The following is a 63973-nucleotide window of genomic DNA, read 5'->3' as shown; positions in this document are numbered from 1 at the left end:
GAGAGGGTGGGGGAGAGAGAGAGATGGAGAGAGTGTGAGAGAGTGGGTGCAGGAGAGAGAGAGTGGGTGGGGGAGAGAGAGAGATGGAGAGAGTGAGAGAGTGGGTGCGGGAGAGAGAGAGAGAGAGAGTGGGGGAGAGAGAGAGATGGAGAGAGTGAGAGAGAGAGAGAGAGAGGGTGGGGGAGAGGGGAGCAGTGTAGTTTCTCAGTGCAGTTGTACCCAGGTGGGGAGTGAGAGGGGGAGTGGGGGCCCTTACCGAAGGTGTTTATACAGGCCTCGATGATCTCGTCAATGGTCGCTGACTTCTCAGTCTTCAGGAACTCCGGCTTCTCATCCTCCTTCCCAGAGATCTCTGCCATTCTGCCCCCGAGCGGGTGAGGCTAGCGGTCAAGCCGCTGTCGTCCAGGAGGCGATGGGGGGGCGGGGGTGTGGGGAGTCGCTCGGACCTCGGCCACTCCAGCGGTCAGTCTCCTGCCAAACGAGAGGCTCGAATTTCAGGCAACAGAAACAGAACAAAAAACAAAACAAGGAGGAGGGGACCTCTGCCAGGACTCGCTGTAACACTCCCTGCGCAGCTGGAGGCCTTGACCTCAAACTGGGACTAGGGCATCAGGGCCTAGCGTTGTCTGTTGCCTAGTGACGGAAGGATTGGCAGCCCATGTTGAGCTGACCTCATGACCATGCCGATATTATGGGCGGGGAGTGGGTACCATTCACAAACTGCACCCTGACACGTTAAGACCACCTTCTTGTGAAGCCCCCTCCTCTCAACCAAAATGCCGAATCCCGCCGGTCCCCGACAGCGCAGGGATTGAGATGAGCCCTCGCCAGGGCTGGTTACAGCGAGACAAACTTGAAGACTTTATCACAGTACAGGAGGAGGCCCTTCGGCCCATTGTGTAGGTGCTGGCTCTGTGCTCTCTCCCCATAGCCCTGTATCAATCCCAAACTAATCCCACTGCCCTGCTCTCTCCCCATAGCCCTGTATCACTCCCAAACTAATCCACTGCCCCCGCTCTCTCACCATAGCCCTGTATCAATCCCAACTAATCCCACTGCCCCCGCTCTCTCCCCATAGCCCTGTACCAATCCCAAACTAATCCCACTGCCCCGCTCTCTCCCTATAGCCCTGTACCAATCCCAAACTAATCCCACTGCCCCACTCTCTCCCCATAGTCCTCTATCAATCCCAAACTAATCCCACTGCCCTGTGCTCTCCCCATAGCCCTTTATCAATCCCAAACTAATCCCATTGCCCTGTGCTCTCCCCATAGCCCTGTATCAATCCCAAACTAATCCCACTGCCCCATTCTCTCCCCATAGCCATGTATCAATCCCCAAACTAATCCCACTGCCCCGCTCTCTCTCCATAGCCCTGTACCAATCCCAAACTAATCCCACTGCCCCACTCTCTCCCCACAGTCCTGTATCAGTCCCAAACTAATCCCACTGCCCCGCTCTTCCCCATAGCCCTGTATCAATCCCAAACTAATCCCACTGCCCTGTGCTCTCCCCATAGCCCAGAATCAATCCAATCTCTTTGAAAATGAAGCCATTATTCATCTCTTAAAGAAATCTGTCCTGCACTTCCTTTTCACTCACTCTGTAACAATATTACTTGATGATCCCAATGTCATTGACTTCCCAGACACAGAAAAAACATCCTTTCCTAGTCATCCTTTCATGACTCTTTATAATTAAAATAAACTGTATTAAATCTCCCCTTAGCCTGCTGTGATCCAGTGGAATCACTTCCACAATCTCAAGTAGCTCCATGCAACTTGAATTGACCTCTGGGTGACACTTTGGGTGAATCTTTGATGTGCACCATGGGTTTGAGAACATTTTATGTCATTAGTGGTTAAGTGGGCAGCACGATTGCATGTCTGAGTCAGGAAGTCATGAGTTTGAGCCCCAGCCCAGAGATGAGACCATAATCCAGGCCAAGATGCAGACAGTAATACTGAGGGAGCGCTGCACTGTCAAAGGGTCAGTAGTGAGGGAGTGCCACACTGTCAAAGGGTCAGTACTGAGGGAGTGTTGCACTGTAGGAGGTTCTACTGAGGGAGCACTGCACTGTCGGAGGGTCAGTGCCAATGAAACGATGCACTGTCAGAGGGTCAGTACTGAGGCAGTGCTGCACTGTCGGAGGGTCAGTGCTGAGGGAGTGCTGCACTGTCGGAGGGTCAGTGCCAAGGGAGCACTGCACTGTCGGACTGTCAGTGCCGAGAGTGTGCCGCACTGTCAGAGTGTCAGTACTGAGGGAGTGCTGCACTGTCGGAGGGTCAGTGCGGAGGGAATGCTGCACTGCCAGAGGGTCATTACTGAGGGAGTGCTGCACTGTTGGAGGGTCAGTGCTGAGGGAGCGCTGCACTGTCAGAGGGTCAGTACTGAGGGAGTGCTGCACTGTCGGAGGGTCAGTGCCAAGGGAGCACTGCACTGTCGGACTGTCAGTGCCGAGAGTGTGCCGCACTGTCAGAGTGTCAGTACTGAGGGAGCGCTGCACTGTCGGAGGGTCAGTGCTGAGGGAGTGCTGCACTGTCGGAGAGTCAGTACTGAGGGAGTGCTGCACTGTTGGAGGGTCAGTACTGAGGAAGCGCTGCACTGTCAGAGGGTCAGTACTGAGGGAGTGCTGCACTGTCGGAGGGTCAGTACTGAGGGAGTGCTGCACTGTCGGAGGGTCAGTACTGAGGGAGTGCTGCACTGTCAGAGGGTCAGTACTGAGGGAGTGCTGCACTGTCAGAGGGTCAGTACTGAGGGAGTGCTGCACTGTCAGAGGGTCAGTACTGAGGGAGTGCAGCACTGTCGGAGAGTCAGTACTGAGGGAGTGCTGCACTGTCGGAGGGTCAGTACTGAGGGAGTGCCGCACTGTCGGAGGGTCAGTACTGAGGGAGTGCTGCACTGTCAGAGGGTCAGTACTGAGGGAGTGCTGCACTGTCGGAGGGTCAGTACTGAGGGAGTGCTGCACTGTCAGAGGGTCAGTACTGAGGGAGCGCTGCACTGTCGGATGTGCTGTCTTTTGGGTGGATGTTAAGTTGAGATCGTGCGTGCCTGCCTCATGTAAAGACTCTTGACGCAAAGCAGAGGAGTTGTCACGGGCGGTGGCCGTGTTTCAAGTAAGACAGGCCTCCGCAACGCCCGCCGCCGGACAAGGAACGGAGGGGCCCCCGAGGTGTCCCGGAAGGCAGCCGTGTGAGACTCTCTCCTGCGGAGGATTTCGGAGCGGCCCTGCCCGAGGAGAACTCTCGCTGTCACACATAGGCCTCGTGGGAACAGTGCCCCACTTAACTACGGCACCGCCTGCAGTGCCAACGAGGCTGCCCGACCAGGCTCGGGCCTTGGGATCCCGGGGTCCTCCATCGCCCCACACCTCCCCCACCCCCTGACCCCCTTACTGCCCTGTGCCACCCCCACCCCCTGTGCCAAGCCAAGCCTGGCAATGTCACTCCACCTCCTTCACCTGACAGGAGGCGGCTGCTTAACGCTTCTAGCCCTCTGCCCCAGCTGATCGCGCCCGGGCTGGGGGTGGGAGGGGGGTGACGCATTCCCCAGGCCCGTGAGCGGTGGACGGAGCTATTCGACAGCAGGAGGTGGTCCAACCTGCTGCAAGGCAACCCCATCTCACCCACCAATCAGCGCAGGTGGCCAAAGGTGGGTGGGGTGGGGGGGAGGGGAAAACCTGGTTGCTTTTCAACTGCACACCGCCCCCCTCACCGCCCCCATCTCTCTTGTTACCCCTCCCAACCAGCCCCAAGGGGTACGGAGGCTAACTACAGAGCACCCCCCCGCCGACCGAACCACTGCTCTTTCAAGACCGACCTACACACACTTCACACGCCAAACTGAAAGGTAATAAGTGACTGTATGCAAAACCTCTCCAACGGCAATCCTGTCAAACCCAGCGACCAAGAGATAATGAATAGAAGGATCAGGGAACTCCCCTCCACCCCACCCAACCCCGTCACCAGCTCCCAACTCCATCACTCCCACATTCCCCTGGCCTGCCTCCACACATCCCACCCTCCGTACCCCTTCAGCTCCTCCCGGACTCGTCCCCACCACCCCCACCCCCAGAACCCGTACTGAATCCCCGCTCCCACTCTAGGTGACCCCTGACCCCACGCACTGGCTCCCGGTTCAGGCGACGTCCGGATTTTAACATCCTCACATCCTCGTTGGGTTCAAGTCCCTCCCACGGCCTGGCCCGGCCCTCCGCCTTATCGCTGTGCTCTCCTCCCGCCCCCACAACCCTCTGAGATATCTCTGCTCTCCTCCGATGATGACCTCCACACCACCACCACCCCCACACTCCCCCGATTTCCCATCGCTCCACCATTGGGTGGCCGGGGCCTTCAGCTGCCCGGGGTGGAGGGGGGGGAGCCCTAAGCTCTGGAATTCCCTCCCTAAACCTCTCCCTTTCTCTCCCTCCTTTTACGATGCTCCTAAAGGCCGACCTCTTTGGTTTAGGCCGCCTGTCGCTATATAATACCTCCCATGGCAAGGTCGATGTTTCGCTCGGTAACGCTCCTGCGAAGTGCCCTTGGCCCTGTTTCCTGTGTTAATATTGCTATGTAAATGCAAGTTTTTGTTGTAACATGGACATGCAGCAGCCCCCACTCCCCTCCCCCCCCCCTCCCCCCCAGCAGCTCAATCCAGGATAGGCCCAGGCTCCATTTTAGGCCTGTTGTGTCGGCAGATCGTGGCAGGGTCGGAGGTCGCGGCCGCTAAGATCCGAGAGGAGGAAGACGCAACTCTGGCAAGTTATGGGTGGGTGGGGGGGAGGGTGTTGGAGGTGGGTTAGTGGCCGGGGGTGGGTGGGAATAGATTTCTGACTGGGGCCCATACGCTGTTTGGAATTCCGGTGTGCTTAGACTCCCTCTCTTGGCGTCTGGGGCTCGAATACAAGACCAGTTCGGACCAGCGCTCTTATTGCCCAGCTTTTACTGTTTAGTTGCCTTTTGGGAAGATGGCAAATAAGGCCACTTGGAGCCTGCCGACCCCTGGGTGGCCTTGGGGTGGGGGAGGGGAGGTGGGCTTGGTATCAGGGGAGATCTCCCTCACCTACAACCCAGCCAGGGCCTAATCCAGCTCCCGGAGGCAGTGGAAGGAACTGGGGGACAAACGGGATGGGCACACACAAGGGGACAGTGTGGGGGGGGCGGTGAGCGGAAAGCCTAATAAAAGCGAGGCGAGGTGGAGAGAGGCCGGGCTGAGCTTTCCGGGAGGAAACGCAATGCGGGCGCGGGATGATTACGTACGGTCAAAGGTGGAGGCAAGGAGCCCCACCCTCCGCTTCTGGGACATCTCAAATCAGCAGCACTGAAGGGCCAGGGGATGGGCCATTCGGCCCCTCGGGCCTGTGCCAGCCCTTTGAAAGAGCTAGCTCATTGGCCCACTTCTCCCCCCCCACCCCCACCTCGGCTCTTTCCCCCAGAGCCCGGCAAACTTTTCCCCTTCTCCAATTCTCCTTCTGGAAAGTTCCGATTGAATCAGCTTCCGCCGCCCTTTCAGGCAGCGCCTTCCAGATCACAACCACTCGCTGTGTAAAAACGAATTCTCCTCATCTCCCCCTCCTCTGGTTCTTTTGTCGATTCTCTTCAATCTGTGTCCCCCTCTGGTTACCGACCCTCCTGCCACTGGGAAACAGTCTCTCCTTATTTACTCTGTCCAAACCCCCTCATGATTGTTTTTTGTATGTATTCTCCTGCAGACGCCGTTCTATACGTGCTCCAAGTTTCCCTCCCCAATCTCTCATCCTCTCCCCCACTCCGTCACCCTCCCCCACCCCGTCACCCTCCCCCACCCCGCCACCCTCCCCCACCCCGTCACCCTCCCCCACCCCGCCACCCTCCCCCACCCCGCCACCCTCCCCCACCCCGTCACCCTCCCCCACCCCGCCACCCTCCCCCACCCCGCCACCCTCCCCCACCCCGTCGCCCTCCCCCACCATCGTCTACCAACCAAGCCCATTGTGCCACCTGCTTTACCCTCCCTCGTTCCTCCCCCAAGGCCTCTTGAAACCCAAACCCGGGGGGCATGCCTGCCTTCACCTTGCAGACTGCCTCTGACCTTTGAATGATGGGAGGGGGAGGGTGTAGGGTGGCGGGGGAAGGGGGCTTGCCCTCCGACCTTTGACCGGTCGGCCAAGATGGAAGACGCGCGTGAGCAAAGGCTACTGCCGCGAGGGTGATGAAGGAAGGTGGTTCGGGCCCCGATTGCGTTCGCCCTTACAGAGGCTGCTCAAACCACCCGGCCTCCTGGGAGCTGGGGCGAGGAGAAGATCAGAGCTCGATCGGGGCGGGGGGGTGGGGGGGTGGGGTGAATTAAGCTGGTACGCCCCCGCCTTCTCGCTTGGGAGTGGTGAGTGACGACCAGAGTGGAAACGGGCTATTAAACTGGGACAAGCCGCAAGTCAAATTATAGTCCAATACTGACAGCTGATCTCGCAGAGTATTGTAAAAGTCAAGATCAGGCTTAATTATGGCCTAGCGGTAATATATACAGTCAGCACTGTAAACATTATGTGCGTGTGTGTGTGCGTGACTGTGTTTGTGTGTGTGTGTGCATGACTGTGTGTGACTGTGACTCTGTGTGTGTGTAATTGTGTGACTGTGTGTGTGTGGGTGTTTTTAAAATTCATTCACGGGATGTGGGCGTCACTGGCTGGGCCCAGCATTTATTGCCCATCCCTAATTGCCCCTTGAGAAGGTGGGGGTGAGCCCTCTTCTTGAACTGCTGCAGTCCCTGTGGTGTAGGTACACCCACAATGCTGTTAGGGAGGGAGTTCCAGGATTTTGACCCAGCCACGGTGAAGGAACGGCCGATATATTTCCAAGTCAGGATGGTGAGTGGCTTGGAGGGGAACTTGCAGGTGGTGGTGTTCCCATGCGTCTGCTGCCCTTGTCCTTCTAGGTGGTAGACGTCATGGGTTTGGAAGGTGCTATCGAAGGAGCCTTGGTGGGTTGCTGCAGTGCATCTTGTAGATGGTACACACACTGCTGCCACTGTGCATCGGTGGTGGAGGGAGTGAATGTTTGTGGATGGGGTGCCAATCAAGCGAGGCTGCTTTGTCCTGGATGGTGTTGAGCTTCTTGAGTGTTGTGGGAGCTGCACTCATCCAGGCAAGTGGAGAGTATTCCATCACACTCCTGACTTGTGCCTTGTAGATGGTGGACAGGCTTTGGGGAGTCAGGAGGTGAGTTACTCACTGCAGGATTCCCAGCCTCTGACCTGCTCCTATAGCCTCAGTATTTATATGGCTGGTCCAGTTCAGTTTCTGGTTAATGGTAACCCCCAGGATGTTGATAGTGGGGGATTCAGCGATGGTAATGCCATTGAACATCAAGAGGCGATGGCTGGATTCTCTCTTGTTGGAGATGGTCATTGCCTGACACTTGTGTGGCGCGAATGTTACTTGCCACTTGTCAGCCCAAGCCTGGATATTGTCCAGGTCTTGCTGCATTTGGACATGGGCTGCTTCAGTATCTGAGGAGTCGCGAATGGTCCTGAACATTGTGCAATCATCAGCAAACATCCCCACTTCTGACCTTATGATGGAAGGAAGGTCATTGATGAAGCAGCTGAAGATGGTTGGGCCGAGGACACTACCCTGAGGAACTCCTGCAGTGATGTCCTGGAGCTGAGATGATTGACCTCCAACAACCGCAACCATCTTCCTTTGTGCTAGGTATGACTCCAACCAGTGGAGAGTTTTTCCCCTGATTCCCATTGACTCCAGTTTTGCTAGGGCTCCTTGATGCCACACTCGGTCAAATGCTGCCTTGATGTCAAGGGCAGTCACTCTCACCTCACCTTGGGAGTTCAGCTCTTTTGCCCATGTTTGAACCAAGGCTGTGATGAGGTCAGGAGCTGAGTGGCCCTAGCAGAATCCAAACTGGGCGTCAGTGAACAGGTTATTGCTAAGCAAATGCAGCTTGATAGCACTGCTGATGACCCCTTCCATCACTTTACTGATGATCGAGAGTAAAAGGTGCAGAACATTGTGCAATTTGGGGGAGGCAGTGGAGTTGTGGTATTGTCACTGGACTAACAATCCAGAGACCCAGGGTAACGCTCTGGGGACTGGGTTCAAATCCCACCATGGCAGATGAGGGAATCTGAATCCAACAAAAAAATCTGGAATTAAAAGTCTAAGCATGAAACCATCGCCGATTGTCATAAAAACCCATCTGGTTCACTAATGCCCCTTTAGGGAAGGAAATCTGCCGTCCTTACCCGGTCTGGGCCTACATGTGACTCCAGACCCCATAGCAACGTGGTTGACTCTTAGCTGCTCCTCTAAAATGGCCAAGCAAGGCCGCTCGGTTGTAGCAAAAACTGCTAAGAAGGGTAAAAGGAATGGAACCTGATGGACAAGCCTAGGCACCGGAAACGACCACGGCAAACTCAGACCTGTCGACCTTGCAAAGCCCCCCTTACTAACATCTGGGGGCTAGTGCCAAATTTTGTAGAGCTGTCTCACAGACTAGTCAAGCAACAGCTGACATAGTCATCCTCATGGAATCATATCTGACAGATAATGTCCCAGACACCACCATCACCATCCCTGGGTATGTCCTGTCTCACCGGCAGGACAGACCCAGCAGGGGTGGTGGTAAAGTTGGGAGGGAGTTGGCCTGGGAGTCCTCAATATCGACTCCGGACCCAATGAAGTCTCCTGGCATCAGGTCAAACATGGGCAAGGAAACCTCCTGCTGATTACCACGTACTGCCCTCCCTCAGCTGAGGAGTCAGTGCTCCTCCATGTTGAACATCACTTGGGGGAAGCACTGAGGGTGGCAAGGGTGCACAATGTACTCTGGGTGGGGACTTCAATGTCCATCACCAAGAGCAGCTCAGTAGCACCACTACTGACCGAGCTGGCTGAGTCCTAAAGGACATAGCTGCTGGACTGGGTCTGCGGCAGGTGGGTGAGGGAACCAACAAGAGGGAAAAACATACTTGACCTCATCCTCACCAACCTGCCTGCTGCAGATGCATCTGTCCATGAAGGATGCGATTGCACTGGAGGGGGTGCAGAGGAGATTCACCAGGATGTTGCCTGGGATGAAACATTTAAGTTATGAAGAGAGGTTGGATAGACTTGGGTTGTTTTCGTTGGAGCAGAGAAGACTGAGGGGCGACCTGATCGAGGTGTACAAGATTATGAGGGGCATGGACAGGGTGGATAGGGAGCAGCTGTTCCCCTTAGTTGAAGGGTCAGTCACAAGGGGGCATAAGTTCAAAGTGAGGGGCAGGAGGTTTAGGGGGGATGTGAGGAAAAGCTTTTTTACCCAGAGGGTGGTGAGGGTCTGGAATGCGCTGACTGGGAGGGTGGTGGAGGCGGGTTGCCTCACATCCTTTAAAAAGTACCTGGATGAGCACTTGGCACATCATAACATTCAAGGTTATGGGCCAAGTGCTGGTAAATGGGATTAGGTAGGTAGGTCAGGTGTTTCTCACATGTAGGTGCAGACTCGATGGGCCGAAGGGCCTCTTCTGCACTCTGTGTGATTCTGTGATTCTGTGAGTATTGGTAGGAGTGACCATCTCACAGTTGAAATCCCACCTTCACATTGAGGATACCCTCCATCGTGTTGTGTGGCACTACCACCGGGCTAAATGGGATAGATTTCAAACAGATCTAGCAACTCAAGACTGGACATCCATGAGGTGCTGTGGGCCATCAGCAGCAGCAGAATTGTACTCGAACACAATCTGTAACCTCATGGCCCGGCATATCCCCCACTCTACCATTACCATCAAGCCAGGGGATCAACCCTGGCTCAATGAGGAGTGCAGGAGGGCATGTCAGGAGCAGCACCAGGCATATCTAAAAATGAGGCGTCAACCTGGTGAAGCTATAACACAGGACTACTTGCGTGCCAAACAGCATAAGCAGCAAGTGATAGACAGAGCTAAGCGATCCCACAACCAACGGATCAGATCTAAGCTCTGCAGTCCTGCCACATCCAGTCGTGAATGGTGGTGGACAATTAAACAACTCACTGGAGGAGGAGGCTCCACAAATATCCCCATCCTCAATGATAGGGGAGACCAGCACATCAGTGCAAAAGATAAGGCTGAAGGATTTGTTACAATCTTCAGCCAGAAGTGCTGAGTGGATGATCCATCTCAGCCTCCTCCGGAGGTCCCCAGCATCACAGATGCCAGTCTTCAGCCAATTTGACTCACTCCACGTGATATCGAGAAACGGCTGAAGGCACAGGATACTGCCATTGGCGATGGGCCCTGACAATATTCCGGCAATAGCACTGAAGTCTTGTGCTCCAGAACTTGCCGCGCGTCCCCTAGCCAAGCTGGTCCTGGTTCTGAAATTTGCACATGGGTCCCTGGAGTGTGAAAAGAATTGAAATGTGGCAGCCAGAGGGGCAGGTTCGACAAGCCTGCTGTGCCAGATCAGAGCACGCCAATGGCCAACCCTCAGCTTGGCAACGTAAACCACTTCCTTCTCACAAGCTGAAGACAGGTGTCACCCTGGGCTCCCAGAGCCAATAGCTAGTCTTTGCTCCTTATCAGAGAGAATAATCTAAAGACTCTGGTACAACCGGCAGCTTTAATCGCTTAAAAAGGCCCACACGAAACCTGGAGGCTGACACGGGCCTAGAGCAGAAGGCTCCAACCCCAATGCGGTAACCTTGCCTCAAGACATCTGCCTCTCAAAACCAAACGACTAAATCACACCCATCGCCCCTGGCTCCACAATCGTCATCCCCGGCCTAGGCACCAAAGCTGCGATCCGGCTTTCTCTCCGGCTACGGAAGGAATGGTCGCTCGAAGGAGAGCGGGGTCGCTGAGGAGTGTCTCCGAGGCTTGACTGTGGCCTCCCGGCCTCTGTACTGGGCCGAGACTGCAGAGGGTGTGGAGCCTCCGAACCCAGGCCCAAGCCCCACACACTGAGGGAGCGCTGCCCTGTTGGAGGGTCAGTACTGAGGGAGTGCTGCACTGTCGGAGGGTCAGTACCGAGGGAGTGCTGCACTGTCGGAGGGTCAGTACCGAGGGAGCGCTGCACTGTCGGAGGGTCAGTGCTGAGGGAGTGCTGCACTGTCGGATGGTCAGTACTGAGGGAGTACTGCACTGTCAGAGGGTCAGTACTGAGGGAGTGCTGCACTGTCGGAGGGTCAGTACTGAGGGAGTGCTGCACTGTCAGAGTGTCAGTACTGAGGGAGCGCTGCACTGTCGGAGGGTCAGTACTGAGGGAGTGCTGCACTGTCAGAGGGTCAGTACTGAGGGAGCGCTGCACTGTCGGAGGGTCAGTACTGAGGGAGCGCTGCACTGTCGGAGGGTCAGTACTGAGGGAGTGCTGCATTGTCGGAGGGTCAGTACTGAGGGAGTGCTGCATTGTCGGAGGGTCAGTACTGAGGGAGTGCTGCACTGTTGGCGGTGCTGTCTTTCGGATGAGACGTTAAACCGAGGCCTCGTCTGCCCTCTCAGGTGGATGTAAAAAAAATCCCACGTCCTCTGTCAGAAGGAGAGCAGTGGGGCAGTGTAGGGCGGGGTTGGGGATTGGGTGGGGGGGGGTGGGGTGGGGGTGGTTGGTGTGTGGTAGTTCCCCCTGGTGTCCTCGAAACAGACGATGCGGACCACTGGCGTGTTGATGTCGGTGGGATCTTGCTGTGCGCAGGTTGGCTGCTGCCCGGTCCTTACATTACAACGGCGGCCGCGCTGCAGGAGAACGCCACCGGCGGTGAAAGGCGCTACACAAATGCACGTCTTCCTCTCCCGTTGCCGGGCAAGGGCCCTGGGTTCACCGGCAGACGGAGTGTGAGGGTAACAGGAACTGCCTGGGAGAAGCAGCGTAGAGTCTGCTCACGTCTCGCACAGGCTCCCCGTAGGTAAACGCAGGGAAAGGTTCACAGGGCATGCTCATGATCGTCACGGGAAATAATAATAGCCCATTAACTTGTTTAGCAGACAGTGTTATTGTCCTGTTTGCAGAACTCACACCCACACACAACACAGCTGCACCGGTGATGTCAGCCGCTCACCCCGCTCCACAGCCCCCAACCAACATCTGTCCTCGGGGAGCTCAAACTTCAAACAGGGTCCCCATCGCCTTCCGGCTGCCTTCCAGCTCTCTACAGGTCCCAGTGTAGAGGGAGCTTTACTCTGTATCTAACCCCGTGCTGTACCTGCCCTGGGAGTGTTTGATGGGGACAGTGTAGAGGGAGCTTTACTCTGTATCTAACCCCGTGCTGTACCTGTCCTGGGAGTGTTTGATGGGGACAGTGTAGAGGGAGCTTTACTCTGTATCTAACCCCGTGCTGTACCTGTCCTGGGAGTGTTTGATGGGGACAGTGTAGAGGGAGCTTTACTCTGTATCTAACCCCGTGCTGTACCTGTCTTGGGAGTGTTTGATGGGGACGGTGTAGAGGGAACTTTACTCTGTAAAAACAGACGACCGCCGGCTCACTGTCAATTGCACTTTGTGGGAGCTTGCTGTGCGCAAATAGACTGTCACGCTTCTGCACTACAGCAGTGACTACACTTTAAATCGTACCTCGTTGGCTGCAAAGCTCTTGGAGCTAATCCGGTGGGCGTGACAGGCGCTACCAAACGCAAACCTCTCTCTCTCCCCCTTCTTAAATAACACTCGGTGAACTCCGTAGCCAGGTCGGGGTGACCAGACGGCTGCCTTCGCGAACGGGAGGGTTCCTAGAGTGGCCTCTTCAGGGGTGAATGCTGAGCCTGGCTGACACACACACACGTGCACATGCGCACACACACACACACATGATCCAGACAGGCTTGAGGCAAAGAGAGGGAGGCGTCGAGAGAGAGCAGTGGCAGAGCTGTTTCCTGTACCGTTGGCTGCTATCGGTGGCAGCTGCTGGTATGGGCAGCTCTGGGGAACAAAGTGCCTGTTCACTTCCTGTGCCGCCGGGCGCCCTGTCACTCATCCGAACAGCAACAGCGATAAGATTCCTCGCCTCTGCGCCCCCCCCACTCCCCCCGGGCGCTGTCGAGCGTGCTGAGCGCTCCACTAGGCCGCAAAAGCCTGCCGCCGACGCTAGGCCTAACGCTTCCTCTCCTCCCTCTCCGTCCCCACCCCGGGGACGCAAGGGGCCCTCTTGCCCTCTCCCCCGGGCCCTCACACTCACGCCACCCGCCTGCCCGCCACTGGTACCCCCACAGGGGGCACGGCTTGCGCTCGCCTTACCCTCCCCAACCCTCTTAGCGTGTACCCCGCTCCCGGCTCCATTACCCAAACGCCCTCCCTCCCTCCCCCCCTAGTGCGCGAATGACTTTAAGGATCGTAGGTCAATTGACGTCCGGGCTAGGAGCAGGAGTGAGGCCATTCGGCCCCTCGAGCCTGCTCCCGCCGTTCAGTAAGATCGTGGCTGATCTGGTGGTGACCCCACATTCCCGCCGACCCCACCACCCCCCCCCGATAACCTTTCACCCCCCCTCGTCAGTCAAGAACCTCTCCACCTCCGCCTTAAAAATATTCAATGACCCAAACCTCCACCGCTCTCCGGAGAAGAGAGCCCCACAGACTCACGCCCCTCTGAGGGGAAAAAACTTCCCCTCGCCTCCATCTTAAGTGGGCGACCCCTTATTTTTAAACTGTGTCCCCCTCGTTCTAGTCTCTCCGACATCCTCTCGGCACCCGCCCTGTCAAAGCCTCCTCAGGATCTCCGATAAGATCACCTCTCGTTCTTCTGAACCCCAATGGACACAGGCCCAACCTTTCCTCCTGAGATAAGCCCCACCCCCCCTCATCCCAGGAATCAGTCAAGTGAACCTTCTCTGAACTGCTCCGGACGCATTGGTATCCGTCCTTAAATCAGGAGACCAAAACTGTGCACCCTACTCCAGATGTGGTCTCACCAACGTCCCCTTGAACAACTGAAGTTAAACATCCCGACTTGTATATCCCATCCCATTGGCCTTCCTAACCACTTGCAGTGTCTGGGTGCTAACTTTCCTGCGATCCATGTCCCAGGACACCCAGATCCCTCTGCGCCTCAGGGGTTCTGCAAACCTGACAGCACAGCGGTGGGGGGGAGGCCACTCGGCCCATCGCATGGGTGCCAGCCGGAAAGAGCTAACCGGTTCTCCACTTGTAGCTTGGCAAGTGTTATAATAATATTTAGGCTCCCTGCCACGATGACCCTTTCAGGCAGTGAGTTCCAGGCCAGCAACCACTTGTGTGAAACATAAACTTATCCTCAACTCCCTCCCAGGGCTCCCGGGAGAGGAGAGTTTAGGCAAATCGAGGCATGCTGCCTCCCTCTGTGCCCAGGGCTCTTTGATCGTCCCGGGCCCAGGTTTTATTCCCCGGCTTTCAGGTGGCAAGGAGGAGCGTGTGGCACCAAGATCCTATCTGCAAGCGACCGGCCGCAAACGAACAACAGGTTGACGAGAATTAAAGGGTGTGGGAGGAAGGAGAGCAGGATGTGCTAGGCCGAGGAAGTCGTTTCCTTAGCAACGGCAGCCTTGCCTGAGCTGCGACCCAAGGCCCCATCTTGTTTTCAAAGGTTGTTCGGAGCAGAGTGCACAGGGGGTGAGGTGGTGGGTGGGGACACAGGGGCAGGAAACCAGCAGAGGTGCGGCTGTTACCCAACGGTTGCGGCCTAGCGGTTTGGGTTGACGCCCAGTCAGTCACCTGGGCAACGTAGGGAGCGCTACATTGTTGTCGGGGCAGCACTGAGGGATTGCTGCACTGTCGGAGGGTCAGTACTGAGGGAGTGCTGCACTGTCGGAGGGTCAGTACTGAGGGAGTGCCGCACTGTCAGAGGGTCAGTGCTGAGGGAGTGCTGCACTGTCGGAGGGTCAGTACTGAGGGAGTGCTGCACTGTTGGAGGGTCAGTGCCAAGAGGGTGCTGCACTGTCGGAGGGTCAGTACTGAGGGAGTGCTGCACTGTCAGAGGGTCAGTACTGAGGGAGTGCTGCACTGTCAGAGGGTCAGTACTGAGGGAGTGCTGCACTGTTGGAGGGTCAGTATCGAGAGAGCACTGCACTGTCAGATGGTCAGTTCAGAGGGAAGGCTTCACTGTTGGAGGTGCGTCTTTTGGATGAGATGTTGAAACGAGGCCCACCTTTCCTCTCAATCGGATTGTAAAGATACAGTGGCCACTATTGGAATTACATTGGGGCAGTTTTGTGGTTGATACAGGGCTATGGGGCAAGAGTGGGGCAGTGGGATTAGTTTGGGATTGATACAGGGCTATGGGGCGAGAGTGGGGCAGTGGGATTAGTTTGGGATTGATACAGGGCTATGGGGAGAGAGCGGGGCAGTGGAATTAGTTTGGGATTGATACAGGGCTATGGAGAGAGAGCGGGACAATGGGATTAGTTTGGGATTGATACAGGGATATGGAGAGAGAGTGGGGGCGGTGGGATTAGTTTTGGATTGATACAGGGCTATGGGGAGAGAGCGGGGCAGTGGGATTAGTTTGGGATTGATACAGGGCTATGGGGAGAGAGCGGGGCAGTGGGATTAGTTTGGGATTGATACAGGGCTATGGGGAGAGAGCGGGGGGAGTGGGATTAGTTTGGGATTGATACAGGGCTATGGGGAGAGAGCGGGGGCAGTGGGATTAGTTTGGGATTGATACAGGGCTATGGGGAGAGAGCGGGGCAGTGGGATTAGTTTTATGGTTTTGACCTCATTGACAATGGGAGCCCCAATGTCTCATGTTCAGGGTTGTGCGCGACTCAAGGCCGTTTCCTTGGCAACGGATAGCGCACTAGGAGAGTCAAAGTGGGACTGCGTTTGCGCTCATTCAAAAAAAATAACAGCAATTGAAATAATGATGATTATCCAATAAATTTGACCTCTTGCGCTCTCTTCCTGCACTGGCCTCATATTGAGTTGCCATGGTGACAGTGTACGTCCCTCTTCCTTCCTCCCTTCAAAATGGCGGCTGGCGGGGCTTCGAGTTGGGCAATGAGGCCCAAGAAGGGAAGAACCTTCCGGCAAAGGAGACCCGGCGGACCGCAGGCGGCCAGCTCGGGGGTTTCGCCGAGCGCGCCCGTCCGGCCAGAGGTCAAAGGGTGGTCGCCGGGGAGCTCTGACCTTTTGGAGATTGGCCTAGCCTAACTGACTCTTGACGCAATCCCTCGGTGGGCCTGTAACCCCTGGGGGAGGGGGGGAGGGCGGGGGTGGCTCACTGATCGCTACCCCCGCACCCCACCCCACCTCGCCCACTTGCCCTCTTTTTCCCTGTACCCTAGGGGGCGTCACTGACCCAATCTCTCTCTCTCTCTCTATATTTTGTGAAGCGAGTGACTGAAAGCCTGCTGCATTGCCTGCGGGGCCAGCTGTGTTGTGGGGCCTCTCACTATCACTTCCTCCTCGGTGTATTTATATACCCGGGATGCTTGATTCGCTTGGTTAATGGTCACCTGCAGGCGTAGGGGGCGGTGGGAGCTAAACAGAGCGCAGAGCGAGATGAGTTACAGCTCAATGTCAAAAGTAGCCCCAGCGCCTGATATAATTTTAAGCCACTCCTCCTCTGGCATTGCTCAAGTTAAGACCAAGCGTAACTTGAGGTGACTGTGGGGGGTGGTCGGGCGCTAGGAGGAGGGTGGGGTGGTGGGGGGAGCAGGGTTGGGATTATTTAGACCAGGGCGCGTTCCTGTCATCCAGCCTCCATTTTAAGGTTGCGCATCCCGTCCTCCGTTTCACGTTCCCGTTGTGCCATATCCACATTTAGGGCGGGAATGCCCTGCGCAAAGGCGTCCCGCTTAAAGCGCGCCCTCCTGCTGCGTCGCCTCCAGTGGCGGGAGGCCGTAATGATACTTGTGACATGTTTACATAGCATATTCCCATTCTAAACGCGGACATGGGAATGCAGAGTTTTGACCTGCGGCTAGACGCACTGGCGCGTTTGTCCCTCGGGGGGAGGTGGGTATTGTCACTGGACTAGTAATCCTGAAGATCCAGGGTAAAGCTCTGGGGACCCAGGTTCAAACCCCACCACGGCAGAGAGCGAAATTTAATAAAAATCTGGAATTAAGAGTCTGACCATGACCACGAAACCATCGCCGATGGTCATAAAAACCTGGTTCACTAACGTCCCCTTTAGGGGAAGGAAATCTGCCGTCCTTACCCCGGCCTGGGCCATACACGTGACTCCAGACCCCACAGCGAATGTGGTTGACTCTTAAATGCCCCCCGTCTGAAGTGGGGAATCAGGGGTGGGCAATAAATGCTGGCCTAGCCAGCGACGCCAACACCCCAGAAATGAGTATTTTTTTTTTAAAAAAAAAGAACATCGGAAATACCGGGCACTGGTGGCAGAGTGGGAATGCAATGCTCAGGAGACACTGGCGTAAACGCCTCTCCCTGGGATGCAAAATCCTGCGGTTATATGGGGACGTGACCATGCTTATTCCTGAATGCAAGTTCTTCCCTTCCTGCCTGCTGACACAGAGACCTTGATAACCTTTATGCGCTTTCTGCGCTATTCTGAGCGCAAGGCATGACCACAGGACAATTAAGACGCTGAGAGAGGCAAGACCATAAAATAAAATAAAAAGGGGAAGGCTTTGCGTGTGTACCATCACGAAAGGAGGGGGTTCCACAAAAAGCAACACAAAAAAAGGGGAAGGGGAAAGCGAGACACGTTACCACAGACGATTGGGGGGGACGCAGATCGTCGTCTATCTGATTCTGATTCGCGGGTATAATGCAGGGAACGTGCCCACTTTGCCAGGGAGAAGAGGGAAGCGGCCCTTTATTTAAATGAAGAAAGGTGGCCAAACTCTGGGGTCCCGGAGGGAATCTGGGGGGTCCTGCCACACATGAATCAGCAAGAGTTGGTATCCAGATGCAGCAAGTGATTACGAAGGCAAGTGTACTGTTGGGAGGCTATTGCAAGGGGGGGTGGAACATAAAAATAGGGAAGTTTTGCTGCAATCGTACAGGGGCCTTGGTGAAATCACATCCGGAGCACTGTGAACAGCTTTGGTCCTCCTCGTTTAAGAAAGGAGGTAAACAGCATCAGAAGCAGTTCAGAGAAGGTTCACTCGACTTGATCCCTGGGCTTGGCGGGGGGTCATCTTACGAGGATAGGTCGGGACAGGCTGGACCCTGTGTCCATTGGAGTTCAGAAGAGTGAGAGGCGACCTTATTGAAACATATAAGATCCTGAGGGGAGCTCTGACAGATTGGACGCTGAGGGGATGTTCTCCCCACCTCGTGGGGGGAGGCCAGAATGAGAGGACGCGGTTTAAAAATCAGGGGGCTCCCACTTAAGACGGAGGTGGGGAGAATTTTTTAGGCTCCGCTCGTCTGTGGATCTCTCTTCCCCAGGGACCAGTGGAGGCTGAGTCATTGAATATTTTTAAGGCTGAGTTAGACAGATCCTTGACTAACAACAGGGTCAAAGGTTATCGGGACAGGAACGCGATAACCTTGGAGGCCACGCTCAGGTCAGCCACGCTCTAATCGAATGGCAGAGCAGGCTCGAGGGGCCGAATGGCCTCACTCCCGCTCCTCATTTTCAAAGTTGCTCAATGGAATGGGGCCTCATCCAAACCCACCTCCTCCCCATCCCCCCTCCCCCCTCGAAATTTATTTCTTGCCATCAGCTGTTCAACATCACCCCACCGCACCCTCCCAACCACTCCGGAGACAGGACTGGAGCGGAAGCCTCGCATCTCAAGCCCATGAAGCACATCGGGAATTGGCTGCTTGTCCTAATCTCAGCCCCCGCCCCCACTCTTCCCTCCCGCTACCTCCGCCTGGGCTAGGCCCTGCCTGTTGCCAGGATACAGTTGCTCGGGCGCCGGGTGACCTCTGGTGGTAGGCCGCGCAAGGGGAACTAATCCGGTGATGCCAACGCAGCGGCTTCTTTGACCCGGAAGGGGTCGGGGAGGGCATTATAAAAACTGGGAGGAGGGCCTTCTAAGCCTGGCCCCGCCATTCCATAAGATCGCGGTTAACCTTGGAGCTCGATTCCACTTTCTCACCCTAACCCCAACAGAGCCCCAGAAAAAATCATTGAGCTTGCCTTGGACATACTCAACGATGGAGCATCCACAACCCTCTGGGGGCTAGAGAATTCCAAAGATTCACCAACCCTGCGACTGAAGAAATTCCTCCTCATCTCAATCCCAAAATGGCCGACTGCTTATCCTGAGATTGTGGGCCACCCCCGCCCAGCGTTCATGATGCCCCGACCAGCAGAAACAATCTCTCAGTGTCTACTCTGTCAAGCCCCCTCAGAACATTCCATGTTTCAAAGGGAGCGCCTCACATTTTTCTAAACTCTAGGCCCATTTGACTCAATCTCTCCTCTTGGGACAGGCCTCTCTTCGCACGATTCATCGCCAATCCCTTACTCTGCTCCAACAGGGAGGCTCTTAGGAGTATGAGGAGGGATTGGGAATGGGAATAGCTGGCAGCTGCCCTACTCCTAACTCAGGCCATGCCCACCGTCCCCGAGCCCCACTCCATTCTCCCCTCTCCTCTCGCTCAGAGACCTGTCACCTCGGCACCAACCGGGTTTGGGATCAGTCAGCCCTCTCCTGGATTTCCCCTCTTACCCCCATACCAGCCGGTGAATGTACCCAGTGTGGCCACGGGGGGAAGACAGAGGAGGGAGCATGGACTCGTATTGTCACTGCCAGGCTTCACCTACTGAGAAGCGGGCACCTTGGATGAGCAGGTGGTGGGCAGCAAGTGCAGTGGGAACTCAGTACTTGGGTACACCCTGGCAACACACACACTCACAACCCCTGAAGTCTCTGCTTGGCTCACTCAGAGTCCTTCTCTCTCTGAATCTCTCTGTGTGTCTTTCTCTCTCTCTCTCTCCCTCTCCCTCTCCCTCTCTGTGCATTGTCGGAGGGTCAGTACTGAGGGAGTGCTGCCCTGTCGGAGGGTCAGTACTGAGGGAGTGCTGCACTGTCGGAGGGTCAGTACTGAGGGAGTGCTGCACTGTCGGAGGGTCAGTACTGCGGGAGTGCTGCACTGTCGGAGGGTCAGTACTGCGGGAGTGCTGCACTGTCGGAGGGTCAGTACTGCGGGAGTGCTGCACTGTCGGAGGGTCAGTACTGAGGGAGTGCTGCACTGTCGGAGGGTCAGTACTGAGGGAGTGCCGCACTGTCAGAGGGTCAGTACTGAGGGAGTGCTGCACTGTAATTAAACCAAGACCTCGTCTGCATTCTCGGGTGGAACAGATCCCACAGCCACTATTGGACGGAGAGCAGGTGGGCGATCTCCCCGGTGCCGTGAGGACCAATACCGATCCCTCAACCAGCGTGGCTGGTGAAGAAGACCTGGGCATCGCCTGATCGCCCAATGTGGGATCTTGCTGTGCGCAAAATGGCCGCCGCTTTTCCTACGTTACAACAGGGGCTACATGTCCAAGAAAAAAGGCTGCGGAGCGCGTTGGGGGCGTCCCGAGGCGGGGAAGGGCGCTATGGAAATGCAAATTTCCCTCTTTGGCGGCGGAGCTGTGGGATATGGAGGCTTACCGGAGGGAGTGACGGAGGGGATCAGAGAGTCACCCGTGTCAACCAGCCTGCCTCCCGGCCTGGCCTGGTTAAACACCAGTCACCCACCTCCACCCCCACCCCCGCCAAATCACACCGGCGTCACTTACTGACTGGATGGTGGGCTCCAGATCGTTGGGTCCTCTAAATACCCAACCCCCTCCCCTCCCCCACCACCCACACCCCCACCACCTCCCACCTCCCCCCACTACCCCCCCGTGACCCGTTTGTAAATTCACCGGATTGAGGCCACCTTTGTGAGCACGATGAGCCCTTTGCTGCTTTCTCCACAGGAACCCCCCCCAATCACCGTGCGTTTCAAAAGGCGATTACCCACGCAACCCCACCACCCCCACCCCCCCGCCACGCCAGCCCCTCCCCCACCACTCCCCAAAAACCTCTCCCCGCCACCCTGGAGCCAATTTGCTCGCAGCAAGCTCCCGTACGCTCGCGACCTGGTCGAATGACCCCCCGGATGGTTGAATTGGTCCTGTTGTGGGGGGGTTCGAGGGAGAACTCCCCCTCCGAACCGCCCCACCCCTCCCCTTTTCGTCCAATAGCGGCTGTGGGATCTTTTACATCCACTCCACCCCCCCCCTCCCCACCGGAGGGCAGGTGGGGGCCTGGGTTGGACGTCTCCTCCGAAAGACGGCACCTCCGGCAGTGCGGGGCTCCCTCGGCACCGGGCGCCGGCAGAGTCAGCCAGGGGTTGTGGGGCTCAGGTCCCGAGGGGGCTATCGCTGGCAGCCAAGGAGTGGGGGGCAACAAAGCAGGGGGGATCGACCAGCCGGCCAGCGGCGGACCCCACCACCCGGGGGCCTGAGGCAAGGCCGCTCAGCCCCTCTTAACCCCTCCAACTCCGAGGCGAGCTGTCTCCGCACTACCGATGCGGACGGTCGTCCAGTAGACTGAGCGCCCAGTTTCGATCTCGGACTCCGCTTCCTGCAGACTCCAGCTGTTTATTTTAAGTGCCTCGAAACAGTTTCACCTCCAATTCCCTCCCGAGACACGGGATTAACAGCTCAGCCTTTAAGGGGAGTTAAGTAACGGAGTGCAGACACTAGCACAATAATAGGAGTGATAAGATCGTAACACTTACCCCCCAAGTGGCTGCAGCTGCAAGATATCTCAGTAGCAAAAAAAGTTGCCCGAAAACAAACTTCTCCGGAGCAGAAATAGACGTGCTGTCAATTTCCCCTTCCTCACCAGGTTTTCTTGGGAGAGAGACAGACCCCCAGTGTCACACTGTGCCCCTCTCTCTCTCTCTCTCTGCACTTTGGGGATGATCAGAGTGTTTTCACAAAAAGGCTCTCTCTCTCTCTCGCTCCCTCTCTCTCTCTCTCTCTCTCACTCCGCAGAGCATCTGAGCCTCGAGCTCAGCATCTTAAAAGGGCAACACCTCCCCACAGCCGTCAAACCGAGTCGCTGACATTGATTCGTTCCTTTGGCACCATCGGCGTGGTGAAGAATCAATCCGAGGCGCTAAAACCCCAAACGCACCTGCCGCGCCCCTTTTTCACGGCGGTCGGGAGATGAGGGCGGAGGGAGTGCTGCACTGTCGGAGGGTCAGTGCTGAGGGAGTGCTGCACTGTCGGAGGGTCGGTACTGAGGGAGTGCCGCACTGTCGGAGGGTCAGTGCTGAGGGAGTGCCGCATTGTCGGAGGGTCAGTGCTGAGGGAGTGCTGCACTGTCGGAGGGTCGGTACTGAGGGAGTGCTGCACTGTCGGAGGGTCGGTACTGAGGGAGTGCTGCACTGTCGGAGGGTCAGTGCTGAGGGAGTGCTGCACTGTCGGAGGGTCAGTACTGAGGGAGCGCTGCACTGTCGGAGGTTCAGTTCTGATGGAGTGCTGCACTGTCAGAGGGTCAGTGCTGAGGGAGTGCTGCACTGTCAGAGGGTCAGTACTGAGGGAGTGCTGCACTATCGGAGGGTCAGTACTGAGGGAGCGCCGCACTGTCGGAGGGTCAGTACTGAGGGAGTGCTGCACTGTCGGAGGGTCAGTACTGAGGGAGTGCTGCACTGTCGGAGGGTCAGTACTGAGGGAGTGCTGCGAGTGCTGCACTGTCGGAGGGTCAGTACTGAGGGAGTGCTGCACTGTCGGAGGGTCAGTGCGGAGGGAGAGCTGCACTGTCGGAGGGTCAGTACTGAGAGAGTGCTGCACTGTCGGAGGGTCAGTACTGAGGGAGTGCTGCACTGTCGGAGGGTCAGTACTGAGGGAGTGCTGCACTGTCGAAGGGTCAGGAGTGAGGGAGTGCTGCACTGTCGGAGGGTCAGTACTGAGGGAGTGCTGCACTGTCAGAGGGTCAGTATTGAGGGAGTGCTGCACTGTCGGAGGGTCAGTACTGAGGGAGTGCCGCACTGTCGGAGGGTCAGTACTGAGGGAGCGCTGCACTGTCGGAGGGTCAGTTCTGATGGAGTGCTGCACTGTCGGAGGGTCAGTAATGAGGGAGTGCTGCACTGTCAGAGGGTCAGTACTGAGGGAGCGCTGCACTGTCGGAGGGTCAGTACTGAGGGAGCGCTGCACTGTCGGAGGGTCAGTACTGAGGGAGCGCTGCACTGTCGGAGGGTCAGTACTGAGGGAGCGCTGCACTGTCGGAGGGTCAGTACTGAGGGAGCGCTGCACTGTCGGAGGGTCAGTGCTGAGGGAGCGCTGCACTGTCGGAGGGTCAGTACTGAGGGAGCGCTGCACTGTCGGAGGGTCAGTACTGAGGGAGTGCTGCACTGTCGGAGGGTCAGTGCTGAGGGAGTGCTGCACTGTCGGAGGGTCAGTACTGAGCGAGCGCTGCAATGTCGGAGGGTCAGTACTGAGGGAGTGCTGCACTGTCGGAGGGTCAGTACTGAGGGAGTGCTGCACTGTCGGAGGGTCAGTACTGAGGGAGTGCTGCACTGTCGGAGGGTCAGTGCTGAGGGAGTGCTGCACTGTCGGAGGGTCAGTACTGAGGGAGTGCTGCACTGTCGGAGGGTCAGTACTGAGGGAGCGCTGCAATGTCGGAGGGTCAGTTCTGAGGGAGTGCTGCACTGTCGGAGACGCTCCCTGCCATATGAGACGTTATACTGAGGCCCCTCTCGGTCGGATGTAAAAGATCCCACGGCCACTATTTGAGGAAGAGCGGGGTGGAGTCCTCCCCGGTGTGCTGGGGCCCACATTTACCCCTCTCAGTATCGGATCGCTGTTCGTGGGATCTTGCTGTGCGCCGAGTGGCTGCCGCGTTTCCTTTCACTGCCACAGCGGCCAGGCTTCGAAAAGCGCCTCAGCGGGGCTGGGAAGCCTTCAGGACGTGCTAAGGTTTTGGATGGGGATGTGGAACCACCAACTCTTTCCCTGCTCCTCTCCGATGTGCAATCCCCCCGAGAGGGCTTGGATGGCCCCAGTTTAACTCCTCACCCAGAGCGCCTCGGACACAGTGGCACTCTGCCAGTGCCAGCAGGTTATCGGTTACGGAGTTCGCTTCGGAGCAAGTGTGGTGGTGGGTATTACCATAGTTGCCTTTAACAAGCGCCTTGCACTTCCGAAAGCCAAGTTTCGGACACAGTGTGAGGCAAAGGAAAGAGCGTTGATGGGGCCTGGCAGGATGGTAAGGGGCACAGGGAGTAACCGGGCAATAGAGGCTGGCAAATTACCTCTTCGAAGGCGCTGGACATACCAGAGTACAAAGAGGCCCAGCCCATCAGGGAAATGTTGAAGTTGAACCAATAGTTGAGAGTTCGAGGGCGGGGGTGCGGGGGAACTATACACAGAATAACAGGCACCCAGCGAATCTAATTAAGGGTTCGGGGTGGTTTAAATATGGAAGAATAGATCTCCAGAAGTGAGTTACAGACTGGAATCTAATTGAGGGGTTTGGGGTGGTCTATATATAGAATAACAGATACCTGGGAGTGAGTTACAGTCTGGAATCTAATCGAGGGGGTCGGGTGGTTGATATATAGAATAACAGATACCCGGGAGTGAGTTACAGACTGGAATCTAATCGAGGGGTTCGGGGTGGTTTATATATAGAATAACAGATACCCGGGAGTGAGTTACAGACTGGAATCTAATCGAGGGGTTCGGGGTGGTTTATATATAGAATAACAGATACCCGGGAGTGAGTTACAGACTGGAATCTAATCGAGGGGTTCGGGTGGTTTATATATAGAATAACAGATACCCGGGAGTGAGTTACAGACTGGAATCTAATCGAGGGGTTCGGGTGATTTATATATAGAATAACAGATACCAGGGAGTGAGTTACAGACTGGAATCTAATCGAGGGGTTCGGGTGATTTATATATAGAATAACAGATACCCGGGAGTGAGTTACAGACTGGAATCTAATCGAGGGGTTCGGGTGGTTTATATATAGAATAACAGATACCCGGGAGTGAGTTACAGATTGGAATCTAATCGAGGGGTTCGGGGGGTTGATATATAGAATAACAGATACCCGGGAGTGAGTTACAGACTGGAATCTAATCGAGGGGTTCGGGTGGTTTATATATAGAATAACAGATACCCGGGAGTGAGTTACAGACTGGAATCTAATCGAGGGGTTCGGGGTGGTTTATATATAGAATAACAGATACCCGGGAGTGAGTTACAGACTGGAATCTAATCGAGGGGTTCGGGGGGGTTTATGTATAGAATATCAGATACCCGGGAGTGAGTTACAGACTGGAATCTAATCGAGGGGTTCGGGGGGCGGCGTTTATATATAGAATAACAGATACCCGGGAGTGAGTTACAGACTGGAATCTAATCGAGGGGTTCGGGGGGGGTTTATGTATAGAATATCAGATACCCGGGAGTGAGTTACAGACTGGAATCTAATCGAGGGGTTCGGGGGGCGGCGTTTATATATAGAATAACAGATACCCGGGAGTGAGTTACAGACTGGAATCTAATCGAGGGGTTCGGGGGGCGGCGTTTATATATAGAACAATAGGTGTCGTTCCCCAATAGGCACTATGTCCTGTGCCGCCATACGTTGTGTTGTTGATGTCAGAAGTTTGCTCGGGACATTGACCGATAGGAAAACTGGTCTAGACTGCGGCAGATGTCGCTCGACGTGGGGACGTCTGTGGTCATCCACTCTGGACCGAAGAGAATATAATCAGAGCGTATTCCCAAACATCCGAGGAGCTATACTTTGGAGGAGCAGGAGGGGTGAAGGGCTCCGCTTATAGTAATTCCGATGTGGGTCGGCGGGGCTGAGATGCCGATCGGGTAGCCAAAGAAAAGGCCAGTACGGGATGGCAGGGCTGAACGGCCTCCTCCTATTCCAGCTCAAACAGGACATGGGGGCTTTGTGAGGTTTGACGATTGGTTTGCTTATTCAGATGGAAGAGGAGACTACAGAAGGAAAAGCCTTTATCTGACACCAGAAGCACTCTGTACAATGCAGGCAAGAAGGAAACAGGATATTGCTCCATCGGACTTACAGCTTCTGACTGTGGTTGGCCTTGGTGCTTTTAAAAACATTGTTTCATTCCGAGTTCTACTGCAGCCTTGACCTCAACCCCCCATTTACATCGTCAGCTCACAGCCCTTGCAAAAGTGGCTCAGACTCTTACAGCTGCCACACGCTTAACGTCTACTCTCAGGAGCCCCACGTCCAGAGGCAAACACATGTGTGAAAAGGGGATTGCTGATGTCAATTCTGTTCCTGTCAGCTGGCAGCATCTGTCAAACACTCCCAGGACAGGTACAGCACGGGGTTAGATACAGAGTAAAGCTCCCTCTACACTGTCCCCATCAAACACTCCCAGGACAGGTACAGCACAGGCTTAGATACAGAGTAAAGCTCCCTCTACACTGTCCCCATCAAACACTCCCAGGGCAGGTACAGCACAGGCTTAGATACAGAGTAAAGCTCCCTCTACACCGTCCCCCATCAAACACTCCCAGGGCAGGTACAGCACGGGGTTAGATACAGAGTAAAGCTCCCTCTACACTGTCCCCATCAAACACTCCCAGGACAGTTACAGCACGGGGTTAGATACAGAGTAAAGCTCCCTCTACACCGTCCCCATCAAACACTCCCAGGGCAGGTACAGCACGGGGTTAGATACAGAGTAAAGCTCCCTCTACACTGTCCCCATCAAACACTCCCAGGACAGGTACAGCACGGGGTTAGATACAGAGTAAAGCTCCCTCTACACCGTCCCCCATCAAACACTCCCAGGGCAGGTACAGCACGGGGTTAGATACAGAGTAAAGCTCCCTCTACACTGTCCCCATCAAACACTCCCAGGACAGTTACAGCACGGGGTTAGATACAGAGTAAAGCTCCCTCTACACTGTCCGCATCAAACACTCCCAGGACAGTTACAGCACGGGGTTAGATACAGAGTAAAGCTCCCTCTACACTGTCCCCATCAAACACTCCAGGGGCAGGTACAGCACGGGGTTAGATACGGGGTAAAGCTCCCTCTATACCGTCCCCATTAAACACTCCCAGGACAGGTACAGCACGGGGTTAGATACAGAGTAAAGCTCCCTTTACGCAGATGGAGCTTTCCTTCATGTCTAACCAACGCTGTACGTGATCTCTGAATCCTCCTCGTGATTGTGGAGGGAGCTGTGTCTCTGCACGTGGGCAGCAGCTGAGAATGAGACACACATGGGCCATCCGGTAAGAGACATCATTGCCTTTCACCCACTGCCTCTTCTCACTGCATCTCAGCTTATCATAGAGTTATGTCTTAGCCAATAAATGCCTTTGGCGGATTGAGAACAGATTCCGAGCTGTTATGTCTACTCACTGGGTAATGAACTTGTATTGAAAACTGAATAATCAGCTCAACTCCCTCCTTTCTCCACTCTCCTCACTTCCAGCTGTGGCATATTCTCCGGACACACTCTGAGACCTGGTCCATTGTCGAGGTGGCTGTTGAGAAGTTATGTCACTGGCCCAGTAATCCAGAGGCCCAGGATGGTGACCATGGCAACCATCATCGATTGTCGTAAAAACCCCATCTGGTTCACTAATGCCCCCTTTAGGGGAAGGAAATCTGCCGTCCTTACCCAGTCTGGGCCTACACGTGACTCCAGACCCCACAGCCGCGTGGTTGACTCTTAACTGCCCCTCTGAAATGGCCGAGCGAGACCACTCAGTTCAAGGGGCAATTAGGGATGGGCAACACATGCTGGGCCCTGCCCAGTGACGCCCACATCCCCGTGAAAGAAGAAGGAGCTATTCGACCAAGTGATGCATCGAGGTTAAGCTTCTCCTCCCTGTAGTTTCACTTGTCCACTCCGAACTGGAAAGGCAGTCGCGAAGCTGGCTATTCAACCGTGTCCCTGACACAAGGACCTCCAGCTAAATCCCTCCCCCCACTGTCAGCTTTAACCTCCGAAACCAAACTCGCACCAAGCCCCCTTTCGCCCGATCTCCCCTGTACCCGCTGACAGGGTCGCAGCCCAGCAACACCTCGATTTTAAAATAACTCTCCTTGTTTCCGAGCCCCTCCGTGGCCTCACCTCCCCCACCGCCCCGGAATTTTCATCAGTTTCCCAGTCCTGAGATGGGGGAAATTTGCAATCTCAATACCCGATCTGTTAGTGCGGAAAAGGGGCAAGAATGTTCTAGAAATAAACTCAAGCAAAGGAAAATTGGAAAAATATAGAATTTATTCTCATGTGGCTTCAAATATGTCACAAAATCTTTAATGTTCATAGTGAGTGTGTTTGTGTTTGTGTGAATGTGTTTGTGTTTATGCGAGTGAGTGTGTGAGTGAGTGTGTGTGTGTGTGTTTGTGTGCGTTTGTGTGAGTGAGTGTGTTTGTGTGAATGAGTGTGTGAGAGTGTGTGTGTGTGTTTATGTGACTGTGTGTGAGTGTGTGCTTGTGTGAGTGAGTGTATTTGTGTGAATGAGTGTGTGAGAGAGTGTTTATGTGACTGTGTGTGTGTTTGTGTGAGTGAGTGTGTTTGTGTGAATGAGTGTGTGTGTGTGTGTGTTTATGTGACTGTATGTGTGTGTTTGTGTGAGTGTGTTTGTGTGAATGAGTGTGTGAGAGTGCGTGTGTGTGTTTATGTGACTGTGTGTGCGTGTGTGTTTGTGTGAGTGTGTGTGTGAGTGAGTGTGTTTGAGTGAGTGTGTGTGTGTATGTGTGTGTGAGAGTGTGTGTTTATGTGTGTGTTTGTGTGAGTGAGTGTGTTTGTATTAGTGAGTGTGTGAGTGAGTGTGTTTGAGTGAGTGTGTGAGTGAGTGTGTTTGAGTGAGTGTGTGTGTGTGTTTTTGTGTGAGTGAGTGTGTTTGAGTTTATGTGAATGTGTTTGTTTATGCGTGTGTGTTTGTGTGAGTGAGTGAGTGTGTGTGTGTGTGTGTGTTTGTGTGAGTGAGTGTGTGTGTGTGTGTGTGTTTGTGTTTATGTGTGTTTGTATGAGTGAGTGTGTTTGTATGAGTGAGTGTGTGTGTGTGTGTGTGTGAGTGTGTGTGTGAGTAAGTGTGTTTGTGTTTATGTGAGTGTGTTTGTGTGGGCGTGTGTGTGAGTGTGTGTGTGAGTGAGTGTGTGTTTATGTGTGTTTGTGTGAGTGTTTGTGTGGGCGTGTGTGTGGGTGAGTGTGTTTGTGTGAGTGAGTGTGTAAGTGAGTGTTTGTGAGTGTGTGTGTGAGTGAGCGTGTGTGTGAGTGAGTGTGTGTGTGAGTGAGCGTGTGTGTATTCGTGTGCATGTATGTGTTTGTGTGAGTGTGTGCTCATGTGTGTGTGTGTGAGAGAGAGTGTGTCTGTGAGTGAATGTGTGCATGAGTGTGTTTATGTAAGAGTGTGTGAGAGTGAGGAACGGAGAGATGCTTTAGTCATTGGAGAGATGGATAAGCCAATGGAGAGATGGTCCAGGGAATGGGGAGATTGTCCAGTTGTCCTGAAAGGTTTCTCTCCGGGCGACAGACTCTTTGTTGAGGGGATCCAATCCCATCTGCCCTGGCCTGGCAGGAAAACTAAGAGAAAAGGCTGAGAGTTTTGGCTGTTGTCATTCGGACACTTGCTGCCGGGTCGCGTATCATCAACGCGATGGCTTGGTGGACATGGTCATCCTCATCACCCCAAAGCCGGCTGTTATCCTTGGGCATGTTCTTCAGGAGATGCCCCGTGAAGATGACGGCGTTTGCCCGGATCTCCGGGGATGGGTTGCTGCAGAAGTGGAGGCTGCTGCTGAGGTAGGTTTGGATGTAGTCGGGCAGATCCCAGGCAATGCTCCTGGTCAGCTTGCTCAGAAAGGCCCAGTAGCATGGGCTGCGGCCCTGTGGGAGTTGGCTCTGAAAGGTCACACACAGGTCGTCCGAGCCCACGAGAGGCGCCACCGAGGCCAACACGCGTCCAGAGGCCTGGCGGACCTCTGGGCTGCTCTGGTTGAGGTACAGCAGCAAGTGGACCAGGACGGAGTGGACCTGTTCCACCAAGACCGGCTCCGACTGGCCGACTGCAAACTTGGACAGGGCCCCGAAGAGGGAGAGGGCGGAGGCTCGCACCCGGTCACTCCTCTCTTCAAAGAAGGGCCGGATCCCCAGGCACAAGTTGACCAGGAGGCCCCGGACGTCGTCCTCTTCCAGCTGAGCCAAGACCTTCGAGAGGCCAGCGAGGACCTCCAGGGCGACCTCCTGGCGCGGCCCGTCCACCTCCTCCGCCCCCACCAGGAGGGCGGCCAGGAGCTTGGCGGAGTACCTCCGGACCCTGGCGGGGTCGGTCAGGGCCACGTCGCCCAAGCCCTTCACCGCCAGGAGGCGGGTGGCGGGGGAGCGGTCAAGCAAGGCCCGGAGCAGGCCGCTCACCAGGATGTCCATGTGCCGCAGGTCAAAGGCCGCGTGGTGCTTGACCAGCTGGCCGAAAAAAGCAGCCACCGCGGCCGGTTGGCTCTGGTGAAAGGTGGGCGCGGCGGCGAGGTACTCCACCAGGCCGTCCAGGTGAGGGCTGCCCTGGCTGACCATCGCTTCGGCCAGCAGGGCAACCCCGTGGGGGTAGGTGCCGGGATCCTCCATCATCTGCCATCCTCCCGCCTCCTCGAGCGAGGCCACCACCGCGGCCCCTGACCCCCGGCTCAGTAGCGCCTTCAGCGCGGCGACTGAGTAGGGGCCGAGGTTGAGGTTTTGGGGCATCGGCTCCCTCGGGTTCCCTTTGGCCGGGAGGCGCTGGGGGTCGGGGCCAGCGCCGGAGCGGGGGACCAGCAGGGTGCCGAGCAGCCGGGGGTAGAGACCGTCGAGGGCCGGGCCGTCCCCGGGGTGGGACAGGATGGCGCTCAGGGCGCGGGCGGCGGCCGGACCGCCGGGGCCGCCCAGCTCGGCCAGCAGCAGCTCGGCCACCCGCCCGCCCAGCGACCTCCACACCAGGGCCCCCTCCGGCCGGCAGGGGTCGGGGCCGCTGGCGAGGAGGGCGGCGATGGCGTCGGCCGGGTGGTGCCGGGCCAGGGCGGCCAGGCTGGGGGCCGCGGCCAGCCTCGCCCCCTGGTGGCCGACCCCCCGCAGCCGGGCGCAGAGGTCCTGCAGCAGCCCCGGGGCCTGGACCCGCAGCTCCGGCCCCCGCCGGGCCAGGACGGCATGGATGGCGGCGCCCGCGGCGATGGCGCAGCCGGGCTGGGGGTCGGTCAGACCCTCGAACAGGGCGGCGAGGAGGTCCCGCAGCCGGCAGGCCGGCGTGCGCTCCGAGACAGCCCTGGCCACCTCCCGGCAGGCCTGGCGAGGGTCGGCCCCATCCTTGCCCGCGGCCCTGCTCCCCAACAGCGCCTTCAGCCGCTCCACCGAGCCGTCCCTCCCCTCCGCCGGGAACCCCTGGTAGCGCCGCTGGACGGAGAAGAGGGCGCACAGGCAGTCGAGGGCCAGGCGGCGAACGGCCGGAGAGGTGTCAGCGCAGCGGGGGACCAGCCGGCCCACCATGGCCTCCAGGCCGCAATGGCTGACCACCGGCCGTGGCCCGAGGCTCTCCAGGAAGAAGGCCAGCAGCCCGGCGGTCAGCTCCAAGGCCCTCTCCCGCTCGTGGGCCCTCCCCGACACGGTCCAGCCTTCCAGGGTGCGGAAGACGGCCTGGAGCCCCCTCGGGGAGAGGTCCCGGAGCAGGACCTGCCGCAGGAGGCCTTGCAGGGCCGCCGAGGCCTCCCTCGCTAGGCCCCGCCGCTGGGCCTGGTCCTCCTCCCCGCCGGAGCCTCCCTCCGTGCCGATCACGCCGCCCGCGCAGCTCCTCAGCAGCCGGGAAGTCAGGTCCCCGCCGGACTCGGGCTCCAGCTGCACCAGGAGGCCGCAGGCGGTCAGGGCGGAGCAGCGGAGGGAGTGTCCGGACGGGTCTCCCGGCTCGGACCCCGCCATCTCCTCCAGGCAGCTCAGCAGCTCCCCCTTGGCGGGGCAGCGGCGCGAGAGCCGCGGCCCCTTGTCCAGGACGGCTCGAGCCGTCAGGGTCACGGCCTGGGTCAGGCTCAGCTTGAGGGCCTGACCCCTCGGCTTGCCCTTCGACTCCGGGGCGCCGCCCTGGTAGAGGAGGAGCACCAGGCCCAGGACGTCGGCCCCGAACTCCGGCCGGAGCCGCTCGGCGGGCGCCCACTGCGCCACCCGCCCGTAGCACAGGAGGATCCCGCTCCTGACCGCCTCGGCCTCCTCGCCGCCCGGCCTCCCCTTCACCAGTTTGAGGAACGTGGCGGCCTTCTGGGACAGGTGGGGCCTGGCGAAGTCCTCCAGCTGCCCGAGGGCATCGTCCAGGTGGCGGTCAGCGCAGAGGCCGATCCCGAGGGCCAGGCCCTCCCGCTCCAGGGCCTGCTGGTATTGGGCGCTCCGCAGCATCTCCCGGAGCTGGGCCCTCACCACCTCCTCGCTCCCGGTCTGCTTCAACACCAGGCCCCTGCACTGGAACAGGAAACCCCTCTCCCGGGGACAGCCGGCCAGTTGTCTCCCTTGCTGCATCATCCGGTCGACCAGCCGCAGGCTCCATCTCTCCTCCCCGATCTCCTCCAAGCTCCGGGACAGGAAGAGCAGCAGCCTCTCCTCCCGGTGTTCCCGGACCATCCCGCTCTCTGCAGACCCTCCCAGGGCCCGGGCGAGCTCCGGGATCTCCTCCTCCCACAGGCCCTCGACCCAGGGGTGGATGGTAGGCCCGAGGGCCAGGAGTAGACTCAGGGCGGCAGGGCCCCTTCCTGGGGCCTGACCAGGGGCTGAGGAGAGGGACAGCAGACGGGCCAGGAGAGCCTGAGGGTCGGGCAGCCCTGGCGTGGTGCCCTGGTGGGGATGGAACGTTCCGGATTCCCGCTGGCGCCCGACCAGTTTCTCCAGGCACCGGCACACGACGGGCAAAGCCCGGGTGTAGGGCACCGGGGTGAGGAACCGCAGCAGCGCCGGCCACACGAGGCCGGTCGTGCCCTCGGCGTCGGCGATCTGCTCCAGCAGGGCCTCCGCCATCGGCCTCAAGCCCTCGCCCGGGGTCTCCCCGTCCCCCTCGCAGGGGCCCTGGGCCCTCCCCGTCACCTCCCCCTCCTCCGGAACGGCGCAGAGACCGACGGTGTAATTCACCAGGGCCGTGCCCTCCGGCGACTCCAGGTAACCGTGGCTGGCCAGGCTGCCGATGGTCCTGAGGACGGCCCCCTTGACCGCCTCGCTGTCGTCCGTCAGGGCCACCTTGAGGGCGGCCACGATCTGACCTCTCTTGCCCCGCAGCTCCGAGGGGGCGGTGTCGACGATCCTGGCCAAGGCCGTGAGGTTCGCCACCCGCTGGCGCCCGCCGGTGGTGGCCAACTTGCCGAGGATGAACTGGACCACAGGCTGGGGCCACTCGCGGGCCAGGAGGGCCAAGCAGCCCAGGGTCCCCTCGCGGTTCCTCAGGCCCTGCAGGTCGCCGGGGGTCACCGGGCCACAGAGCTGGACGTGCAGGGCGGCCAGGAGCTTGTCCGCCTGCCCCCTCAGGCCACAGGGGCTCCCCCCCTCCCCTCCACCCACGGAGGCCCCCAGCACGGAGAGCAGGCACTGGGTGACGGGCAGGCCCCCGGGCTGCTTCCCGTACAGGGAGAGGAGCTGGGGCACCAGCCCGGGCAGCTCCTCCTCCAGCCTATCACGGGGGAGCAGCGGCACCATGTGACCCAGGGCCTCCAAGATGGCCGCCCTGACCTTAGCGTCTTTCTCCTGCAGCCACTTGGAGAGGTGGTTCTTGTAGAGCGTGTAGATGGTCCGGGCCAGGGCGTCCTTGTCGCTCAGGTTGGGGTCTGGGGCCTTGTCCGAAGGCCTGAAGTATTGGAGGATGCTCTTGCTGAAGAGGCCCAAGGCTGAAGCGAGGACACAAACGTGGCTCTTCTCTTTCACTAGGCCAAAGGCTGGTTGCAGCATCGTGAGGACGAGAGGAAGGCGTGGCACCATGCCCTCCACGTTAGCTCCAGAGAGTTCCGTCAGGGTCCTGATGACCATGGGGTGAGGGAAGATGCCCGGCTTGAACTTCCCCAACAGCTGGTCCAACACCTCCGCGGCAAAGCCGCGCCCCAGGGCCACCAGGAGCTCACTGGCTGCCTCTTGATCCAGGGGTCCGGCCTCATCCGTGGAGGCCGCAGCCGCCGCCACGATGACCTCCCGCGCCAGCGGCCGCTCGATCCGCTCCGCCGTCTCGCCCGCGACCAGCGCCATGATCCGCAGGAGGGCCGGGCGGTGCCCATCGTCCAGCCGGGCCCGGCCGCCACTCAGGGAGGCGTGGCAGGAGCTGAGGACCAGCCCCGGGTGCAGCAGTCCCAAAGCGCACAGCGACTCCGCCACCTGCCGCCGGACGGCCCCGTCGGTGTCCGAAGCTGCGGCGATCAGGGCCCCGAGGTACAGCTGGGCGCAGTCGGCATCCATTCTGTCATCTGGCGCCTCCACCTGGAATTGGAGAATTCATCGTTACTGCCGGCGGAGAGAAAACCTGAACACCGCGCAATCCATCTCACCGGGAGCAATGCCACTGGCGCAACGCAAAACCCACTGGGAGCAATGCCACTGGTGCACTGCGTACTCCATCTCACCGGGAGCAATGCCACTTGCGCACCGCGAAACCCACTGGGAGCAAAATCACTGGCGCACCGCAAAACCCACTGGGAGCAATGACACAGGTGAACAATCCATCTCCTTGGGAGCAATGCCCCTGGCGCACCGCAAAATCTACTGGAGCAATGCCACTGGCGCACCATGAAATTCACGGGGTGCAATGCCACAGGGGTGCACTCGAATTGACCAGGAGTGTTGCCAAGGGTGCACCATCAGATCGGTGGGAGCAATGCCACAGGATCTGGTTTGTTGTCGGATGTGGCTTGTGGGGCTGAGTGGCCTCCTCCTTCACCCACTCCGCTGGAGCAGATGACCTGGCCATTCCCACACTGCTGTTTGTGGGAGCTTGCTGTGCGCGGATTGTTTCCAACGCTATAACGGCGACTACGCCCCGGAAGGGGATTGGCCGGCTCTCAGTTGCTTTGGGGAGCCCGGAGGTGGCGAACGTTGCGAGGGAAATTTGCGGAGGTGGCGGGACGGTCGGCCTCAGGATGGGGCCTGAGAGCCACTGTTTACCTGGGTCCTGAGCAGCGGAACAATACGGGCTCCCTCCCTGGTCGGCGCACCGTCCGAGCAATGCCAGGGGTGGTCTGCCAACAGCCCTCTCGCTCCCTCTATGTTAGACCCCCCCCCAACTCACTCAGCCCACGGCTGTTGTGTGTGACCAGTGCCAGGTCCATTGTGAGGTCAACTCCTCTCTGGGGGGGAGGGGTGTGCAGGTCCAGTTGTTTCTCTGCAGGGGCCGGGGTGGGGGGTGAGGTGGGGATGGGGGTGGGTGTGGGGTTGGGGGGGTGGGGGTGGGGGTGGGGGTTTGAGGTGGGGGTGAGGTGGGGGTGGGTGTGGGGGGTGAGGTGGGGGTGGGGGTGAGGTGGGGGTGGCGTGGGGGTGTGGCTGGGGGTGGGGGTGTGGGTGAGTTGGGGGTGGGGGTGAGGTGGGGGTGGGGGTGGGAGTGGGGGTGGGGGTGAGGTGGGTATGGGGGGTGAGTGGGGGTGGGAGTGAGGTGGGGGTGTGTGTGGTTTGGGGGTGGGTGTGGGGGTGGGGGGGTTGGGGTGGGGGTGGGGGGTGAGGTGTGGGTGAGGTGGGGTTGGGGGTGGGGGTGTGGCTGGGGGTGGGGGAGGGGGTGAGCTGGGGGTGAGGTAGGGGTGGGGGTGGGAGTGGGGGTGAGGTGGGGGTGGGTGTGGGTGTGGGGGATGAGGTGGGGGTGGGGGTGAGGTGGGTTGGGGGTGGGGGTGTGGCTGGGTGTAGGGGAGAGGGGTGAGGTGGGGGGTGGTTGTGTGGGGTGAGGTGGGGGCGGGGGTGGGGGTGGGGGTGAGGTGGGGGTGGGTGTGTGGCTGGGGGTGGGGGAGGGGGGTGAGGTGGGGGGTGGTTGTGGGGGGTGAGGTGGGGGTGGGTGTGGGTGTGGGGGATGAGGTGGGGGTGGGGGTGAGGTGGGGTTGGGGGTGGGGGTGTGGCTGGGGATAGGGGAGAGGGGTGAGGTGGGGGGTGGTTGTGTGGGGTGAGGTGGGGGCGGGGGTGGGGGTGGGGGTGAGGTGGGGGTGAGGTGGGGGTGGGGGTGGGGGAGGGTGGTGGGGGTGTGGGTGGCGATGGAGGTGGGGATGTGGGTTGGGGGGAGGGGGGTGAGGTGGGGGTGTGTGTGGTTTGGGGGTGGGGGGTGTGGGGGTGAGGTGGGGGTGGGGGTGGGGGTGGAGGTGTTGGTGGGGCAGGAGCTGGCCAGCAGGAGGCGCTCTATCGGTTCCCCTCTCCGCCCAGAGGGCCCCTCGTCCCATTCTGGGCTCGGGAGTTGAGGCAACTTAGGGGTAACATTGACAGACACCTCACCTCTCCCCACCCCACCCCCCACCCCCAACACCAGTCCCCTCGCTCCCCGCTACCCCCCACAAAGTCCACCTTGTAGGTTCCATCGAGGCTTTCACGGTGAGGGTCACTGGGTGGCAGGCTCAACCAAAGACAACAAGGCCAAAACCGCAGCCCCCCACGAAGATCGACCCCCCACAACCGCGCCCTCCACCCAACTGAAGACCCATCGCAGATTCCACAGACCAGGACCAGGTGGGGACCTCAGGCCCCAGAGGACACAAAGAGCGTACCCCAAAACTGCAACCGGCTTACCTGGCTGGATTTCGAACTGTCAAGGAACCCTGGGTTGGTGAGCATGACCCCTGACCTCGCCGAGTTCAATTGAGTTAGGTTTTGGGGGTGGGACAAAGGTAAGGGGATTAGTAGCGTGATTTTTCCCTCACTAGGCCGTGTGTTCCCCATTCTTCACTAAGTGTACTGTGTGAGTCTGTATCACCTCAGTGTCATCCTAATGTTATAAATTCATTTGTGACTTCAATAAATTCAGGTTATATTTTCTTTCACCAACACCAGTTGTCTGCTGCACTTTGTCACAAACCCCAAATAAGTCCAAGGTCCAGAACCCAGGGGGTGGGAGCGATTCGGACCGCTCAGAAGTCAGAGGTGAAGCTGACACACACAAACCAACCCCTACATCTGTATACTCTCGACCAGCGCAGTGCACCAGTTGTTTTGAATGACTCGGAGGTTGATTTGTGTCACGTTCAATGGTTTGATTGATCGGTGTTTGATTATGTTACCTATGTAATTGCATCTGATTGTTTAAGCCTGCGAGTGGAGCCAGAGAGCTAAATAAGCAGTGACGCTTTTCATATCAGTAAGAGTTTCAGCTAATGAAGAGGGATTGGAAAGGCCGGGGTTGCTTTCCTTCAGAGCAGAGAAGGCTGAGGGCGGGGACCTGATTGAGGTGGACAAAATTATGAGGGCCGTAGATTGGGGTAGATGGGGGGAAACTTTTCACTTTAGTGGAGGGGTCAATAACCAGGGGGGTTTAGATTTAAGATAAGGGGCAAGAGGTTTAGAGGGGTTTTGAGGGAAAAGCGTTTTCACCGTGAGAGAGGGGGTGTGGGTGGGAGGGGGTATCTGGAACCTGCTGCCTGAAAGGGTGGGAGAAGTGGGAACCCTCACGACGTTTAAGAAGTATTTAGATGAACATCTGAAATGCCAGAGCACATACAGGGCTAGGGGCCAAGGGCTGGGAAATGGGATTAGAGTAGATAGTGGCTTGATGACCGATGTGGACACGATGGGCCGAAGGGCCTCCTTTCTGTGCTGTAAAACTCTATGACGCCATATGACTCTAGAGAAGAAGTGTGGAGGGTTTGGGGGGGTGGGGTGGGGGGGCTCTGGGGTTGTGGAGGGAGGGAGGAGGAGCCTGTTCCTGGGCCTGACCGAGGGGACAATCAACAGGGTCCAGGCAGAGGGCAGCCCGAGGGGGGACTGCCTGCCCCCCTTCTACTGCATGTATGGTGGTGGCCGGGTGGCCCTGGAGGGAGAGCACGTGGTGTCCACTGGCACGCTAGGGGCCTCCCGCGATCGGGGGGTGCCGCGGGCGGCCGGGGTGCATCATCACCCCGGAAATGACGTTGTGGTTTAATTTTCTAACCTTCCTTCCACGCTTAAGTTTTAGTTACAGTGGCCCCACCAGCCCTCCCCCCACCACCAGGGGCTGTCACCCCCACTCCCCTCCTGGTTTGTTTAATTTGTTGATTTTGTCTCTCCAAAAGAGCCTAGAGAAGATCTGAGCTGACACCGTGTGTGTGTGTGTGTGTGTGTGTGTGTGTATATATCAGGAAAATCCTGTAAGTGCTGAGATGTTTTAAAGTACTGCACATAAATCTTCTGGAGGTTTGTCATCTCTGCACTGTCCAGAGATGAATCTAAGAGGTACAGAAAGCAGCGAGTAACAACTGGCAGAATGTTGGAGGTTCCCCTTTATGCAGTTTTGGTCGTCTGCTCTTCAGGGCACGTGAGTCATCTATTGTGACGGGAGTGTCATTTCTGAAGGAGGTCTGGACATTTCATTCTATTTTTGTACCAGGACTAACTGTTCCTGCAGTTGCTTCTTGCACAACAGATAGACAACTGCTTCCAACGCTCTGCCGGGTTAATATCACCGCCCAGAGTGCAGTCGCTGGGCCTCATTCTGGTTTGGACTGTATCTCGTACTTGCGCGTCTGCCTGTACTTTGACAGTGGGTCTGTCTTTCTGCTGGAACAGAGAGTTTGTGATGCTGGTCCCACATCCCGAGCAGAATCTGGGTAGGAGTTAACCACCAGCAATAAAGTTCACCCTGTCCCCCTGCATCTCCCACCCAACCTCCCCCAACACTCACCTCCCCCTCCCGGACACCACACACCCAACCTTCCCCCCCCACCCCCACCCCCGCGCACAGTGGGGAGTTGACCTCGCGATGGACCTGACACCGAGCACACAGGACAACAAGGGGCTCGAGCGAAGGAGCGAGCTCCAACGGAGAGAGGGAACGACGGAGCAGCTGGCAGACCTCCCCCTGGCATTGCTCGGATGGAGCACCGGATCTGCGACCGAGCTGTTTTATTCCGCTGCTCAGGACCCGGGTAACAATGGCTTTCAGGCCCATTCTGAGGGCAGTTTCAGGCCGATCATCTCCCCCGCCTCTGCGGACAGGGACAGGGTTTGCACTTTCCTAGCGCCTAGTTCAGGAACTCAGGATGTCCCAAAGTGATTTCCAGCTGATGTATCATCACTTTTGGATGTGTGAGCGCTGTTGTAACATAGAGAACGTGGCAGCCAATTTATGCACAGCAAGCTCCCACAGGCAGCAATGTGGTCATGGCCTGATCATCTGTTTTAGTGGGTTGGTTGCAAAGGAGGCCATTCAGCCCCTTGAGCCTGTTCTATCAACCATGGCATTGCTCCCGGTGAATATGATGGAGCACCTGTGGCATTGCTCCCGGTGAGTTTGATGGAGCACCTGTGGCATTGCTCCAGGTGAGTTTGATGGAGCACCTGTGGCATTGCTCCGGGTGAGTTTTACAAAGCCCCTGGGGGTCTCCCCGTCACCCAGTGCCTGCTCTCTGTGCTGGGACCCTCCTTGGGTGGGGGGGGGTGGGGAGCTCCTGGGGCCTGAGGGGGCAGGCGGACAAGCTCCTGGCCGCCCTGGACAGCCAGCTCTGCGGCCCGGTGACCTCCCGGCGACCAGCAGGGCCTGAGGAACCGCGAGGGGACCCTCGGCTGCTTGGCCCTCCTGGCCCGCGAGTGGCCCCAGCCTGGGGTCCAGTTCATCCTCGGCAGTTTGGCCACCACCGGCGGGCGCCAGCGGGCGGTGAACCTCACGGCCTTGGCAAGGATCGTCGACACCGCCCCCTCGGAGCTGCGGGGCAAGAAAGGCCAGATCGTGGCCGCCCTCAAGGTGGCCCTTCCAGACGACAGTGACGCGGTCAAGGAGGCCGTCCTCAGGACCATCGGCAGCCTGGCCAGCCACGGTTACCTGGAGTTGACCAGCAGACACTTCTTAGGTGGAACGCACTCTGTTTATTTATAAAGGTACTCAGCAGTTACACTTGGAGCTTTCAACTCAAACCCTATCTCCACACTTCTGACTACTAGCTCCAGACGGCTGACTGCAGAGGGGGCCCGCGCTGCTCCTCTATTGGTTACACGTGGTCTTCCTCCATAACACCCTCCTTAAAGGTGTACTACACACTACAGAGAACCACAATGACCACAGGGTTATTAACAGGGCCCCTGTCACCTTCAATGATTCGTGTACATGGACACACCCAGGCCCCTCAGCTCCTGGTTAAAATCAGATCCAACACCATCCCGTTGAAGGGCGGGGCAGGCTCGAGGGGCCGAGTGGCCTGTACTCCTGCCCCTAATTCGTACGTTGGGATGTAGAATTGTCCCCTTTATTGCACATTGTCCCTCCGCGTTCTTCCTACTAAAGTCAATCCACGTTTGAATTGTTCCTGAGACTCCAACATCCTGTGGGTTCATCCTGTCTGCCCGCGAGGGGGGGAGGTGGGGGTTTTGGGGGGGGTAGCAGGGAGCGGGGGGGGCTGGTGTTAGAGTGGGTGGGGGGAGAGTGGAGGTGTCTGTCAATGTTACCCCTAAATTGCCCCACCTCCCGAGCCCAGAATGAGACGAGGGGCCCTCTGTGCGGAGAGGGGAACCGATAGAGCGCCTCCTGCTGGCCAGCTGCTGCTGCACCAACAAACCCAACCCCCACCCCCACCCCAACCCCCAACCCCACCCCCACCTCACCCCCACCCCCCACCCCCACCCCCACCCCCACCTCACCCACAACCCCCCACCCCCACCCTCACACTAACCCCCACCACCAGCCCCTCCCCCACCTCACCCCCACCCCCCACCCCCACCCCCACCCCCACCTCACCCCCACACCCCACCCCCACCCCCACCCCCTCCCCCACCCCCACGCCCAACCCCACCCCCACCCCCATCCCCCACACCCACCCCCACCCCCATTCCCCCACCCACACCCACCCCCACCTCACCCCCACCCTAACCCCCATCCCCACCCCCAACTCCACACTAACCCCACCCACACCCCCCACCCCCACCCTCACACCCACCCCCACCCCCACCCCAAACCCCACGCCCAACCCCACCTCGTACCCTCCCCCACTCCCAACCCCTCCACCACCCCCACCCCCAACACCACTCCCAACCTAACCTCGTAACCTCCCCCTCCCCCATCCCCATCCCACACCCACCTCAACCCATACCCCCAGCTCCCACCCCCACCCCCACCCCCTCCCCCACCTCACCCACCCCACCCCCACCACCACCCCCAACCCCACCTCACTCCCCACCCCGGCCCCTGCAGAGAAACAACTGGACCTGCACACCCCTCCCCCCCAGAGAGGAGTTGACCTCACAATGGGCCTGGCACTGGTCACACACAACAGCCGTGGGCTGAGTGAGTTGGGGGGGGGTCTAACATAGAGGGAGCGACAGGGCAGCTGGCAGACCACCACTGGCATTGCTCGGACGGTGCGCCGACCAGGGAGGGAGCCCGTATTGTTCCACTGCTCAGGACCCAGGTAAACAGTGGCTCTCAGGCCCCATCCTGAGGCCGACCGTCCCGCCCCCTCCGCAAATTTCCCTCGCACCGTTCGCCACCTCCGGGACCCGCAAAGCGACTTAGAGCCGGCCAATCCCCTTCCGGGGTGTAGTCGCCGTTATAGCGTCGGAAACAATCCGCGCACAGCAAGCTCCCACAAACAGCAGCGTGGGAATGGCCAGGTCATCTGCTCCAGCGGAGTGGGTGAAGGAGGAGGCCACTCAGCCCCACAAGCCACATCCGACAACAAACCAGATCCTGTGGCATTGCTCCCACCGATCTGATTGTGCACCCTTGGCAACACTCCTGGTCAATTCGAGTGCACCCCTGTGGCATTTCACCCCGTGAATTTCATGGTGCGCCAGTGGCATTGCTCCAGTAGATTTTGCGGTGCGCCAGGGGCATTGCTCCCAAGGAGATGGATTGTTCACCTGTGTCATTGCTCCCAGTGGGTTTTGCGGTGCGCCAGTGATTTTGCTCCCAGTGGGTTTCGCGGTGCGCAAGTGGCATTGCTCCCACAGGGTTGCGCGGTGCGCCAGTGGCATTGCTCGCAGTGGGTTTCGGGGTGAGCCAGTGGCATTGCTCCCAGTGGGTTTCGTGCTGAGCCAGTGGCATTGCTACCAGTGGGTTTCGCGGTGCGCCGGTGGCATTGCTCCCGGTAAGATGGATTGCGCGGTGTTCAGGTTTTCTCTCCGCCGGCAGTAACGATGAATTCTCCAATTCCAGGTGGAGGCGCCAGATGACAGAATGGATGCCGACTGCGCCCAGCTGTACCTCGGGGCCCTGATCGCTGCAGCTTCGGACACCGACGGGGCCGTCCGGCGTCAGGTGGTGGAGTCGCTGCGCGCTTTGGGACTGCTGCACCCGGGGCTGGTCCTCAGCTCCTGCCACGCCTCCCTGAGTGGCGGCTGGGCCCGGCTGGATGATGGGCACCGCCCGGCCCTCCTGCGGATCATGGCGCTGGTCGCGGGCGAGTCGGCCGAGCGGATCGAGCGGCCGCTGGCGCGGGAGGTCATTGTGGCAGCGGCCGCGGCCTCCACGGACGAGGCCGGACCCCTGGATCAAGAGGCGGCCAGCGAGCTCCTGGTGGCCCTGGGGCGGGGCTTTGCCGCGGAGGTGTTGGACCAGCTGTTGGGGAAGGTCAAGCCGGGCGTCTTCCCTCACCCCATGGTCATCAGGACCCTGGTGGAACTCTCTGGAACCAACGTGGAGGGCATGGTGCCACGCCTTCCGCTGGTCCTCACGACGCTGCAAGCAGCCTTTGGCCTAGTGAAAGCGAAGAGCCACGTTTGTGTCCTCGCTTCAGCCTTGGGCCTCTTCAGCAAGAGCATCCTCCAATACTTCAGGCATTCGGAAAAGGCCCCAGACCCCGCCCTGAGCGACAAGGACGCCCTGGCCCGGACCATCTACACGCTCTACAAGAACCACCTCTCCAAGTGGCTGCAGGAGAAAGACGCCAAGGTCAGGGCGGCCATCTTGGAGGCCCTGGGTCACATGGTGCCGCTGCTCCCCCGTGATAGGCTGGAGGAGGAGCTGCCCGGGCTGGTGCCCCAGCTCCTCTCCCTGTACGGGAAGCAGCCCGGGGGCCTGCCCGTCACCCAGTGCCTGCTCTCCGTGCTGGGGGCCTCCGTGGGTGGGGGTTTGGGGAGCTCCTGTGGCCTGAGGGGGCAGGCGGACAAGCTCCTGGCCGCCCTGCACGGCCAACTCTGCGGCCCGGTGACCCCCGGCGACCTGCAGGGCCTGAGGAACCGCGAGGGGACCCTGGGCTGCTTGGCCCTCCTGGCCCGCGAGTGGCCCCAGCCTGTGGTCCAGTTCATCCTCGGCAAGTTGGCCACCACCGGCGGGCGCCAGCGGGTGGCGAACCTCACGGCCTTGGCCAGGATCGTCAACACCGCCCCCTCGGAGCTGCGGGGCAAGAGAGGTCAAGATCGTGGCCGCCCTCAAGGTGGCCCTGACGGACGACAGCGAGGCGGTCAAGGGGGCCGTCCTCAGGACCATCGGCAGCCTGGCCAGCCACGGTTACCTGGAGTCGCCGGAGGCCACAGCTCTGGTGGATTACACCGTCGGTCTCTGCGCCGTTCCGGAGGAGGGGGAGGTGACGGGGAGGGCCCAGGGCCCCCGCGAGGGGGACGGGGAGATCCCAGGCGAGGGCTTGAGGCCGATGGCGGAGGCCCTGCTGGAGCAGATCGCCGACGCCGAGGGCACGACCGGCCTCGTGTGGCCGGCGCTGCTGCGGTTCCTCACCCCGGTGCCCTACACCCGGGCTTTGCCCGTCGTGTGCCGGTGCCTGGAGAAACTGGTCGGGCGCCAGCGGGAATCCGGAACGTTCAGTCCCCACCAGGGCACCACGCCAGGGCTCCCCGACCCTCAGGCTCTCCTGGCCCGTCTGCTGACCCTCTCCTCAGACCCTGGTCAGGCCCCAGGAAGGGGCCCGGCCACCCTGACTCTACTCCTGGCCCTCGGGCCTACCATCCACCCCTGGGTCGAGGGCCTGTGGGAGGAGGAGATCCCGGAGCTCGCCCGGGCCCTGGGAGGGTCTGCGGAGAGCGGGATGGTCCGGGAACACCGGGAGGAGAGGCTGCTGCTCTTCCTGTCCCGGAGCTTGGAGGAGATCGGGGAGGAGAGATGGAGCCTGCGGCTGGTCGACCGGATGATGCAGCAAGGGAGACAACTGGCCGGCTGTCCCCGGGAGAGGGGTTTCCTGTTCCAGTGCAGGGGCCTGGTGTTGAAGCAGACCGGGAGCGAGGAGGTGGTGAGGGCCCAGCTCCGGGAGATGCTGCGGAGCGCCCAATACCAGCAGGCCCTGGAGCGGGAGGGCCTGGCCCTCGGGATCGGCCTCTGCGCTGACCGCCACCTGGACGATGCCCTCGGGCAGCTGGAGGACTTCGCCAGGCCCCACCTGTCCCAGAAGGCCGCCACGTTCCTCAAACTGGTGAAGGGGAGGCCGGGCGGCGAGGAGGCCGAGGCGGTCAGGAGCGGGATCCTCCTGTGCTACGGGCGGGTGGCGCAGTGGGCGCCCGCCGAGCGGCTCCGGCCGGAGTTCGGGGCCGACGTCCTGGGCCTGGTGCTCCTCCTCTACCAGGGCGGCGCCCCGGAGTCGAAGGGCAAGCCGAGGGGTCAGGCCCTCAAGCTGAGCCTGACCCAGGCCGTGACCCTGACGGCTCGAGCCGTCCTGGACAAGGGGCCGCGGCTCTCGCGCCGCTGCCCCGCCAAGGGGGAGCTGCTGAGCTGCCTGGAGGAGATGGCGGGGTCCGAGCCGGGAGACCCGTCCGGACACTCCCTCCGCTGCTCCGCCCTGACCGCCTGCGGCCTCCTGGTGCAGCTGGAGCCCGAGTCCGGCGGGGACCTGACCTCCCGGCTGCTGAGGAGCTGCGCGGGCGGCGTGATCGGCACGGAGGGAGGCTCCGGCGGGGAGGAGGACCAGGCCCAGCGGCGGGGCCTAGCGAGGGAGGCCTCGGCGGCCCTGCAAGGCCTCCTGCGGCAGGTCCTGCTCCGGGACCTCTCCCCGAGGGGGCTCCAGGCCGTCTTCCGCACCCTGGAAGGCTGGACCGTGTCGGGGAGGGCCCACGAGCGGGAGAGGGCCTTGGAGCTGACCGCCGGGCTGCTGGCCTTCTTCCTGGAGAGCCTCGGCCCGCGGCCGGCGGTCAGCCATTGCGGCCTGGAGGCCATGGTGGGCCGGCTGGTCCCCCGCTGCGCTGACACCTCTCCGGCCGTTCGCCGCCTGGCCCTCGACTGCCTGTGCGCCCTCTTCTCCATCCAGCGGCGCTACCAGGGGTTCCCGGCGGAGGGGAGGGACGGCTCGGTGGAGCGGCTGAAGGCGCTGGGGGGGAGCAGGTCCGCGGGCAAGGAGGGGGCCAACCCTCGCCAGGCCTGCCGGGAGGTGGCCAGGGCTGTCTCGGAGCGCACGCCGGCCTGCCGGCTGCGGGACCTCCTCGCCGCCCTGTTCGAGGGTCTGACCGACCCCCAGCCTGGCTGCGCCATCGCCGCGGGCGCCGCCATCCATGCCGTCCTGGCCCGGCGGGGGCCGGAGCTGCGGGTCCAGGCCCCGGGGCTGCTGCAGGACCTCTGCGCCCGGCTGCGGGGGGTCGGCCACCAGGGGGCGAGGCTGGCCGCGGCCCCCAGCCTGGCCGCCCTGGCCCGGCACCACCCGGCCGACGCCATCGCCGCCCTCCTCGCCAGCGGCCCCGACCCCTGCCGGCCGGAGGGGGCCCTGGTGTGGAGGTCGCTGGGCGGGCGGGCGGCCGAGCTGCTGCTGGCCGAGCTGGGCGGCCCCGGCGGTCCGGCCGCCGCCCGCGCCCTGAGCGCCATCCTGTCCCACCCCGGGGACGGCCCGGCCCTCGACGACCTCTACCCCCGGCTGCTCGGCACCCTGCTGGTCCCCCGCTCCGGCGCTGGCCCCGACCCCCAGCGCCTCCCGGCCAAAGGGAACCCGAGGGAGCCGATGCCCCAAAACCTCAACCTCGGCCCCTACTCGGTCGCCGCGCTGAAGGCGCTACTGAGCCGGGGGTCAGGGGCCGCGGTGGTGGCCTCGCTCGAGGAGGCGGGAGGATGGCAGATGATGGAGGATCCCGGCACCTACCCCCACGGGGTTGCCCTGCTGGCCGAAGCGATGGTCAGCCAGGGCAGCCCTCACCTGGACGGCCTGGTGGAGTACCTCGCCGCCGCGCCCACCCTTCACCAGAGCCAACCGGCCGCGGTGGCCGCTTTCTTCGGCCGGCTGGTCAAGCACCACGCGGCCTTTGACCTGCGGCACATGGACATCCTGGTGAGCGGCCTGCTCTGGGCCTTGCTTGACCGCTCCCCCGCCACCCGCCTCCTGGCGGTGAAGGGCTTGGGCGACGTGGCCCTGACCGACCCCGCCAGGGTCCGGAGGTACTCCGCCAAGCTCCTGGCCGCCCTCCTGGCGGGGGCGGAGGAGGTGGACGGGCCGCGCCAGGAGGTCGCCCTGGAGGTCCTCGCTGGCCTCTCGAGGGTCTTGGCTCAGCTGGAAGAGGACGACGTCCGGGGCCTCCTGGTCAACTTGTGCCTGGGGATCCGGCCCTTCTTTGAAGAGGGGAGTGACCGGGTGCGAGCCTCCGCCCTCTCCCTCTTCGGGGCCCTGTCCAAGTTTGCAGTCGGCCAGTCGGAGCCGGTCTTGGTGGAGCAGGTCCACTCCGTCCTGGTCCACTTGCTGCTGTACCTCAACCAGAGCAGCCCGGAGGTCCGCCAGGCCTCTGGACGCGTGTTGGCCTCGGTGACGCCTCTCGTGGGCTCGGACGACCTGTGCGTGACCTTTCAGAGCCAACTCCCACAGGGCCGCAGCCCATGCTACTGGGCCTTTCTGAGCAAGCTGACCAGGAGCATTGCCTGGGATCTGCCCGACTACATCCAAACCTACCTCAGCAGCAGCCTCCACTTCTGCAGCAACCCATCCCCGGAGGTCCGGGCAAACGCCATCATCTTCACGGGGCATCTCCTGAAGAACATGCCCAAGGATAACAGCCAGCTTTGGGGTGATGAGGATGACCATGTCCACCAAGCCATCGCGTTGATGATACGCGACCCGGCAGCAAGTGTCCGAATGACAACAGCCAAAACTCTCAGCCTTTTCTCTTAGTTTTCCTGCCAGGCCAGTGCAGATGGGATTGGATCCCCTCAACAAAGAGTCTGTCACCCGGAGAGAAACCTTTCAGTACAACTGAAATGGAATAACAGGATAGGTTGTCCACCCATTGACTAAACCATCTCTCCATTGACTAAACCATCTCTCCATTCCTTACTCACACACACACACTCACATAAACACACTCATACACACATTCACTCACCCTCACACATACACACACACTCACATAAACAGACTCATACACACATTCACTCACAGACACACTCTCTCTCACACACACACTCACGTGAACACACTCACACAAACACATACACGCACACAAACACACACACACTCACTCACATAGACGCTCACTCACACACACGCTCACTCACACACACGCTCACAAACACTCACATACACATTCACTCACACAAACACACACTCCCACACAAGCACTCACACAAACACACTAACTTAAACACAAACACACCCACTCACACACGCACTCACAAACACGCCTACACAAACACTCACACAAACTCTCACTCACACAAACACACTCACATAAACACAAACGCACTCACTCACTCACACACATACTCACACACACACACTCACTCACTCACACAAACACACTTACTCACACAAACACACATAAACTCAAACACACTCACACACATACACACTCACACACAAACACACCCACTCACACACACACCCACACAAACACTCACACAAACACACCCACTCACACAAACACACTCACATAAACACAAACACATTCACTTACTCACACACACACACGCTCACTCACTCACACAAACACACTCATTCACACAAACACACACCCACGTACTCACTCATACAAACACACTCACACACAAAAACATACTCACCCACAGTCACATAAACACAAACACACTCACACACAAACACACTCACATAAACGCAAACGCACTCACTCACTCACACACACACTCACACACACTCACTCACAGAAACAAACACTCACACACAGTCACATAAACACACACAATCACTCACTCACACACACAGACACACACTCATACACACACACTCACATAAACACAAACACTCACTCACTCACATACACAGACACACACTCACTCACTTACACAAACACATTCACTCACACAAACAAACACTCAAACACAGTCACGTAAACACACACACTCACACAAACGCACTCACACAGTCACATAAACACACACACACACTCGCACACACATACACTCACTTACACACACACACACTCACACACTCACTCATACAAACACACTCACACACAGTCACATAAACACACACACACACTCACACACAATCACACACAAACACACTCACCCACACAAACACACTCACCCACACACTCAGACACACGCTCACTCATGCAAACATAGTCACTTACACAAACACACAATCACCCACAGTCACATAAACACAAGCATACACACACACACACTCATTTAAACACAAACGCACTCACTCACACACACTCTCTCACACACACACTCACTCACTCACACAAACAGACTCACTCACACAAACACTCACACACAGTCACATAAACACACACACACACTCACACACACATACACACACACACACACACATACACTCACTCACACAAACACACACTCACATAGTCACATAAACACACACACACTCACACACACAAACACAGTCACTCAAACAAACTCACACACAGTCACATAAACACACACACACACACACACACACACTGACACAGTCACATAAACACACACACACACACACAAACACAGTCACTCAAACAAACACTCACACACAGTCACATAAACACACACACACACTCACTCACACAAACACACACTGACACAGTCACATAAAGGCTCTCACACACACACTCACACAAGCACACTCACTCACACAAACACACACACACAGTCACACACACAGTCACATAAACACACACACACACACACACACACAGTCACATAAAGACACACACACACACACACTCATACAAGCACACTCACTCACACAAACACACTCACACACACACTCACTCACACAAACTCACTCACACACACACTCACACAAACACACACACTCACACAAATACACTCACACACACAAACACACGCACTCACACAGACACACTCGCATAAACACACACAGTCACATAAACACACACACACTCACTCACACAAACACAGTCACTCACACAAACACTCACACACAGTCACATAAACACACACACACACTCACACACATACACACACACACACTCACTCACACAAACACACACTCACACAGTCACATAATGACTCACACACACACACTCACACAAGCACACTCACTCACCCAAACACACACACACAGTCACATAAAGACACACACACACACACTCACACAAGCACACTCACTCACACAAACACACTCACACACACACTCACTCACACAAACTCACTCACACACACACTCACACAAACACACACTCTCACACAAATACACTCACACACACACACGCACTCACACAGACACACTCGCATAAACACACACACAGTCACATAAACACACACACTCACTCACACAAACACAGTCACTCACACAAACACTCACACACAGTCACATAAACACACACACACACTCACACACATACACACACACACACTCACTCACACAAACACACACTCACACAGTCACATAATGACTCACACACACACTCACACAAGCACACTCACTCACCCAAACACACACACACAGTCACATAAAGACACACACACACTCACACAAGCACACTCACTCACACAAACACTCACACACACACTCACTCACACAAACTCACTCACACACACACTCACACAAACACACACACTCACACAGATACACTCACACACACACACACACACTCACACACACACTCGCATAAACACAAACACATTCACATAAACACAAACACACTCACTATGAACATTAAAGATTCTGGGACATATTTGAAGCCACATGAGAATAAATTCTATTTTTTTCCAATTTTCCTTTGCTTGAGTTTATTTCTAGAACATTCTTGCCCCTTTTCCACACTAACAGATCGGGTATTCAGATTGCAAATTTCCCCCATCTCAGGACTGGGAAACTGATGAAAATTCCGGGGTTTTCCGTATATCATAATTCGGCATTCCTGGGTATCCTGTGACCTCAAAACCATTAGATTGTGGCCTGAAGTGGGCTTGTTCCAATATCACATATCATCAAAAAGGGAATCACTGAAGGTGCCAACCATATCTAACAGGACTAGAAAATGCCACTGAGTGACATTCATGCCACACGAGTGCCAGGCAATGGCTGCCTCAACAACAGAACTTCTAAACACCTCCCTTTGACATTCAACATCAGTTACCATCACCCAATGGCTCAGCATCAACACCCTGGGGGTTACCATTGAGCAGAAACTGAACTGGACCCAGCCATATAAACACCGTGGCTACAGGAACAGGTCAGGGGCTGGAAATTCAATCTTTGTTGACAGACTGCGTTAGTGGCCAGGCTTTCGCAACCTATCGGGTCAATGTTTTCAAGATATGAAGGGGACCCAGACAGGGTGGAGAGAGAGAAACTATTCCCTTGTCCCACCCCCAAATCCTAACTAAATTGAACTCGGAGAGGTCAGGAGTCATGCTCACCAACCCAGGGTTCCTTGACAGTTCGAAATCCAGCCAGGTAAGCCGGTTGCAGTTTTGGGGTACGCTCTTTGTGTCCTCTGGGGCCTGTCGTCCCCACGTGGTCCTGGTCTGTGGAATCTGCGAAGGTTCTTCAGTTGGGTGGAGGGCGCGGTTGTGGGTGGTCGATCTTCGTGGGGGGCGCGGTTGTGGGTGGTCGATCTTCGTGGAGGACGTGGTTGTGGGTGGTCGATCTTCATGGGGGGCGCGGTTGTGGGTGGTCGATCTTCATGGAGGGCTGTGGTTGTGGGTGGTCGATCTTCGTGTGGCGCTGTGGTTGTGGGTGGTCGATCTTCGTGGAGGGCGCGGTTGTGGGTGGTCGATCTTCGTGGAGGGCGCGGTTGTGGGTGGTCGATCTTTGTGGAGGATGCGGTTGCGGCCTTGTTGTCTTCGGTTGAGCCTGCCACCCCGTGCCCCTCACCGTGATGTTGTCTGCGGGCCTGAAAACCTCCAGATCTCCTCCCTCCGCTTGGCTCAGCTCCCTCTCCCTGCTTAAACTCCGCTTCCACCGCTCCAAAACTGCTCACCCTCCTCCCCTTCACAACGAGTGGCCCAGTTATACTGTTTTTCGAATTTCTTATCTCAATCCAAATCAAGGTTAGTTCTTTGCCCGATTTTGGTGGGCTTCTTCAGGTGATTGTTGTCTCGTTGTTTTTAATGGGCTCACATGATGTTTATCGTTGTCTTCCTCCCCCCGTAACTAGTCTTGAACTGAAAGCCATTGGAGATGTGGAGTATTGATAGGTTTGCATAATTGCATTGATTGTGCCTTCCTGCCTTAGTAGCGATTATTTATGCAAGATTTTGATGGGTTTTAGTTTCATGTAAGATGAAATCTTTCTCTGGGTTGATTGTATTAAAGGGAAGAATGCGTAATCTGTCTCCTCTCGTTGTCTGCTTTCAGGCAACAATCCACACTGCACTCAACAACCGGGGTCGAGTTCTGGTCATAAACCAGCTGATCGCCGCCATGTTGTGGTATCGGCTGGTCACTTTGACCCCTACCCTGGACTTTGTCATGAAAATCCAGAGAACGCTAGTCGACTTCTTCTGGGACAAAAGATTGCACTGGGTCGCTGCTGAGGTTCTGAGTCTCCCGCTTAGGGAGGGCGGTCAGGCGCTGGTGTGTCTACGCACACAGGTGGCGACTTTCCGCCTTCAGACCCTGCAGCGATACATTTGCGTCGAGCCTCCTCCGAGATGGTGTGCCCTGGCGACGTATTTCTTCCGCCAGGTGCACGGCCTTAATTATGAGGTGCAGCTTCTGTTTATAGAGCAGAGGGGCCTCGGTGGCTCCTTGCAGGCATTGCCTGTCTTTTACCAGGACCTGATCAAAGTCTGGAACATGGTCGCCTCGCGACGCAGCTCTCCCCCGTCAGGAGTAGCGGCTATCGTCAGAGAGCCGCTGCTCAGGAATCCGCCCCTCCGTCCCATTCAGTGGCTGGCGGAGAGGAGGGCTGTGGCTGCCAGGGTGACCAGGATCAGGGACGTGCTGGGTGGCGGAGGACTGGGCTGGATGCTCCCGCAGGAGTTGGCGAGTCTGTGAGTGTCCAGGTCGCAGCCGATGCCATCCAAGACCTAAGGACGGTCGTGCTCGGACCCGATGTAATTTTAGGTCTCGAGGTGGCCCAGGAGCGCGGTGGTCTTCCTGCTGAGCGTTCCCCTGTTCGGACGGAATTCCACATTGACCCCAAGCCCCGAACCCTCCCTCGGGTGGCGGTGCCCCGCAATAACATGAGCCGCCTCGGGGACATGCCCTCCGTGCCATTTGGCACGGTGCGGAGGGGTTTTCTGTACGGACTGCTGCTGCACACCTTCCATTATCTCGCCCTGGTCCGCTGCCCGGACACGCCCTGGCGTGCCTTGTTGCCGTCCAGCGGTGGAGGCCCCCGATGGGAGGTCCTCTACGGAGGTGTCCTCCCGCTTTCTATCGGGGACCTGGGTTGGAGGGTGTTGCATGCAACAGTCCCCTACAATAGGAGAATGTGTAGGTTCACGGACTCCCGGGACACCTGCCCTTTTTTGCGGTCTTGTGCATTCCGTGGACCACGTTTATATAGGGTGTGATAGGCTGCACTCCCTTTTTAGTTATTTAAAAAACCTTCTGTTGCTGTTTTGTTTGCATTTCAGTCCCACGCTCCTGATCTATGGACACCCGGTGCGGAGAGGGGGTCGGGAAGGAGGAGGACCTCCTCGTGAACCTGTTCCTGGGCCTGGCCAAGTCGGCCATTAACAGGTCCAGGCAGCGGGCGATCGAGGGGGGAGTCCCGCCCGATTGTTTGTCCCTCTTCCGCGGCTACGTTCGTGGCCGGGTGTCCCTGGAGAGGGAGCACGCGGTGTCTGCCGGCACTCTCGTGGCCTTCCGTGACCAGTGGGCACCGCGGGGACTGGGGTGTTTCATCGACCCCTTTAATCACATTTTGGTTTAATGTTTGTAAGTTTCCTTTAAACTTTTTCCTTGATTTTACAGCTGACCTGACTTAGGGGCTGTGCTTGATTTATCCCTTATTTTGTTTATTTAATTAATTGTTTTAACTCAAAAGAGTTGCACTCAACAAGCCCGGGCATGTCCAGTCCCGGCCTTCATGGGCCCAGCCTCCTGTCTGCTGGGTTCTACACTTAACCCAGCAGTTGGATCCTCTGACATAAAAGACCAAATGTCACATCCTTGTTGGTGATATGAAAAATGTGGGAATTTTGAGAACCCTTCACAGATATGGTAGAGGTGAGATCCTTTGATGGAGCTTGAGATCGGCCTAAGTACCTTCCAAGCTGGTGCTGGCACCACTAAAATCTTCAGATGGCATAATCTTGCTGACAGATAAAGAGGCCACCTGGCACCATCGGTCAGAACACTGAGAGCCTATTTAGTGGCCAGTGGCTGGTTCCGGAGACGTCCATCGCAAGGATCTCCCAGCGGGGAAGTGATGCCGGAGCTGGATGAGCTAACAGTGGAGGGGAGAAGGCGGCCAGAGCACAGTTAACTTTACACAAAGCCCCCAGCGTCAATGGGTTCCGGGTGAGGCCTATAAACAGGGAGGAGATGCCATCCTTCGACAGGCTTACAGATATGTTTACAGCACCTGGGGAGAAAGGGATTTTGCCTCAGGACCTTGGAGATGCAACGATTTTCCCTCCCTGCAAGGGAGAGATGTCTGACTGTTCAACCACAGAGGCATCGCCTGAATCTCCACTTCCCGTCAAACCTGAGCCCCGGTGTTTCTGTGTGGACTTGGTCCGACAATCGCTGGAGACAACCCTCCTGAGAGTCAGTGCGGGTCCATGTCCCAATAGGGGTTACCCCCTCCCAGCCCCAACCCACCCATACCCCCCAACCCCCCCACCACCCCCCCCACCTCCCCCCCCGCAACCACCCAATCCCTCCGGACCACCCAGAGACCGAAGGGGGAGGGGGGCTGCCCAGACCCTCCGAGGAGGGTCAGTCACAGCTCACGCTAGTCTGGAGATTACACATCACTCCCCCCGGGAGTCCGACCACGGCCTGGGGAGAAATGGGCAGCCTACCTGCCCCGGAGCCCTTCCCGGCGAGGGCAGTATCGCCCGGGGGGGGGGGGGGGGGGGTGGGGGCAATAAAATCCAACCCCGCCCACCTCCCCCTCCCCCCACTCTGCCTTTTTACAGCGTCGGCTGCCGTAAAGCGGTGAGGTTAAAGGTCCCGACCACTTTGAGAAGCCGGGGGGAGAAGGTGAGCGTGTGAGGTCAGTGGGTGAGGGGTCGGAGGAGAGGGAGGGGTCAGGTGGTCAGCGGGAGGGGTGTGGGTGGTACGGAGGGATTGGGTGGTTGTTGGGGGAGGGGGGGTTAGGGTGGGTTGGGGCTGGGGTGATAGTCGGGGTTGGGGGTTTAGGGGTATTCGGATGAGCGGGTGGATATTCGGGGGGGTGGGTCCGGGTAGCTGGGGGTGGGTGGGGTTTAGGGCAGTTATTTGAGGGGGTATTCGAGAGGGTGGTCGGGGATGAGCGGGTAGTCGGAGAGAAGGGGGCATTCAGGGCAGGGGTGTCATTAGGGTTGTGATGGTAGTCGGGTCGGGGGATAGTTGGGGGTGGTGGGGGCTAGTCGGGGGGTGTGGGGGGTAGTCGGGGGGTGTGGGGGGTAGTTGGAGATGAGGGGGGTAGTCAGGGGTGTGGGGGGTAGTCGGGGGGGTATTCGGGGGTAGTGGTCATACGGGGATGGTGGTAGTCGTGGATGGGGCATAGTCGGGAGGGTGGGGGTTATTCGGGGTGGTGGGGGATATTCGGGGATGGGAGTAGTCTGTGGGGGGGTAGTCGGGGGTGGGCGGTAGTCGGGGGCTGGGGGGGTAGTGGGGGTGGGGGGTAGTCGGGGAGGTGGGGGGTAGTCGGGGGGTGAGGGTAGTCGGGGGTGTGGGGGGTTGTCGGGGGTGGGGGATAGTCGGGGGGTGGGGGGTAGTCGGGGAGGTGGGGGGTAGTCGGGGGGTGGGGGGTAGTCGGGGTGGTGGGGGGTAGTCGGTGTGGGGGGTTGTCGGGGGTGGGGGGTAGTCGGGGGTGGGGAGTAGTTGGGGGGTAGGGGGTAGTCAGTGGTGGGGGGTAGTCAAGGGTGTGGGGGGTAGTCGGGGGGTGAGGGTAGTCAGGGGGTGGGAGGTAGTCGGGGGGGTGGGGGTAGTCGGGGGTGGGGGGTAGTCGGGGGTGGGGAGTAGTTGGGGGGTAGGGGGTAGTCAGTGGTGGGGGGTAGTCAAGGGTGTGGGGGGTAGTCGGGGGGTGAGGGTAGTCAGGGGGTGGGAGGTAGTCGGTGGGGTGGGGGGTAGTCGGGGGGTGAGGATAGTCGGGGGTGTCAGGGGTAGTCGGGGGGTAGCTGGGGGTGTGGGGGATAGTCGGGGTGTGGGGGGTAGTCGGGGGGGTGTGGGGTAGTCGGGGGGGTATTCGGGGGTAGGGGGCATTCGGGGATGGTGGTAGTCGGGGGTGGGGCGTAGTCGGGAGCGTGGGGTTTAGTCGGAGGGTGGGGGATATTCGGGGATAGGGGTAGTCTGTGGGGGGGTAGTTGGGGGTAGGCGGTATTCGGGGAGGTGGGGGGTAGTCGGGGAGGTGGGGGGTAGTCGGGGGTGGGGGGTAGTCGGGGAGGTGGGGGGTAGTCGGGGAGGTGGGGAGTAGTCGGGGGTGGGGGGTAGTCGGGGGGTGAGTGCAGTGGGGGGTGGGGCGTAGTCGTGGGTTGGGGCATAGTCGGGGAGGTGGGGGGTAGTCGGGGGGTAGGGGGTAGTCGGGGGTGAGGTGTAGTCGGGGAGGTGGGGGGTAGTCAGAGGTGGGGGGTATTCGAGGAGGTGGGGGGTTGTCGTGGGAGGGGTGTAGTCGGGGGTGGGGGCTAGCCGGAGGTGGGCAGTAGTCGGGGGTGGGGGGTAGTCCAAGGTGGGGGGTCGTCGGGGAGGTGGGGGGTTGTCAGGGGTGGGGGGTAGTCGAGGAGTGGATGGTAGTCGGGGGTTGAGGGTAGTCGGGGGTGTGGGGGTTAGTCGGGGGCTGGGGGGTAGTCGTGGGAGGGGTGTAGTTGGGGGTGGGGGGTAGTCAGAGGTGGGGGGTAGTCGGGGGTGGGGAGTAGTCCAAGGTGGGGGGTAGTCGGGGAGGTGGGGGGTTGTCGGGGGTGGGGGGTAGTCGGGGGTAGTCAGAGGTGGGGGGTAGTCGGGGGTGGGGAGTAGTCCAAGGTGGGGGGTTGTCGGGGGTGGGGGGTAGTCGGGGGGTGGGGGGTAGTCGGGGGTTGAGGGTAGTCGGGGGTGTGGGGGGTAGTCGGAGGTGGGGGGTAGTCGGGGGCTGGGGGGTAGTCGGGGGCTGGGGGGTAGTCGGGGGGTGGGGGGAAGTCGGGGGGTGGGGGGTTGTCGGGGGGTGAGGGTAGTCGGGGGTGTGGGGGGTAGTCGGGGGTGGAGGGTAGTCGGGGGCTGGTGGGTAGTCGGGGGCTGAGGGGTAGTCGGGGGTGGGGGGTAGTCGGGGGGTGAGGTGTAGTCGGGGGTGGGGGGTAGTCGGGGGGTGAGGTGTAGTCGGGGAGGAGGGGGGTAGTCAGAGGTGGGGGGTAGTGGAGGAGGTGAGGGGTTGTCGGGGGTGAGGGGTAGTCGGGGGGTAGTCGTGGAGGTGGTGTGTAGTCAGGGATGGGGGGTAGTTGGAGGTGGGGGGTAGTCGGGGGTGGGGTGTAGTTGGAGGGAGGGGTAGTCGGGAGGTGGGGGGGTTGTCGGGGGTGGGGGGTAGTCGTGGGTGGGGGGTAGTCGAGGAGGTGGGTGGAAGTCGGGGGTGGAGGGTAGTCGTGGGTGGGGGGTAGTCGAGGGTGGGGATTAGTCGGGGGGTGGGGGGTAGTCGGGGGTGGGGGGTAGTCGGGGGTGGGGGATAGTCAGGGTGGAGGGCGGTAGTGGGTAGTGGGGGGTAGTCGGAGAGGTGGGGGGTAGTCGGGGGTGGGGGGTAGTCGGGGAGGTGGGGGGTTGTCGGGGGTGGGGGTTAGTCAGGGGTGGGGGGTAATCGGGGAGGTGGGGGGTAGTCGAGTGTGGAGGGTAGTCGGGGGTGGGGGGAGTAGTCGGGGGGAGTGGGGTAGTTGGGGGAGAGGGGGTAGTCGCGTGTTTGGGGTAGTCGGTGGGTGTGGGGGGTAGTCAGAGGTGGGGGGTAGTCGGGGTGTGGGGGATGTGGGGTTAGTCAGGGGTTGGGGGGTATAGAGGGGTGTGGGGGGTAGTCGGGGGCTGTGGAGGTAGTCGGGGGGTGTGGGGGTAGTCGGGAGTGGGGGGTATAGAGGGGTATGGGGGGTAGTCGGGGGTTGGGGTTTGTCGGGGGATGTGGGGGTAGTCAGGAGTGGGGGGTAGTAGGGGGTGTGGGGGGTAGTCGATGGGTAGGGGGTAGTTGGAGTGTAAAGGGTAGTCGGGGGTAGGGGGTAGTTGGAGGGTAAAGGGTAGTCGGGGGTAGGGGGTAGTTGGGGGGTAAAGGGTAGTCGGGGGGTAGGGGGTAGTTGGAGGGTAAAGGGTAGTCGGGGGTAGGGGGTAGTTGGGGGTAAAGGGTAGTCGAGGGTAGGGGGTAGTTGGAGGGTAAAGGGTAGTCGGGGGGTAGGGGGTAGTTGGAGGGTAAAGGGTAGTCGGGGGGTAGGGGGTAGTTGGAGGGTAAAGGGTAGTCGGGGGGTAGGGGGTAGTTGGAGGGTAAAGGGTAGTCGGGGGGTAGGGGGTAGTTGGAGGGTAAAGGGTAGTCGGGGGGTAGGGGGTAGTTGGAGGGTAAAGGGTAGTCGGGGGGTAGGGGGTAGTTGGAGGGTAAAGGGTAGTCGGGGGGTAGGGGGTAGTTGGAGGGTAAAGGGTAGTCGGGGGTAGGGGGTAGTTGGAGGGTAAAGGGTAGTTGGGGGTGGGGGGTAGTTGGAGGGTAAAGGGTAGTCGGGGGGTGGGGGGTAGTTGGAGGGTAAAGGGTAGTCGGGGGGTAGGGGGTAGTTGGGGGTAAAGGGTAGTCGGGGGAGGGGTCAGTTACCCCAGGGTTTGAGGGGGTTTTATTCCTTCTCCCTTTTCCTGGGTAACTATCCCGAGGGGTGAATCGGACCCGCCGGAGTCTCCGATTTAATCCGGGGTCTCGGGGGGTCCAGTTCCTGGGGAATTGACCATCGGAAGTTTAAACTCCCCGGGCAATTCCCGTGCAGTCCTTGTGTGCGGACTTCTGCGGACACCCCCATCTTCCGGGCACCTTCCAGGGGTAACAGGGGGGTTACCCTCTGGGGTAACAGCCCCCTCCACCTCCCCCCCCCACCCCGGAGATCGGAAGTTCTGGGAACAGGATCTTTGTGCTGCCTCAGGTCCAGGAGCGATGCAGGGAGTCACAAATAGAGTCACCGAGTTATACAGTATAGAAACAGGCCCTTCGGCCCATCCTGTCTGTGCTGGCCATCAAGCCCCTATCTATTCTAATCCCATTTCCCAGCACTTAGCCCCTAGCCCTGGATGCTGTAGCGTTTCCAGTGCTCATCCAAATGCTTCTTAAATGTTGTGAGGGTCCCTGTCTCTACCACCCCCTCGGGCAGAGAGTTCCAGATTCCAACCACCCTCTGGGTGAAAACATTTTTCCTCCAATCCCCTCGGAACCTCCTGCCCCTTCCCTTAAATCGATGCCCCCTGGTTATTGACACCTCTGTTAAGGGGAGACGTTTCTCCCTGTCCACCCTATCTGTGCCCCTCCTATTGTTATATACCCTCTATCAGGTTCCCCCCTCAGCCTTCTCTGCTCTAAGGGAAACAACCCCAGCCTATCCAGTCTCTCTTCATAGCTGAAACACTCCAGCCCAGGGAACGTCCTGGTGAATCTCCTCTGCACCCTCTCCAGCACAATCACATCCTTCCTATAGTGTGGTGACCAGAACTGCACACAATACTCCAGCTGTGGCCTAACCAGCGTTTTGTGCAGCTCCAACATAACCTCCTCGCTTATATAGTCTATGCCTCGGCTAATAAAGGCAAGTCCCCCATCTGCCTGAACGTTGCTTCTCGTAGGTCTCAGGTGTTTGATACAGTCAATCTTGGAGGATACGAGCTCGATTGGGGTGTAGACTTCAACCTGCGATCACTGGCACACCTCAAACAAACGCAGAAAAGCTTATGGTGCCTGCAGACACTACCCCTTTCACCCACTGAGGAGACAGGGCAGTTCGGTGTAAATATTAGGGACAGATGACCTCAAGCTTGGTCAAAGAGGTTGGTTTTAAGGAGCGTCTTCAATGGAGGCGAGAGAGAGAGACGGGGGGAGGTTTAGGGAGGGAATTCCAGAGCTCAGAGTTCCACCCCCTATTAGGCAGCTGAAGGCACGGCCGCCGACGGTGAAGCGATGGGAAATCGAGGGATGGTCAAGAGGCCGGAATCAGAGGAGCGGAGAGATCTGGCAGTTCCTTTCAGTGCTTTACCGGGAGTGTCAGTCTGCATTGTGGCCTCACGTTTCTGGAGTCTCTCCGGAACCCGCGCTCTCTCTTAGAGGCGAGATTGTGACTCTGACTGAGGGACAGGGGACTTCTCGAGAATGTTAAAAACAGGAGACGACCCGGCTTGTGAGAATTACCCCCGTGTGGGTTTCAGAAAGTGCGGGGCCTGGACTGTGACGGAGGGAAGACCCGATGGCCCGGAAACTCCTGGGAAGCGTCTTGGGACGGTTCCCTACATTGTCGGGGCCGGACGGTTCGCAGAATCACCGAACTCTTACAGCGCAGAAGGAGGCCATTCAGCCTATCCTGTCTGCACCGGCCCTCTGAATGGGCAACTCGCTTAGTGCCCTTCACCCTGCCTTCTCCCCATAGCCCCCGCACCTTCTCCCTTTCCAGATCACACTCTGTTTCTCTTTTGAAAGCCTCGATGGAACCTGCCTCCTCCACACTCTCAGGCAGCACATCCCAGACCCTAACCGCTCGCTGCCTGAGAAAGTTTCTCCTCACGTCTCCATTGCTTCTTTAGCCAATGACCTTAAATCTGTGCCCTCTCGCCCTCGATCCTTCCACCAATGGGAGCAGCTTCTCCCGATCGACTCTGTCCAGACCCCTCACGGTTTTGAACGCCTCCATCAAATCTACCCTCACCCTTCCCTTCTCCAAGGAAAACAATCCCAATCCATCCAATCTATCCACGTGACTGAAGTCCCTCGTCCCTGGAACCAATCCCGTGGATCTTTTCCGCACTCTCTCTAAAGCCTTCACGTCCTTCCTAAAGTGCGGTGCCCAGAACTGGACCCGATACTCCAGCTGAGGCTCGACTGGTGTCTTGTACAAGTTCAACATCACCGCCTTGCTCTTGTACTCTGTGCCCCAATAATTAAAGCCTGGGGCCCTGGATCGTTTTGTTGGGACCTCGTCGCCAGTTTGTTGGGAGGTTATGGACCCGGGCTGCACACTCGTTGCGGGATGTCCGAGTTGGTACGAGAGACAGGGCTGACCAGCAGACACTTCTTAGGTGGAACGCACTCTGTTTATTTATAAAGGTACTCAGCAGTTACACTTGGAGCTTTCAACTCAAACCCTATCTCCATACTTCTGACTACTAGCTCCAGACGGCCGACTGCAGAGGGGGCCCGCGCTGCTCCTCTATTGGTTACACGTGGTCTTCCTCCATAACACCCTCCTTAAAGGTGTACTACACACTACAGAGAACCACAATGACCACAGGGTTATTAACAGGGCCCCTGTCACCTTCAATGATTCGTGTACATGGACACACCCAGGACCCTCAGCTCCTGGTTAAAATCAGATCCAACACCATCCCGTTGAAGGGCGGGGCAGGCTCGAGGGGCCGAGTGGCCTGTACTCCTGCCCCTAATTCGTACGTTGGGGTGTAGAATTGTCCCCTTTATTGCACATTGTCCCTCCGCGTTCTTCCTAGAACCATAGAACACTGCCCGCCACCTGGACGATGCCCTATGGCAGCTGGAGGACTTCGCCAGGCACCCCACACCTGTCCCAGAAGGCCGAGGCGTCCCTTCAACCCCGTGACGGGGAGGCAGAGGCGGTCAGGAGCGGGATCCTCCTGTGCCACAGGCGTGCGTGGCAGCAGAGTTCCGGGGTTCGTGGAGTGTGGGGTGGGGAGGAGATTCCATCCGGCAGCCGACACAACGGACGCAGTCCGGATGCGGCTTCATCCCTCTCCCCAACCCCCCTTTGGTGGCTTTCGCGGGATCTTTCTGTGCGCGAAATGGCTGCCGCCCCAGCCTCTTGCCAGCGGCTGCAGTTCCTGAAGGAACTGGCCGCCCGGGGGGAGCAGCTTGAGATGCGTCAGGAGGTTGTGAATTTTAAAATGGCTGCCGCGCCCTTGAGAAGGCCATTCGGCCCTTCCAGTCCCTGCTGGCCCTCTGCAGGAGCAGCCTGGCTTGTCCCCAGTGACCCCGTCCCCCCCAAGCGATTCCCTTCTTCAGATTTCCCATATACAGGCAACACCACCATCTGGTGGCTTTGGGCAAGAACTGCAGGAGCTGCCTTTGGTCTCCAGAGTGAGAAGAGTGAGGGACAGAGGGAGAGGGAGGGGTGGAGAGGAGCAGAGGGACACAGCGTAGAGGGGAGGACAGAAAGTGAGTGTGCGAGAGAAGGCTCGAGAGAGAGGGCGGGCAAAGGGTAAAGGGAAGAGAAGAAAGGAGGGGGAGAGAGAGACAGGGAGTCGGAAGTGCAAAATGTAAAGAGGGGAGAATGTATTGATGCCAAGAGAGAGGTTTATAAATATCTTAATGCTACAAATCAGGAGATCGAACTCCTTTCCAGATCCGGAATTCAATGTTTACCATGTCACAGGTGGGAGTGTAGAGGCGCAGTGGTTACTGAGTTCACTACCCTCTCACTCAATTACACACACACACACACAATGACACACACACTAACACACACACACACACTAACACACACACACACTCACACTAACACACACACACACTCACACTAACACACACACACACTCACACTAACACACACACACACACACACACACTAACACTCACACACACACACACTCTTACACACACAGACACACACTAACACTCACACACACACACACACACTAACACACACACACACACACTCACACTAACACACACACACACACACTCACACACTAACACTCACACTCACACACACACACACACTCTTACACACACAGACACACACTAACACTCACACACACACACACACACTCACAGACACATACACACACACACTAACACACACACACACTAACACACACACACACACTAACACTCACACACACACACACACACACTAACACTCACACACACACAGACACACACTAACACTCACACACACACACACACACACTAACACTCACACACACACACACACACACACACTAACACACAGACACACACAGACACACACTAACACTCTCACACACACACACACACTAACACTCACACACACACACACACAGACACACACACTAACACACACACACACACACACACTAACACTCACACACACACACACAGACACACTCACACACACACACACACACAGACACACACTCTCACACACACACTAACACTCACACACACACACACTAACACACACACACGCTCACACACTCACAGACACACACACACACACACACACAGACACACACACACAAACTAACACACACACACACAATCACAAAATCATTCCAGCACAGAAGGAGGCCATTTGGCCCATCGTGTCGGTGCTGGCTCTCCGAGTGAGCAGGTCACCAAGGTCCACTCCTCCGCCTTCTCCCCGTAGCCCCTGCACACCGTCCATCTCCGGATCACACTCTGTTTCTCTTTTGAAAGCCTCGATGGAACCTGCCTCCTCCACACTCTCAGGCAGCGCATCCCAGACCCTAACCGCTCGCTGCCTGAGAAAGTTTCTCCTCGCGTCACTTTTGGTTCTTTAGCCAAATACTTAAAATCTGCGCCCTCTCGCCCTCGATCCTTCCACCAATGGGGGCAGCTTCTCCCCATCGACTCTGTCCAGATCCCTCACGGTTTTGAAAACTTATATCAAATCTCCTCTCAACCTTCTCTTCTCCAAGGAAAACAGTCCCAACTTCTCCAGTCTATCTTCGTAACTGAAGTCCCTCATCCCTGGAACCATTCCCGTGGATCTTTTCCGCACTCTCTCCAATGCCTTCACATCCTTCCTGAAGTGCGGTGCCCAGAACTGGACACAATACTCCAGCTGAGGCTGAACCAGAGTCTTATATAAGTTCAACATAACCTCCTTGGCTCTTGTACTCTACGCCCCTATTAATAAAGCCCAGGATACCGTTTATCAACCGGCCTCTCCAACCTGAACCCCATATGTCCAAACCCATAATCGACCATGTTAGCGCTGGGGGAGAGGGGGTCTGCGTGACTCACGACGGAGGGGAAGGGGAGCTCAGAGACATTGTCCTGGTCGACTCTGGGGGATGGTGTGAACCAGAGACAGGGCGGGAACATGCCTGGGTCTTGGAGAGATGGAATAGCCTCTGCTGGGATTTGCTCGGTGAGTCAGGGCGATTGGGGGGGTGGTTGGATCCGATGAAGAGTCACATCGGACTGGGAAATGTGAACTCTGCCCCACTCCCACCGCTGGTGTTGGCGGGCAAGCTGGGCGTTTATCCGACAGTGCAGCACTCCCTCAGTACTGACCCTCCGACAGTGCAGCACTCCCTCAGTACTGACCCTCCGACAGTGCAGCACTCCCTCAGTACTGACCCTCCGACAGTGCAGCACTCCCTCAGTACTGACCCTCCGACAGTGCAGCACTCCCTCAGTACTGACCCTCCGACAGTGCAGCACTCCCTCAGTACTAACCCTCCGACAGTGCAGCACTCCCTCAGTACTGACCCTCCGACAGTGCAGCACTCCCTCAGTACTGACCC

General features: G+C 58.4%; 2 protein-coding genes across 2 annotated transcripts; one reads left to right on the top strand and one right to left on the bottom strand.

The window, feature by feature from the left end:
* Positions 1–29384: 29384 nt before the first annotated feature.
* On the bottom strand, positions 29385–34235 carry LOC144676635 (maestro heat-like repeat-containing protein family member 1). Its single transcript, XM_078537006.1, has one exon. It carries the CDS (start codon positions 34233–34235, stop codon positions 29385–29387), a length of 4851 nt encoding a protein of 1616 aa, XP_078393132.1.
* Positions 34236–38691: 4456 nt separating this feature from the next.
* Positions 38692–46945, top strand: LOC144676634 (maestro heat-like repeat-containing protein family member 1). The gene is made up of 4 exons (XM_078537005.1): positions 38692–38934; positions 39466–39735; positions 42076–43171; positions 43230–46945. The coding sequence occupies exons 1-4, from the start codon at positions 38692–38694 to the stop codon at positions 46943–46945; spliced, it is 5325 nt and encodes a 1774-aa protein (XP_078393131.1).
* Positions 46946–63973: the final 17028 nt, after the last annotated feature.

The sequence above is a fragment of the Cetorhinus maximus genome, unplaced genomic scaffold (assembly GCF_964194155.1).
Source record: "Cetorhinus maximus unplaced genomic scaffold, sCetMax3.hap1.1 HAP1_SCAFFOLD_1767, whole genome shotgun sequence".
Lineage (NCBI taxonomy): Eukaryota > Metazoa > Chordata > Chondrichthyes > Lamniformes > Cetorhinidae > Cetorhinus > Cetorhinus maximus.
Note: the sequence above shows the minus strand (reverse complement) of the source record. Positions and strands in the feature narration are given on the sequence as shown.

Coding starts and splice junctions, on each gene's coding strand:
- LOC144676634 (XM_078537005.1), top strand. CDS start 38,692: ATGGACCTGACACCGAGCACACAGGACAACAAGGGGCTCGAGCGAAGG. Junction 39,736..42,075: donor TCAGGACCATCGGCAGCCTG/GCCAGCCACGGT, acceptor CTCCAATTCCAG/GTGGAGGCGCCAGATGACAG. Junction 43,172..43,229: donor TGTGGTCCAGTTCATCCTCG/GCAAGTTGGCCA, acceptor GGCCTTGGCCAG/GATCGTCAACACCGCCCCCT.
- LOC144676635 (XM_078537006.1), bottom strand. CDS start 34,235: ATGGATGCCGACTGCGCCCAGCTGTACCTCGGGGCCCTGATCGCCGCA.